This window comes from Erithacus rubecula, assembly GCF_903797595.1.
Source record: "Erithacus rubecula genome assembly, chromosome: 1".
Lineage (NCBI taxonomy): Eukaryota > Metazoa > Chordata > Aves > Passeriformes > Muscicapidae > Erithacus > Erithacus rubecula.
This window is the reverse complement of record NC_136658.1, coordinates 98214285-98286373: the sequence shown is the minus strand read 5'-3', so window position 1 is coordinate 98286373 and position 72089 is coordinate 98214285. Positions and strand designations below refer to the sequence as shown.

Sequence of the window (72089 nt, the reverse complement as noted above, 5' to 3'; positions counted from 1 at the left end):
CAGGTTCAGTTTACCTCCAGAGACACCTGACCAGATCTGGTCATTTGGCATGGGTGACATGCTGTGCCAACTGGGAACACAGAGAGGGACAAAATCCTTTGTAGTGCTTGCTTTCCTAGTAAACCCCCTTGGTATTTATATCTGCAGGTACTTGGACCCAGCCTGCAGCTGTAACAGGGTAACAATTACATTCAGGTGTCAAACAGAAGAGAAAAGTTGCTTGTGTAATTTCACAGGCAAGGTCTATAGAGAATGCTTCTCCAGCCTTCAAAGATAATTTTAGGATTACTCTAATGGTCATTATGACCTAAATAACCATGATGTGTCTTTGTTTTCATGTGAGATTTTTGGCAGCCAGCATTGTTATTTGCCAAGCAAGAGCATGCACAACCAAAAGTGTGTCCTTTGTTCATAGTTCTTACTAAAAGGAAAGGTAGTCCCTGCTGGCAATGCTAGCAATGAATCTAACATGAACTCATGTAGTGTATTTGAAAAATTACCAACTGCCCATTTTTTCCTTTCAGTCCAGCAGAGAAAAAGTGCCAGCCAACAAGGGAAAATGTTGAGCAGGTTTTACACCTGACACTTCCTCTTGCACTCTGCAGAAAATTGCCATCACCATCTCCAGTAAATAGGGATTAAATTCTCCACAAATATGTAAGCAACATGACTATGTCTCAATTTCCATGGCACCTGTCTTATTGTTAGTACAAGAAATCTTTCTTACAGCTGCCAATAGTCGTGGAGAAAGTCAATGGGTTACTCAGTAATCATTTACTGAAGAAGAACATAGGTCAGTATGAGAAAGATAGCCTTGTTGGTTAATGCATTTATTTGAAGGATATAAAAGTCCTAGGAATTAATTTTATTTGGGGCATTTTATGTGGGCTTGCATACTATACTGTAATTGAAATTGCTATATGAATGTACTCAGTAACCATTGGAAGAAATGTAGGGTATAGCTGGTGGCACCACTCCTGGTTTGAGTCATAGAAAATATTTTGACCAACTGATGCAGTGTTACTGTGAGAAGCTAGAACTGGTGTTGTCTTTTAACTTGGGGACAGATTTTCAAACAACATGTGACAAATGTATTTTCTGGATGTACTATTTCCAGCACAGTTGCATGTATAATTTCAAGGCCTAATTCTATTTCTAATTCTGACCCCTGTAACTATTATTCCATTATCCCAGACCTGTGCTAGCCACTTTTACAGTTCTCTTTTGTTCATTCTGCACCATACACATCACTTTTGTGGTGAAGAACCGAGGAGAAAATTGATTGGAACTGGTGGAGAGTGGTGCTGAGTGCCTCCCCACTACAGTATGTGATACAGCTGCCAATTCAAAAGAGTGGGCAAATTTCCTCTGCTCTAGCTTCCTGTCTTTCTTGTTTTCTAAGAGGTCCTTTTCTGCTGCACTGTTAATCTCTGACCAGCAATGCAGGCTGGCTTCCAAAGCCTTTTGTATTAGCACTCATTCTAGTGGGTCCAATTTTCCTGTGAGTTAAACCCAATTAACTCCAGAATAACTCCATTAACTTCAAAGCACCAGGCAAGTGAGTATTAAGTGTATGGAAGAGAATTCAGTGTATTGACTCCAATAGTGCTGCTTTCCCCTGAACACCCTGGCACATGAGGAGAGAGCAGGAACCTTGTTGTTCATCACTGCCTATTAATATCGAGTATCTGGAGGTTTGTTTTAGCCTCACCTTTGTGACAAGCTTGTCAAAGACAAGAGCAATGGGGTTTTCTCATGTTTTTGAAAGTTGTATATATTTCAATTTTTTTACTTTTTCATTGTGGTGTTTCTGCCCATAAAAAGATATATAGTTCTTGGATAAATGGTTCTGTTCTGTCAGTCACATTAGCTCTTTCTAAAGTAACAACTGCAACAGAAATTACATATCAAAACCTGTGGAAATGCAGTCATATAACCACAAGATTGTGTATTATTCTATTCTTTTAAGAAAAAAGAAAAGAAAGAGAACACTTACAGTAAGAAAATACTGGAATTTTTGGAAAGTTAGTTTTCCACCGATATTCATTCAGCATGTGCACTGCTCACAGTTTGAATAAAGCTTAAAAATATCTTAATCTATCCTTTATGTATGAAAAATCGAGTGTATTATAATTTCTAGTGAAGTGACTACTTAGAGAAGCTCAAAGCATCAGAAAAAACTATTTCAGAGTGTAAAACAGGATTGCGTACTTTTGCACTCAATAAAAGTTACTTGTAGTACACAAGAGTTAAAAACTGCAAAAAATTAGCATTTTTCAATCATATATTCAATAGGAAATTGGTACTAAAGGAGAGTTAATCTTTTAACATGCTATGCTGGGGAAGGATTGACCAGTAAATTAATATTCCTGTACTCCAAAGCATTTTTTCACAACATATCCAAATTTATGCACCTACTCTTTTGATGTGACATTTGAATGCATATAGTTTATGGTTCTGCCACAGAATAGAGTAGACAGACTCATTTAACTGTTTCCAGTCTATATTGCTTCATGATATTCATATGGGCAATTCCATTTATTTACCTCAACTCTCAAGAAGTGCATGGATGCCTTGAGCAAGCTGAGATTTTGTTTTCCTGCCCACACTCACGTACTTGGGATTGGCCTTTAGAGTTTTTCCACTCTATTTGTCCTGGTGCTTGACAAAACCACTTGTCACTGCTTTTATATTTATCTGCCATCTCTCACTCAGGGATCTCAAGCAGCATGAGTATTAAAACAAGCAAATGTGTAACATTCATCTGAAATATTTGTATTCCTCCTCTTGTGGAGGTGGAAAATCTGGCACACAGAGGCTGGGCACCTATGGGGCTTGCACAGCTGGCAGTCCAGGAGTCATGCTATCAGCCTCAGAGCCTCATGGCTCTTTTTCCCTTTTGGCATTTTCAAAATAGAGCCCATAACTCCCAGAGATGTTCCCAAAAGACTGTCCCACAGCACTCCTGAGATAATTAGCTCACAGGGTTTGGTGCAGTGAGAAACTCAACAAAATGCTGGTGTCCACAGCAGGATGCCCTGGCACAGTGGTGGACAGAGAGGAGGGGGAGAGGCTGCTGCCCCTGGAATGCCCAAAATATCAGTTACAGTATGCAGCAAGTATACTTTAAGTAGCTAGTAAGTATGTTTTTAAATAATCTTAAGGTTTTTAAGTTTCCCAGATCATCAGAAGTGTAAAGAAATCTAAAAATACTAAAGCAAAATAGGCAACTCTTCTGAACTCTCTCTTTTAAACTATTTAGAATCATGCTAAATATTTTTAACTCTTGTTGCTTTGTCTCAGCTGCCTCCTCTTTTTTACATATTTGCCTTTTCTCATAGGCTCTTGGTTATAGAGTGTTCCAAAAGTGCATGCTTTCTTGCATAAGTTCCCTGTATATTTGCTTCTCTAGAAGTTGAATTTGAGGTCACCCACAAAATCTTGGCATAGTTTAAGATGTTTTATATTTTCATATTAAATAATCTAAACTTACTAAGATATGCAAGGTTTAGTATTAAAATTTAGGGTATCATTTAGCAAAAGGTAAATCACTCTGGGATTTTACTGACATAATTCTTGTATTCTATAATTCTTGAAGTAATTCTAATATTCTGCATTTTTCTCAATATAATTCTAGAGCTTCCAAAAAAATCAAATTTTCTCATCCAAGATCTATTTTCATAGGGAACCTAGAGTCCACTTACAGAGTTATGAAGATGTATATAGCAACAGTATCCATGGAGCTTAGATTTTTCATCCAAAAGAGGTAGGTTTGGATTTTTTTCTTCTCTAGATTACACCAAAAATGTAAAACTTCCTTGGCAAACTATGAAAATAAGGAGTTGTCTATTAACCAGAATTATAGAGAGGTATAGATTATATCATTCATGTTTAAATTATTTTCTAAGCTGTCACTCACAGACACACTGAAATCATTGCTGTACAATTGGGCTGCTCACATTCAAAAGAGACTGGCATCACTGGTGGTGACACTGAATATTGTCTCTACCCCTGCTGTTCACATCTTCTCCAGCCCCATCTCTCACACTGAGGCATCAGCTTCACAGCCCACCCTTCCCTCTACCTTCATCCCTCCAGCCCAGGTGTCTGCAAACAGGGTGAGCAGTGCTGGTGGCTGGGGCAGGCAGGGCAGGCAGGCAGTGATGGATGTCTGCATAAACAGCTGCTATAATAGCCTGTGAACAGGCTGGTCCTGGGCAATCCCAATTAGCAGCCATATAGGAAGAGGGAGGTGGCCTGGCTGTGGCCTTGGAAGTGTTTTGTGTGATGCCAGGGGCACTCCTGCCACAGGTGGGGAGCCACATCTGATGTCACTCTGCACCAAAATAGATCAAGACAGTATTGCCTTCATGCTCTGTAGAACAAGACCTGCAATGAGTCAATAATTTAGTGGTGATGCACATCTTCTGAATATTCTTGCCCTATTTAGGAGCACACAAATAGTTTTATGAGAAGTTTCTTGTCATCCTGTACATCAAACACATGCCAGTCAAAGTCTGGTACCTCAGCCATGAGTCAGCTTGTGTTTATTGCTGTTCTGGTTCTCTTTTTTTATTTTTTTCTTTTTACTATGTCCCATATTTTTATATGGTAAGAAATATGATGCAATGCTAAACATTAAAGTTGAATCAACAACAGTATATTGAGAAATACTTCTCTGAATGGTGAAGGTGCAGGTGAGCTGCAAAAGAACAACTTGTAGCTTATCTTCCTGAGAAATTTGGTAGAGGTGAGGGCTGGAAAGCAGCATTCCTACTAAGGCTTGACAGCAACTTTAGTCTGCCAAAGACTTCTTGGATCTGGATTGCCTTTCTTGCATCTTTTTCATATAAGAGAAAGAAGTGGGTCCAGTGCCCCTGGGACAAATTCAGAAAAAGACTATAGAAAGGGGCCAGATTTCTTTGAGGATTTTTTATTTGTTCCCCTTCTGTCTCCCTTTGAGAGTTTAACTTCTTAAAACACTTGCAAACGTGGGTTAAAGTGCCCATTAGAAGGGCCCCACATGGCTGAAGTGCAGCTGGTGTGGAGCACGTTGCTATGCCTGCTTAAACACTTCGTATGAGTAGGAACAATAACTTGTTTAACAGCAAGTTTGGGTGGGGAGACTTGGGAAAGTTATGGATAATCAAGTGGTGAAGTTAACAGGCATAAGTTCAAGCACATTAAACTCCTGGGACATGTGTTTTCACTCAGGATAAAGAGGCTGGAGTTTGCAGCAATTTAAACAGAATTAAGCTACAGAAAATGAAAGCAATTTTATTCCTCTGTGAGAGCACCCATATGGCGTCTATCAACCTGCAGGTTAGGCAAACTCACATTCCACCTTTATTTGATTAACTTTCCTGCATGCCTTTGTAATAGGCTTGGTCTATGATTTTTGTTAGTTCAGGATGCTTAAACTATGCTATTTTACAGATACCATTCCTTGTTTGTGAACTAATATGGCTAACTGCAATTGTACAAAAATTGCTGTAATAGTTGCTTAATATATACACAAGATGAAGTACTTCTACCATAATAGTAAAAAAAACAAAAAAAACCAAAAAAAAAACCCAAAAAAACTCCCAAGGACATACTAGGGCTAGTTCTCCAACAGAAATGAGCTTTTGTTTGTTGATGAATAAAAAGCTTTTTTTTTCTTTTCCCCAGAACATAGTGGCTCCATCAGGTACATCTATCCTCTCAGATAACAATTCTCTTTTCATTTCCAGGCTCTCTAACAGTCCACATCAGTCCAGTTCTAGTCCAATTTGGCATGAATCTTCTAGATTTCCCCCAAACAAGAAGTGTGCATGCTTCTAAGGATCCTTGGCACCAGGGCACCCTCCAGGACAGCACTGGGGGACAGATTTGGCTGCCTCTGCCTCACACAGCATCTGCCAGCAGGCAGTGTGAGGTGTTGGTGGGGGTAGGTCCAACTCACCATACACATATTTTCTTTGGACTAAATCTAATGTCAGGAATGCATTAAATGTGCTCCTATATGCCAAATGCCATGTTCTCTATACCTCTTATCTCTCTTCTTTTTAAAATTAGAAACCAATTTCTGGTTTAATTTCTTCTGATTGAAGGTACATCTACAGTTGTGTTTCTGTCACAACTGAAGTTAGTTTATCAGTTGTCCCAATTTACTGTGCTTTGCCTCGAATGGAAGTTGGGTCTTTGAATAAAAAAAAAATAAGGATTCTTTTACATCAGATACACCAGAAGACTCCAGTGGCACAACAAATCCCCTCCTGAATTTGCAGTCCAGGGACCAGACCAGAGATGCTTTGAGCTAATGAAACTCGCTGTGTACACTTCTAGATATAAATTTTGGATTTGGTACCAGCTATTTTACCTTTTGAAAGCCTTGGCTCCCTGCTACTGTCAAGTCATTCTGTGATCATGACTGGGTGTGAAGAGGAGCTGTGTGGCCCCAAGGTGCACATGGCACTTGGATTTGCAGTGTCTGCCATTGGTCACACTGATTACATTGGTTTTGAAGGGCAGCAACAGCAAGGAAAGAAACAAAATGCACTTCTGGGAAAGGCAAATGCAGCATTAAAATGTGATCTGTGTGTTGGTCTGTGTTTCTGTGAGTAGGTGTGCGAGCAGCCTGGTCTAGTGGAAGGTGCTGGAATGAGATGATCTTCAAGGTCCCTTCCAACCCAGCCATTCCATGGTTCTGTGATGTTTCTGTGTGCATGTGCCTGCTGGGATCACCTGCTCCACCTGGGGAGCTGCAGCAGCCTGCCCCTGTCAGTCTGCTGCCTGCCCCTTGTGCACAAACACAGACAGAGATTTTTTCCTCCTTTTCCTGCACCAGCCGTTCCTCTGGAGGGAGGATGGGAGCCATAACCTCCTGCAAGGCTGATGCAGTTGGTGTAGGCTCTCAAAAGGGCAGCATCCTTCCGCTCAGGAACAAAGGTATCATCCCTGAGATTCTCCATCTGGCAGGGAAGCAGCAGTTCCAAGGTTACCCCAGAGCTCAGTTTCCCTTTCCTGAATTACTTCATAAAATGAGCTTCCCAATCAGATTATGTTTTCCCACTATGTTAAGCTTAGTATTGCATTTAAAGATGATTTTATGGCATTTAGCTTAGTGATGGATATCATCCTGTGTCTGATGCAAGAGACTTCATAATAAATTTGTCAAAAATTAATGTTCTGCTAATAAAGTGTAATTAGAACAACTGTTTGTGAGATTGTTTTAATACAGTTAATGGAGGGGGGGGAGTTAGAATCTGAAAACATTCATATGTTCATTTCAAACCAAAAAGACAAGTAAAAAAGTAATTAAGGTAATGCTTTAAAATTCTAATTGATCATAGGGATCTGTTTTCCACTGAACGGCTCAGACGCTCGAGTGTGTTCTGTATTATGTGTGAAATGGTTCTAACATAACATATACCTTGTTTAAAATTTGCTTTCTTATAGTTATCACAGAAAAATGTTTTTAAAAATTTAAAATTTCATAGAAAATTGGAAGTTTGTAATGAAAAATAACTCAGACCATGTATCCTCTGTAAAAAAGAAATTTTAATTTCTGCAGTCATTATCTGACTTCAGTCTAAACAATTTTAAAACTTAATTGATACAAAATACAAAATGTTCCAACTGACAGCAATCATCAATCAATCAAACATAGCCATGATATTGTTTTATCTATGGCTCTCCAATCAGGTACAGGCAAGAAGTGATAAACATTGTGTGCCTCCACTGCAGTCTCTGGGAGGGAGACATCTTGCTTAACCTTAAGTAAGCAAACTTTAGACATCTCAGTCTGAGCTGGTCACCTTCAAAGCCCAATTAAGAGAAACAGGCATTTCCAAAGGATGATTTGTCCTAAAGATCTTAGAGGAAAAGGAATTGCCCTCTGGAAATAACTGTGCCTCTCAGTAGACTGTAAAATAATCCAATAGTGAATAATTCAGACACAGACATTTAATTTCTCAGAAAATCTAAGCTAAATGAAGGAGTAAATGAAGCCAATGAGTGCACAAACCTAGAGTCTGATGTGACAAAGCAACAAAAGCAATGTTGGGCATGTGAGTTCTTGAGGAGAAGTCAGAAGAGCATTGCATGAAGTCATCTAAAGCCAGGCATCTAAAACTGGTTATCTCAAGGATTACAGGAGAACTTTCCTTGGGTTTATGAAGTGTACCCAGTTTGTAAAAGTCATCCATACTCCCTCCAGTCTTGGTTTACAGACTTACATCCTTACATGATGAAACTTGACTGAAATAGGCCAGCAATCTTCCTGATATATTTTATATGGAAACTAAAATATTACATTTAAGGTCAAAAATACAAAGTGTCCTCATATATATGTGCTCAAATATGCACACTTTAACCTGAAGTTTAATTAAAAGTTACTCAGACAACCTAAAGGAAATTAATAAAATGCATAGGTACATACCCATACTGAAGTGATTATTTTCTGTTGTGGTAAATCTCTTCCGGGCATTCCAGTAAGTCATGACTAATAAGGTTGTATTTTCTTAAGAACAGGTGCATGTCATGATATGCCTCTTGGTGTTTCTGTTTTTTGGGGTTGTGTTTTTATTGGTTTTGGGTTTTGTGGGTTTTTTGTGGGTTTTTTGTGTTTTGTTTCTTTGTTTGTTTTTGTTGATGCCATTGTTGCTTGGTTTTGTTGGTTGGGGGTTTTGTTTTCTTCGAATAACTTTCATTTGGTTGGGGTTTTTTCTTTTATATTTATAGCTAGCATCAGCTGATCTAATGCACCCATATATCTCTGAACCACAGCTGGATAATCCCACAGACAACATCTCCAGATGACTGTGTGCTACCATGTTTTCATGGGATGTGTCCATGCTTTCACTTCCAGCTGTGCACAAGGCAAGGCAGTGATGTCCTAACAGCAGACTCAAGACTGGCTGTGATCCATCCTGATCTCCTTCCTCCTGCACTTCTTTGGGTGAAGAGTTTGCTTTTGGGTAGAATTCCCTTTGGGTGAAACCTCAAGTACAAGTGAGTGAGTAGCAAAATTTCCACTGACTCCAGACAGGGCAAGATTTTACCCTCACAGAAGAGTTACTAAGGTGCCAGACCTCAGGTTTTCCAGGAAGCCACATGCCCCAGAAACAGAGCCTGAAAGGAGGACTCTGCTTTTCCCATGCTGCTGAAAAACAAAACCAGTTTATGCCACCTGAAAATCTGACCTCTTATATCCTTTCATTGCAGTAGATGCCTCATCAACCTCCAGTTGATGGTACCTTAAGTCAAAAGTACTGAGAGCATTTAGTCTGTCATATTAAACCCCTAAGGAAGAGATTCTGTTTCAATATTGTTAACAGGTAATATTTTTATGATTTAGATCTAGTGGAGCTACTTATTAAGCTCAATATCTTGTTTTATGGACAAATCAGAACAACTTACATATAAAGAAACAAATTTATTGTTAGTATAATTGAAACCTTAGGAGTCTAATTCAAAAGTCATTGCTACGCAACAAACTATTACAGAAAAAAACCCCAATGTCTATGCAGAAAGGTTGCAACTGTAGCAATAATAATAAAGCTAAACTGTGACCCCTTAGTCTCTACCCTTTCTCCTGGTGAAATGCTCCCTTTCCCCCAGCCCTTTCAGGCCTGTGGGTGGCTGCTTTTGCTCAGGTATTGCAGTTGGCAGGATTATGGATTGTTGTTGGCATCTGCAGTTCTTCACCGGGAGGATTTTGATGTTTGTTTTGATAGTTTCTTTTTTCTCACTCTAGGATTTATTTGGGCACATTTTTGCATGTCAGCTAACATGCTTTTGCACCTTTGCTCTTTTGAAATGGTCTGAATTCTACATCAGAACCAAATTTGCTAAGGACAGAGCAGAGCCTTATGCACATGCTAGAAACCGTTTCTTTATTCTGCTTGCTGCCCCAGAATCAGCCTCGGGTCTGCATTTCTTTATCTGACACAGGTGAGTTGTTTATGGCTCTGGGGTCTCCAGAGCCAAACCTGTGCCCCATCTCCTGGCACCCAGTGCTGACACTCCCCTACACCAACATGGGATCTGCCCATCCCATGGCCACTGCCACCTCACCAAGGGGGAATTTCTCCTTCTGTGTCACTCCTGTGCAGTACCAGTACCATACAGCAATAAACTAAACAAACCAAAATAGCCACAGGCACCTGGTCAGAAGGAAAACTGCAGCTGCAGCTGCAGCAACTCAACGTGAAGCTGAGGACAGGTCAGACAGACAAAGCTGGACAGGCTTCAGTGCTGAGGCTTGGCAAAACTGACTCAAAACTCGTGCCAGACACTGGCCACAGCAATGCTGTGCTGCAGGTCTGTGTGGACACAGTTTGAGTCCTGCTGTTGAAGAAGGTTGCTAACTCCCTATTCTGAATGAAGTGCATGGAAACTAAATCTGTGGAAAAAATCAATTTCCAGCACATCTTGGAAAGAAAAGGTTTTAGCACAACAGAGGCAAGGAAAAAGTTCTTCAATGTCCTCACAAGTCTCAGAGGGGTGTGATGTTTATATCAAATTTATGGAAAGGTGTTGAGCATATTTGTTGGAAGGATTTAATTTCTTTCAAGATAGGAGTTAAGACAGAAATATTCCCTTTAACATCTGTTTACTAATCTTTGAAAGTTCTTATGCAGAAGCTTTCTTCAAAGTACCTTCCTGCCTGGTGCACCACAGCTATATTTATTTCTATATTCTAAATACTGTAAATACAGGTGATGTTAAAAAGACAAACTCTGTTTTTATGAGGCTTTTCTAAGGCTTCTTTTGCTTGCATCTTCAGACTTCTCCCTGAAGAATTACTTTGGTTATTTATGCTGCTCCGTTCGCTAAGAATAAAGCTTTATTTTTACACTGATCTAAAACTGGTTGAGCTCATAAAATACTTCACACTGATTTGTGTTTGTGGTGGAGGCAGTTCTTCATGCTTTTTAATGTATGTCTAACAGAGGCCTTTTGTATTATTAAATATCTTATTTAAGGAGTGGGGGCAGAGTTCATTTCTTTCACTCTGAGGATGCTCAGCTGAAGCACTCAGAGTTCATTAGGTCAGTGAGGGCCATTTCTATTAATTGATGTTTGGGTTTGGGCCTTTTGCTTCCTCTGAAGCTGAGGCAGGAAAAGAGGAAGGGCTTTGCAGCATAAATGTTCCAGCACTCACTTGGGGGCCAGACTCTGCTCGAGGCCAGTTTAAAACCCAACCACAATTCATTCCAGACCCTTGGGTATATCTGAGTTCAGGGCTTTGGGTTTGACCAGAGCCCCTGGGTGTATCTGACCAGAACCCCTGGGTGTATCTGACCAGAACCCCTGGATGTATCTGACCAGAACCCCTGGGTGTATCTAACCAGAGCCCAAAGGGTGTACCTGACCAGAACCCCTGGGTGTATCTGACCCAAGTCTTTGGGTTTGACCAGAACCCAAAGGGTGTATCTGACCAGAGCCCAAAGGGTGTACCTGTCCCAGGGCTTTGGGGTGACATGGGTGTCCCTTCAGGCTGTGCTGGATGAGCCTGAGGGGTTTGAGCCTGGCTGTTGCCCCAGCTCTCAGCCCTGCTCTGCAGGGCAGACACAGGCACACCATCCCTGAGCCTCACCCAGGGGCTGCTCAGGAGAAAATCCAGAGGTGGAACTGCTGGCTGGGCTGGAGCTCAGGACCAGAGAGCTGCTCCTAGTGTTTAACTTGAGTCTCAATCTCAGCTCGGGTCCCTGGAGCCTTCTGGGGGTGCAGTCATGAGAGTGGCAATGCACTGACTGTTACGTATGTGTGAAAGCTAAAATTGTTTAAAGTGTGAGCTGAAAGGTCTGACCTCTTAAATAAGAATATTTCTGAAAGACTGCAGTTTCAGCGTTCTGCAGGGAAATACCATTTCTTAAAAAAAAATCTAGAGGATATTTTTATAATGCTTGACATTTTTATGTTGAAATAATGGCAAATCCTTATGTTGCCTTATTGTCCCCACCTCACCACCCCAGATGAAAATGGGAATGAAAAGTAGGAGTCTTTGAATAAATGAAAACAGCATTTTAAACCTTCAAATATATTATTTTTCTATCACTAACAAGAATATACTTAAAACTTAAAATAGCAACTAACTTCTCTTCTGGTGAGAAGTTAACTTTTTTCCCAGTGGGAAGTAAGGAAAAAGCCTTCCTCCTCCTCCACTTTTAATTTTGATCTTTTCACTTACTCCAGTGACACAGAGAACACGTTGTGAGAAAAAGAAAAAAAGATAAGAAATAGATTTGTAGAATGAAACTCTCACTGTGCATTTTTGTTAATTATGAATTTTTGCTTTAATATGATATATATGAAACTCTCACTGTGCATTTTTGTTAATTATGAATTTTTGCTTTAATATGATACATAGTTTCTAAAATAGTTTATTCCTTTGAACTCTCAAGTTATTATAGCTTTTACTTAATTTACTTATTATGGTTTTTGCTTAAATTTTTTATATTTAAGTAATCATCCCAGAAATTTTTCTTTTCTGGAAACGGCACAATTTAGAATACCCACATTTCCCAATATTCCCAGATGAAACTATGCATATTGTTGCCTCTTTTTGAATACTGACCTTTTCGAAAACTATCCTAAACTAAACACCAGCAACATTTGAATGTATTTTTTAATGTCATGCTGACTAAACATCAGAGGAAGCATTTCAATAAGGGAATGAATATCTGAGCCCATGTCATGAGGCCAAAGTGCATCACACATTTTGGGTAGAAAGCAGAACACCTTTTTAGCAATTAAATAATGGTACTGTCAGTACAGCCCTAAATTTTAAAATGTGGGAAACATTTTCTTAGCTTGACATTACAAGAGGAAACTCATGTATATATCAAGCCTCACTAGGTTCAGATGTTGGTCATATCTCCCACAGCTGTACATTCTGGTTTTACTGTCTCCTTTCCATTCAGTTCCCCCCATCCCCTGGCCCCTCCCCATCAGATTTCAGACTCTCACAGATACTTTCTGGGAAAGTTTCTGCTGGAACTGAAGGCACACTGCTACCCTGCCTGCCCATAGAATGGTGAGGATTACCCATGTGGACTAAACATAAACTGATCTATGCATAGAAGATCTGGGAAGGCTGTGGTTAGTTGTGGTATTTGTATGCTTGTGGAAGGGAAACATGCTCAAAGTAGTACAGTATGGGGGTTTTTTCTTTAATGTTCTTTTGCTTCTTGCACTGCCTAATTTTCCACATACATTATTACTTTACTTAGGTGCATTTTGAGAGAAATCAGCTCTCATAAAACTTTTAGATGAGTATTTTCTAACCTGTTGTTTTGAGCATTATTCATCTTGGTTTCTTAAAAATAATCATCATTATTCATGTTACATATAGACAAACCACGTGGGCTTTGTTTGCCCTTTTCATCTTTTGCAGGTTAACTGAATGATTAAGGAGGTCGCTGAAGTGAGTATTGGAGAAGAGGAAGGCCAAAAAGCCACATCAGAGCCACTCAGGTCACTTGGTTTAATGATTAACAAAGAATGCAGTCCAAAAAAAATTTCTATTCTACAAAGTAATTTGATTCTCATGCAAATGTGTAATTACAGAAATGACCCATATTGTTTATCTCAGAGAACATCTGTTCTGGTTTTCTGGAGGTGTTCACTTTGGCATCTCACTATCAAAAGCAATTCATAGCTGACATATTGACCTGACCAATCTGATAATTAGGCTGGGCATTCTCAATGAAGTATTTTAATACTTTATTAAAAAGTTTGTACCACGTGTGCCTTGCATATTTCACCTTAAATACTCACTCATACAGTTGGATTTTCAAAAGATACTAAGGAATTAATTGATAATTTTTTTAATGAATTACCCCCTCTTGGTTACCTATTATGCATATTTCAACTCAGTGCATAATATATAAATATAACAATGGAGCTCTGTTAATAAATACATATTTACCCTGTGGCCAAACTGGATTGCTGCTTCTGCACTTTGAGTATTTTTCCTCTGTTTTAGACTTCCTATCATCAAGCTCCCTCTTATTGATTACTTCACTTTGGTTTTTATTTACTCAGTCACTTGGATTAGGAAAACCTGGGAAATTGGAGAAAGATGTTAATAATATTTTGACATATTATTGATACTTTTCCTTTAGACAAGGTCACTTTCTATTCTCTGTGAGCTATAGAAAACAATAAAAATCCTGTTTACCAAAGATGCTGGCACTTGACACAGTCTTTGCATTAAAAACACTGAAATACTAAAATAAGATCATTTAATTTATCCTACATTAAACAACATGACCTTTTCAGTACCACTTTACATGCCACAGATTTGCTAAAAAAAACTCCATGGAATGATTAATGAACCATTCCACTCACAGCAGTGAAATTTTCAAAGACAGTCAGTACCTGTCCCTCCCCAGATGCCCCTGAAGAGAGATTGGCTTTACTGCTGGCAAATTGGGGATAATGAAATACAGTATTTCCATTTTTTAACCTGATGTGGTTCCTTCTGCAGAGCCTCCACCTGCAGTTTGGTTTAATGCATTTCCTGGGAGAAGACAATCAGAGGAAACAGAAACCTCAGAAGCAAACCATGGGCTGCTGCTGTGGGTGCAGCCCAGCCAGGGGTGCCTCAGTTGTGCACCTCCCAAAGGGACAAGAGAAGCTCATTTAGGGCAGTGTCACCAGGATGGCTCTCCTGTGATGGAGGGTGATGGTGCAGTGCCCATGTCCTGGGTCTGCTCCCCTCTCCTGCTGCTCACACCCTGCTCAGACCCAGGGGTGCTGCACAGCTGTGGCCACAGTCCTACAAATGTAACATCAGGTCCTAGGAGAGATTTGGGCCCAGAGGGAGGCAGTGCTGAAATGTTTTCACTAGAAGCTGGATTTCCCCCTGAGCTCCTATCTTTCCAAAGATGCAATGCTATTGCATGGGCTTGTATTAAACTGTTCTGTTGTGGAGTGATTCCAATTCTGAGCTGTCCAATTTTCATCAGTTAAATGTACAAAGAACTTCAGGATTATTTGTGGTGAAAAGTTCTCAGTTTATGCTACTGTTCAACACATGGCTGACTAGATAGTTTCACCCTTTCCAAATCAATTCTCAGTTTCCATATCACAGAGGGGTTTCATTGCTAGGTAACGTGCAACACACCTGTGTTCTCCCCTCATTGCTCCTATTTAGGCTTGCATTTAATTTCCAAATTGCAGCTGCACTTTCTGTCAGCTTCAACTAACAATTTTCTCTCATTCCTCCCTGATTTAATTTGAACAATTTTAATTTTGGTTAACCTCCCATCTTCAGAACTTGAAAGACATGAATGTGCAACACCTGGCACAAAGCCTTGTGTGGAGGGACAGGACAGGGAGTGACAGCAACTCTCCTGCAATGGGAATGAGCAGAGGTTATGGCCCCAGACTTGGAAAACACTTACACGTGCACTTGTTGTTGAGCATAAGAAATATTCACATGCAGGTTTGCTGGCCAGCTGGATTACTGGATTGCTGCCTCTGTTTCTTAAGAACAGACTGCATATTTTGCATTCTGATGCTTGTAATACATTGACACTTCATTTTAGAGTATATTTTTTTGTTTAACCCAAAAAGCAATTCAGAACTTAGAGAATGGTCTGTGCTGGAAGGGACCTTAAAGAGCAGCCAGCTCCAGCTGCCCAGCCATGGGCAGGGACACCTTCCACTAGACCATGCTGCTCAAAGCCACCTCCACCTGGCTGTGAGCACTTCCAGGGATGGGGCATCCACAACTATCCTCACACTAAATAGATTTTCCTCATATGTAATTTAAACCTCTTTCAGTAAGACATTCCCTACATAACCTTGTGAAAAGTCCCTGTCAGTCTTTCCTGCAAATCATGTAAACTGGAAGGTGCCATAGGGTTTCCTGGAGCCTTTCCCTCTCCAGCATGAAAAACTCCAAGCCTTGCAGTCTTTTTTCATAGGAGAGGTGCTCCAGCCCTCTGATCATCTTTGTGGCTTTCTCTGGACTTGTTCCAACAGGTCCATGTCCTTCTGATTTTGGGGCCCTGGACACTGTAGTCCACTGTGGGGTGGAGTCTCATGAGAGCAGAGGGGCAGAATCGCCCCTTCCCTGCTGCCCATGCTGCTTTTTGATGCAGCCCCAGACATGTTTGGCTTTCTGGGCTGCAAGTGCACTCAGTCCACTGTCCATGTCACAGACAAAGGTGTTAAATCCCAATATGTGATGTTCCCCTGAGGAGCACCACTCATCACTGGTCTCCACTTGGATGCTGAACCATTGACCACAGCACTGTGAGTGTGTCCATCCAGCCAGTTCCTCATCCTCTGAATGGATAATCTGCCATATCCATGTCTCTCCACTTTAGAAACAAGGACATGCTGGGCAGTGTCATGTGCTCTGCACAAATCCAGGCGGGTGATGGCAGCTGCTCTTCCCTCATCCACCATCTCTGTAGCTCCATCACAGGCCACCAAATTTGTCAGGCACAGTTTGGCCTCAATGAATCCATGTTGGCTTTCACCAAGCACCTCCTCATTTTTTGTGTGCTTTAGCACAGCTGCCAGGAGGATCAGCTTTATGAACTTGCCAGGCACAAAGGTAAGACTGATCAGCCTGTTGTTATCTAGGTCTTCCCTTCTCTTTTTTTTAGAAATGGGGGTTGTTTTTTCTTTTCCAATCAGTGGGACTTTCACTGAACTGCCATGACTTCTCTACTGTGATGGAAAGTGCCTTGGCAACTTCACCACTTTTCTACCCACAGATGTGTCTCACCAGGTCCCTGAACTCATGCACCTTCAGCTTCCTCTGATGGTCTCAAACCTGATTTTCTCCTATTGTGGGCAGTTTCTCATTCTCCCAACCCCTGCCTTTCCCTTCTGTGACATGGGTGTGTGACTGGAGAGCTTGCTGGTGAGGAAAGAGGCAAAAAAGTCTTTGAGCACCTCAGCTTTCTCCATATCCCAGGTAACCAGGTCTCCTGTTTCCTTCCAGACAGGGCCCACTTTATCACTGATGTACCTACAGAAGCTTTTCTTGTTGTCCTTGACATCCCTGGCCAGATTTAATTCTAGCAGAGCTTTAGCTTTCCTCACCTGATCCCTGGCTGCTTGGAGAATTTCTTTGTATTCCTCCTATGCTGCCTGTCCTTGCTTCCACCCTCTGTGGCTTCATTTCTGTGTTTGAGTTTGTCCAGGAGTTCCTGTTGATCCACACAGGCCTCCTGGCACTGCTGCCTCTTAGTTGGGAAGCATTGCTCCTGAGCTGGGATGATCTTTGGGCATGAGCAGCCTCCTGGGGCTCCTCTTCCCTCCAGGCAGGCTTTACCCAGCAGATCCCTGAAGAGGCCAAAGGCTGCTCTCCTGAATCCAGGGCACTGAGCTGCTGTGCACCCTCCTCACTGCCCTCAGGGTCCCAAACTGCTCCATTCCCTGGTCTCTGCAGCCCAGGCTTCCCCTGAGCCGAGCCCCACATTCCCCACCAGCCCCTCCTTTGTGAGAGCAAGGAACAGCCCAGCCCCTCTCCCAGAGTCTGGTCTGTCACAGGAGCTGCCTGGGCTGCCTTTGCCCTGCTGTGTAGTCCTTCCAGCAGGTACTCATGTGTCCCATGGGGAGCAGCATTTGTGGATGGGAGGCTGCTCCTACCTGTCTATTGTTGCAATTTGCTTCCATGTTGATGAATGCTATGAACAAAGAATTCATTCTCTCAAGCATCACACAGAGATTAGTTTCTTTTTCTTAAAAATCCATAGTTACAGTCTCATAAACAAGAATACCAGATTTCTTGAAAAAAAAAGGAATAGCACTTTTAAGTTTAATGTCCTAGAATTTTTCAGATGTGATAATGTATCATTTTTGTATTATTAATGTAGTTGTATTATTTTGTATTGTACATGTATTATTTCTGCAAAGAAAAAGAGATTGATACAAGTTTGAAACAATAGCTTGATAGTGTGTATTCTTCTCTCAGGGAAATGTGGAAAACAAACTCCTTAATAAATATTTTTATTCTTTGCTAAAACAGCAAGGAAACATTTGCAGTTTATGGCTTTTGCTGGTACAGAACATTCTATTCATCCATCCTTTGAAGAAAAATAAAGCTCTGTGTGAAATAGTGGAAAATAATTCTCCTGAAAAATATGCAGGCATTTCTTTGAAGTATAAAGGGGGAGCTGTGATGACCAGACAGAATTACATTTCCTTGATCAAATAGTTAACAACAGAGGAATCCAAAGGAGAGTATTCAAAAACAGTGGGAAGAAGATTAGTGGTGATTTGCAAAAGATTAACAGGACACATTTTTAGTAGTTCATTTTCTAATCTTGACAAAGGGAGCATGTTTGAATATTCAGATGTACATGTGCTGTTCTGTGCAAATGTGTGTGTCACAGCTTGCTCAGGGAGTATCTGGAGGAGGTGTAGTCTCTTATTAGGATGTCCTTTTTGATACACTTAATATGGAAAACAAAGAAAAGCACAATTGAAGTGTTGCAGTCAGTAACACGCCCCTTCAGGGTCCCAGTCATCAAAACTGTGCTGTGCATGCATTTGTTATTTATTTATTCAGACAAAAATAGTATATCCTAATGATTCTCTGTAAATAAAACAAGTATGATTTAGCTCATTGCAGAACATGGTATGCATCTAATGGGGCATATTATCAGTGTAATGTCTTCAATGTACCAGGAAACCAAAGGACATGAAGAAAAGTGCAGACACCACCAATTCCACACAAGAACCTTTATATCTCTCAGCAGGTGTAAATTACAAAAAGATCCATTCCTGTAATTACATGGCATATAGAAAATTAGGCTGCCAGGATATGCCAACATTTCTACAGTGTCTAACCCTGTCTAATACTGTCTAATACTAACATTTTTCCATTACAAAATGTTGTCTTTCATTCCCTTATCTTGCAATATTACTGTATTTTAACCAAGGGTCCAAAAATCTATATTTGGGCTCTGGCTCCATGTGTGGATCAAGTTTATAAGATCTGGTCTGGATTTCAAGACATTTAATAATTTTCTTTAGCAAACAACCTTTCTATGGTTGCTTGCAGGTTTTTTTTAGTACTTCTGAAGGCACAGAATGTGGATGGATGGCCTCTTAGGCTTCTCCTGTGGTCAGCAAGTAAAAAAACCAGTTCTTTGGGAAATGACTCATTTTCTGTTTGAGGCAGAAATAATTTGCCCTCTGAATGTCTCTCCTTCTTTATTGACTGCAGAGAGACAGGTTTGGGCTGGGTTCCTGGCTGACACAGCCAGGCAGTGTGGGATGAGGTGGATCCCATCTCACAGGTGAGTCCCTAAGGTGCTCTGCAGCCAGAGGGTGCCAGGGTAGAGCCAGGTGAATCCTCTCCACAGCCCTGATTGTGCCCTGTGCCCTGCAGCCAGAGACTGAGGGGTGCAACAGCTGTTGGGGTAACAGCTCATGGTTCATGTACCAGAAGCACTGATCAGGTGCTATGTAACTCTGAGTAACTAAGAACAGTAATAATTCAGGAATCAGTAAAAATGTTGCATTTCTAGCTACCTCTGGTCAGCACAAATTTCAAGACATTTTGAATAGTCAGGTATTTGAAATGCCATGCAATTCATGGTCAATGCAATTAGGCTAAGTTGTCTGGCCCAGTTTCAGTGTGAGTAATTGCTTTAACCTAACCAAGTTTCCCTAGCAGGGTGCAGTGTTTTCTGCATCGTGTTGCTGCCATGCACAGGTGGCAGCACTAAGCTGCCCCTGCACCTTTGTGCTATCCAGACCAGGCTCCTTGCCCACCAAGCCACAGGCACAGCCAGTCCAGCCAGCCTGGGGGTACCTGGAGAGACCAGAGCGAGGACAGAGTGCAAAGGTCTGGTGTAGTCACAGGAAGGGTTTCCCTTATTATAGTCTCTTTGCAATAATGCATTTTTTTATGGCTCTGGTCATTTATTCCAAGCACAAATACAAGCTGGGTGGCCTGGAGAAAGAGGTGGGTTTTAGAGGAAATGTTACATGGAGTAAGATGTTAAGCTTCAGTTCCAAGTTCACATACTTTCCCAGCAGTGCCCTGTATAGCTGTCATTCATGGCTCTCAGCTGTCTACCAGGACTATCTTGTTCAGCTCTAATATGTACAGGCACTAGAACAGGGTCTTGAGAGCATTTCTCTGTTTTAAATGCCTTGAGTACCTGGACCACTGTGTTTATCTGAACAGGGCTATATTAAATGGAGCTATTCTAGAATCTCATAAATATTTCATATAGATTGTGGTGCACAGCATTTGCACTCTTCTATTAAGGTATCTTTGTGTGATGTTGACCTTCTTTCTTTATCTTTCTCTATCTCCTTATTAGGATCCTTCCTAGGCCATGGGCAAAATTTGTTTATAGGATTAGGGACTCTGTGCATGCTGTATATTGAAATTTATCTCCTTGCATAGCACATGTAATTTATAATCTGAAATAGATCTACGGTATATTAATGAGTACACTGTGGATATGTGGATGCTTATTTTGATCTTCCTCTTCTTTAGAGCAGGATGACATAAGGTCACAATGCAAGCAAGGAGTACAACGTCTTGGTAAGGAACTTCTCTAAAAGTGGTCAGATGAAATAGCATGGGTTAGAGCTGTGCAAAATTCATGCTTTGCACTCAGTTCCATGACAAGCTGTTTTTCCAAGCTGGAGATCAAAAGGCAGCAGTGAGCCAAAAGATTGGCCCTGCAGAGGGTGAGGCAGGAGGAAGTCAGCAGTGCTGCTTGCTGCCACAGGCTGATGCAAAGCCAGTGTGTGTATCCCTCATCACCTGACTTGTGCTCTCAAAGCAGGGAAAGGAAAAATTGAGGGGCTCAGAAGGATAAGAAACATAGACAGGACTGGATGGGAATATGTCTTCTCTGTAGTAAATTGGTTTCCAACTAATTCAATAATCAGACATTTGAATAACTCAGTGTCACATGGATATGTGAAATAGTAAGTGGAGGTCACATGCAAAACACCATGGAAAAATCATCCTTTTGCTTCAAAGAGGCTTGTGCTGGAGACAGCAAAAGAATCTAACTCCTACAGAGAAACTATAGTGTACAGAATAATCTTAAAATCTGGCATTTTGGTTTGAAGTGTAGTCAAATAGCATTGGAGAAATGTCAAGACTGTTTTGACACAAGTACTGGTTTAGCTGCTGTTTCCTTCTTATCTGAGCTGTGCATTTTGGGCTCTTTGAGTATTGGTCATTGGCTGTTTATTAGACTTGCTAGGTTTTTACATCTATGGCTAGAGGAAATTCTAGTCACATATACTGAAGCTTCTATTCTCAGATATTTTGCCCTTAAGCCAAGATAGAAAATAAAATTAGTTGAAGATAAAAATAGCTGAAAATAAAATCAGCTTAAGGCATACACTTGCTAAAACCCAAACATATTCCTATAGTGTGAGGTGGTAAAATCCAGTTGCTTTGATTTTCCAGATTTCCTGAGAAAAGCACTCAAGTCCTTGCTGAGAAGCCGGTGATAATTCCCATATACCATAAAGAACTAGAAATTTATGCTTTTGTAATATTTTGCATAATTTTAGAGTTGTCCAACACAAAAAAAATAATGGACTGTTACCTTTTGAAAGCAAAAATAACTGATAGCACAAATATTATTTCTATCACCAAAATTCTAGCTTAAAGTTTAGTGAGGTACCACATGCCATAGTTGAAAACCTGTAACAGTTATTTGGCAGAATCAGTGCACAAGGTCATTTGCAGCTGGGGACTATTGGATTCTGGGCTGTTATTCCCTTTTTTCCTCTGGCCACACGGGCTGATAAGGACTCTTATTGGGACAGCTCTGTTGGGAGAGGCACAGGTAGGACAGGGAGTTTCTCATTTATGCTATGCTTTCACAGAAATCTGGACATCTTTCACAACATAAACCTGCAAACCTCACACATTTGGGAGCAAAATGGGTTTGTGATGGTTGGCACACAAGCTTTGACTGCTGCTGTCTGTGGTTTCTTCTTGTATGAATGGGATGACCCTTCTCTGAAGTACTGCTGCTCCCTTTTTGTTCGTTGATAATGATTGTTCCTTACTCCTAAAGGATATTTTAAAACAATAACCTTTCCAAGAAAATATCAGCCTGTGCAAGCTCATAGATGAATTATTGTTAAATATTAACATAATAGAAAAGGAGTGAGAAAGAAAAATCCCTGATTCAGTTTTATTCTGTGCCACACAGGCTGTGTCTGATATTGCTCCCAGCACCCCTGTAAGGCTCAGGAAAAAAACATTTGAGCTATACCCTCTAGTACAGATCCTCTGAGGCAAAAAAGCCAGTGAGAAACTGCCATAGTCAAAGTTAAAGTCCTAAAAATATTCACATTATCCTGTCTCCTCATCAAAAACTGCAGGAACCCCTTAGGAAATGACAACATGCCATAGCACTCAGAGATGATGGGGATGAGCTAGATATGTGTGTGTGTGTGTGTATGTACAGTCTTTAAAAATCTGGTGATTATATAAATATAGAGACTTAGAGGCATAGATATATGTAGATACAGAAATACAGAGATATAGAGAGATCATCTGATGCCACTAAATCTATGAAAATGGAGAAAAGAGCACTTGGCTGAAGCTCAGCCCAGGCAAGTTTCAGGGGATGCTGGTCATAAAGAGATGTCTTGGTAGACCAAAGGTCTTTTCCAAGATTCTTCCAAGGACATCAAGCCCTCATTTGGACAACAGGTGCAATACCATGGGTTTCTGTCTGGTTCTGTACAGTGAGTGGGTGAAATCACTTAATGAATGCATCAGTCCCCAGCTATGCCACATTTGTGATGACAGCTCTGACCCTGGGGATGGCAGAGGTGGAAGGACAAGAGTTCCAATGTGGGAAAGAACAGCCTTGTGGAAAAGCACTTGCCACTGGAGCAGCATCTCAGCACTGGGAGCTGCTCCAGCTGGGAAGTTGTCCTCCAAGGGAAAGCCTCTGCTCCAGCTGTGGTGCTAATTAATAAAAAGTCCCATTTAGTCCTCACATCCTTTCACTTCTCTCAGAATAAAACAGAACAAAATCACCAAAGTAGATCTCTTGGGCAGAGATTTGACTTTATAACACACATGAGACTACCCAAATCCAGCAGGGAATTTGCTATTGATTTTGCATGAATAACTTCCGTATTTTACAGCAGTGACACATAAAAGCTCTAAGAGAGGAGAAATTCATGGCAGCCTTTGAAGGACAGTAAAGTGAAAAGGATCAGTTTACAGAGAGTTGAATAAATGCAAGATAAATAGGACCAGCTTTCCTTGGATCTGCCAAAAACACAGTTTATTTTCAACAGCCACAATCGCAAGTGTTAGCAGCAGCATCTTGGGGGACAACCCTCTACCTTACACACACAGAGACACTCCACACTCCTCCTATGTACATCATCATACAGCTGCAGCATTTCATGAGATTCATTCAGAAAATGTGTTGAGAAACCCACATTCTTTCCTAGGAAATTTTTAGGTTGGAAGTGGAAGACAATCCTAAAGGAGCAACTCAGAGTGGTGGCCAGTATGTCTGAATGTCCAGCACTGACATCTGGAACCATCCCAGAGCCAACACTGAGATAAATATTCTGTGTTTCCCTTCACTCCACAGTTCTTGTTCTGCTTTTATCAGGCTGTTTGTTTCCTAGTTGACCCATCTGACACTCCTGCTAAATCAGACAGCTGTCCTTGGAAGGACAAGAGAAAGAAAAACACAGAAATGTGAGGCTGAAGCTGTGATACAGGACTCAGTGTACCAAGAACTGCAAAAATAAATGCTGCACTCAGCAAAAACCTTATTCCATAGTACTGCCAGTCACATACTTGAAGATCTGATTTCTATGTGTCAGGACAGGTATGTTAGCTTTTCCCTTCAAAAATAGGTTCTGAACCTCAAAGTAATTTAGAGTGGAATCACCCCACTACAGATGAATTGAGATGCCTTGAGAATTCAGGAAGTATAGAAACAAACAATAAAATTAAAAGATTTCTTCACCAAATTCTTCCTGCAGAAATGGCAAGCCAGAGCCCCAGCAACCTTCACATTCCATTCCCAGGGAACCACAAACAGCTAATAGAAGAGCTGTGTTAAGTCTGACATCTCACTGAGGACTGAAATCAGTGGTAGATTCAGGGCAAGGTCAAGGTAACCTGGACTTGCCTGTGCATCTTTGCAGGGATTTGCAGTACTGCTCTTCCCAGCAGCTCCTGGGTTTGTCTCTATCACAGGCTATTTTCACACTCTGAACAGGGAAGGAGCAGGGACCTCTCATTGCCAGCAAGGTGGCCATGGCTCTGTGCTGGAGGTCCCATGGCATGAGAACCAAGGCTATCTAGCAGTGCCGTATTACATGAGGTAAATAAACTTCTTCAGCTCAGTACTCACCTGCCAGAACCACAACCTACCTTATCTCAGGTGTCATTTGTTTCCTAATGAAGTCCAGAGAGCAAGGAAAAAATGCTGGCTTGTTCCCATTGGTACCATAGTCCCACATTTCCATCCATTTGGATTAATTTGCTCTCATGCCAGTACATTTTTGTTTTCCATTAGTTGTGATTGGAAATAACAAAGCCCTGCCTGTACAGAGTGCTTCATTTGTCTAACACTGAGAATTTGGGGATTAAAGCACTCCCAATTCAGACATGACAAAAAGTCAGCTAAAGACACTGACTGCAGCAAGGTGTTCCATATGCCAAAATGTCCCTGTGGTAGTCCCAGGAGTGAGCCCAGCCCTGCCCATGTCCAGCCTGTGCCCCACTCAGCTCTGCTGGGGAGTGGATGGATGATTCAGGAGCCTCTGAGCTCTCCTGCCATGCACCACCAGCACAATTGTCTCTGCTCAGCTCAAGCTGCTGACAGAGTCGGGAGCCCTCACTAAATCCCCTAGGAGAGCCCTTGAGGGTGGTCTGACAGAAATGTGGATACTTATGTCTCTCCTAATGGTGCTCTTAGAGAAAATAAAACTCTTCCTATGCAGCAGGATTCATCAAAAACATTTGAAATCTACGTATTTTTGAAAGAATACACAGAACCCCACATATCAGCTGGAGGGGTCTGAAAAAGTATTCATTTTTTCTTGTGCAACATTTTTCCTTGTGCTGTTCACAGTAAGTGATAACACTGCCTGTATTGCTATGTCTTCTTAGTAAATAAATGTTGGTTTCAGTTGCTTGCTAGATTTAATTCATCCTACCTGTCATATTGCTACAGATTTTGCTGGTTGTTAGCACTGTGGCAGTACCTGCAACATCACCTGGCTTGAACATCAAAGGTTAATGTTCCCATTGCAGTTCAATTTGCATTGCAGAGGTTGATTCAAGGAAGATGATTTCCATGTCTTGATAGAGGAAATTAATGGTAAAAATTATTTTTAAATTGTCAAATTATAGTTCTGAATATTAAGAATCAAAAGTAAAAAATGTATAAGAAGCAACATTGTGGTAATTTCAATGAGGAGAGTGCTCCTTCCTAAAGTGCAGTTCTCACATAACAGCAAAAGCATTTGTGTGGATGCATTCTAGCTCTGTAGTGTGCCCAAGGTACAGCAATAATTTTATTCTCCAAGTATCCTGGACTGACTAGCATGGCTTTTAAAAACATACTTCAAATAGGGTAGGTTTCATTAACCCTTCAGAAGATATGAAATGTAGGTTCATAAAAGTCTATTTAAAACATAAGGGACAAGTGTGACTCACTGGAAGTTTGTTTTATGTTCCTGAATGAAATACTTACACAGCCAATGGTTCTGTTATTTACAGATTGTGTCACAATATAATTTTCTCATTTTCATGAAAGAAGAAACAGCATGATTGTTTCCTTTATCTTTTCCTCAGCAATACTGAATGTTGTCACAGGCAGGATGGGTTACATCATTAGGCTTTCTGTGGTAATTAATACACTGAGTTTCAGTGTTGCTCTACACAGGGAAGACAGGCATAGTTGCACCAAATAGGTAAAATAAAAATATTAAGTGAATCCTAAATTCTTCTTTGTTGTTAATATAAATGTATTGAATGTGTGTGTTAAATTCTACAGCTCAGCTCATTCTGCCTCCCTGTATCTGGGCTTTTGCATCTATTATATAACAGACCAAAGGTATCCTCTGTCATCCTCTCTCTTGCACATAGAACCATGGTAAGCATCCTATAAATGCCTGCATTTCAGAATGGTGACATAACTTGTCCTTCTACTCCCCATATGGATGTCAGAATACACCATGCACATAAATGCCTACCATGTTTCCATAGAAACTAATGTACTTCAGACAGAAAAATGAAATGAGATTTATAAAATTCATTTTAAAAAGCACAAAAGTAAAAAAAAAAAAAAATTAAAAAAAAATCAAATCTTCTTATGTTTTTGTCAAAATGCTCAGCAGGTGTTCAATCCAGTCTTTTATAAATTATCTTTTAGAAATCATTATTGGTTGATGGCGATGGCAATGACACTGTCCTGGACAGCTACACTGTTAGTTAAGTATTTTGCTTTGTTATCTCTGCCTCCAGTAAAGTAATCCTGACAGTGTTCTGCTTCCTGGCATCTCTGCAGGTGAGCACAGTGCAGAGGAGCCTGTGAGATTCCCATGTGCCCCACTGTGCCCTTTGAGGGCCTGACATATTTTCTTCCAGAGAGCTGAACTTCACACTTCAGCTTATGGGTGCTGGTTGCTAAACAGAAAAGCAGAATCAGCTGTGGAGGGGGCACTGCTACAGCCTTTCCTTCATGGATTTTATGGGAAAATGTGAGATGCAGAGCAGGAACCACCTCTCCACTCTCCCAAAGCAAATTCAGTGCCTGGAGCTGCTGAACTGAGCAGGGACATTTCTAAGTGAGCCCTATGAGCCTGGAGCTGGGATGGCAGCAGCCCTGCAGCCACATGGCTTCTGACACTGGCAGTGTATCCCATCTATTCCCCTGTACACCAGCCCCTGTTTCAGCATGGGCTTCCCCTGGCTCAGAAATACTCCACAGTGGCAGAAGAGCAGCTTCCCCCTTTGGGGCTGCAGCTCCTTGGAATTCCAGGCTGGCTCTCAGCTCCCACTGGAGCTGAATTAGCACTGCTGGTGGGGCTGGTGCTGCCTCCTCTGAATTCAAAAGATCTGCAAAAGTGGATAGGCGGCTCTGAATGGGTTAATGTGGCAGAAGGAAAAATACTTTGTGGCATTTTTCTGTATCTATTTTCTTTGAGGGACAGGGGACAGTTTTGTTTCACCTGGCATGTCATCAAAACAGGTTTTCCAGCTCTTCTTCAAGTCCCATACAGACATAAGACAGATGTTGTTATACATTTTTCAGTAATTTTCCTATCCAATTCTCTTGGTGTTCACTCTATGACTCCTGCATAATTCAGGTTGCTTACAGTGGTTTGATGTTCTCTTTGAATTTCTTCTTGTTTGTTTGCCCTTGCCTTCGCCAGTGACTAACATCACAATGCTTCACCACCAGTCTGGGGACAGCTGCACCCACGCATCAGCAGCACATTCCCAGGGCTTCTCTGCACTCCCAGCCCTGGTGAGGAAGCCCTAAATCCCCTGGGGTTTCACAGAGGCATGCTGGAATCTCCAAAGAGCAACATTCCTAACAAAACCTAAAGGAGGGTCTCAGTGTACTGTTATCAGTAAGACTGTCTTTTTCCAGACCTTGACCCATTAAGGATGAGGGGTTTGCATCATTTAATAAGTGATACCAGTGCTTAGATATTTGTGTCTGAGCTGGTTTTGGAAGGAAAAGTAGCTAATTACATAGTTGTGAGGTGATGAAGTGTCTAAGAGGCTGGGCTAGTGGACCATAGAAACTCCCATTAATTAGTCATCTCTTTCAACTCTCAGGTTGACCACAAGCAAAAACAGCTTTACCTGAGCTCACAAGTGCAGCTCACTTTCTAGCACCACTGCAAAAATCACTGCTGTCACCCTTTCTTGGTGGGCTCAGCAGTGCAACACTTGACAGAGAATTATTGCCTTGTTTTGTCAGTGTTCATTCCAGGTGAGGACTGAGATACACATGAATTCATAGCAAAAAGCCAACAGCCAGTTACATGAGAGGTGGATCCATCCATAAAGGGTGTAGGCACTCAAGTGTGTAATCTTAGAAGCTCTGGTGTCTCCAGTGTCTTCTGAACCCTGCTTTAGGTGCCAAGACTCCCAACACCTCAGCAGCAAGTCCTGGAAGGACTTTAAAATCATCTACCTAAGGGTTGGAACTGTACAATCTCTGAGACCCTTTTCATCCTAAACCATTCTGTGATTCTGTGTTTCTATAACCTGCACTAAAAATTGTCCTAACAATCACTGCTTTAAAATCCCCATATACAAATAAACATACACATATTAAAACAAAGGAAAGCAAAACAAAACAAGCAAAAAACCAAAACAAAAAAACACCCCAAAACAAAAATCCCCCCCAAAAAATCAGAGAAGAGGCAGGATAAACTGCTAGGACAGATCAGAAATTTTTCAAGGACAGCATCTCTGCTCAATGAATGTCAGATCTTTGAGCAGAGCTGACAAGATAAAATGCTTGCCCTGTATTTAATTAATTTCATAGCTCCTAATAAACCCATAAAAACATACAAAGGGGTGTTTCAGCAGCAGAACTTTCAATTTTATTACCATGTACTATTACTACAGCAGGATAGCAGCTTATATTATCCTTAAATAATTTTCCCACTGGAAAATAGGCAGACTGGGCACTACCTGTTGGCAAACAGGCTAATTCTGCCCTTCCACTTGCAGTGCATAGTTAGAAGCCCTCAACAACATTTTGTTGTGCTGCAGAGGTTGCAGAGCTGAGCTTTTGGAGATGAGAAATTTTGTGCATTTCTCTGCTGGTTTGGAGGAATATTTTGATGTCTCTGCTGATGCTGAGGGGCAGCACAGAGCTGCACGTGGTCTCAGCCAGGAGAAGGTGCCAGCATGTGTGGTGAGGGATCTCATCCCAGCCTGTCTCCTGACGAGGCACAGCACTGCCTGCAGAGGGGATGGACCTGCTTGCACAAACAACTGTGCTGTCTGCTGGTGATTCATCCTGAGAAACCTGCCTTGCTGCTGCTGAGGTCTTAATCCTGGTTCCTAGCTTGTCTGCAGTCATATTGTAATCTTGTCTCTCCATTGCATTCAAGGAATTGTTAGCAGCTGTCTTCATCCTTCAGTTGGGATGGGCTCCCTTTATGTGATTTCCCTGCAAGCATCCCTTGCCCTCTTGGCTGCCTTACTCATGTCCATCTGCTAACATGGCAGGATGTTGCTTCCAGATCCTTGCTCCAGCAGAGGTCCTGGGAGAAGCATGGGTTATGCAAGTTGCCTGTTTAACTCTGTCTCATAAGTGAAAAGGTCTTCCCCTGTGTCATCTCCGGGGAATTTGCAACCTGTCCCTCTTTATGCTTTGTTCATACTGCAAAACCACTGTGCTGTTCCTACAGCAGCCAGTGTTGCCTGAGCCAGATGGGCTTTGTTGCTCAGCTGGGAAAGGTCTGGGATGATTCAGATTTTAACAGGCTGGAGATCCCACATCAGGAGGATAAGAATGTAGAAGTTCAATTGTTTCCTCTGTCCAACATATATGAAGCCCTTGCTTCCATATACCTGTGCCTGGTGAAAAGTCAGAAGAGTAGCTTTGAAGTGGTTCCTGTTTTGCAAACTTATGTCTGAGTCAATACACTATTAGTTTGTCCTAATTTCCAAGGCAGCAAGCTGAAAGTGAATTACAATTGGTAGATTTTTCCAGGAAGCTGACTTTTTCTGAGTAAAGAGTAGGCACTTCATAACCATTATAAAATACTTATTAGCAGAAAAGAAGGTAAAAATAAATGAGGTCAAAAGACCTTCTGGTGACTAATATCTGGTTACTCATTGGACCATAAAAATCACTTGATCTGGACAAGAGCTTGAATTCCTTCTATGTAAATGTCATGTTGGGAAGGGCTGGTAGTAGTTTTTGACCAAACTAAACAGCAGAATCAGAAGTGCTTGTTTACTCTTAGAAAGCAAACATCTTCAGTTGTACAACCTGCCTTGAAACTATCAATATGTTACAGTGCTTGCTGTCATGAAAGCAAAGAAAAACATTCACACGTGTGAAGTTTCATTAAAGTGGCTCTTCAAAGTACAAAGGATAGGCTAAAAAAGAAAGGTTTGTGCACAGAAAGGTCATAATATACCAGTGCATTCAGTCAAATGTACAAGATCTAGAAAATGTACCCTTTTTTTGTTCACCAAAAGGGAAATATTTCAATAGAAGAAAAGCTTCAATTCAGTTGCCAAAAGTCCAACAATCCGTGCTAAAAGTCTTTGACACAGCTTTCAATAAATGGCACTGTTTGCTACATGAACAGATAACTGGGGTGTTTAAAGATGTCAGAAGGAAGTAAAATTTTTTTTTAAATCCACATAGGAAAGAAACCAGAGTGTTGCATTCTGTGTTTCTTTAGAGCTCATGAGCATGGCTGAGAAATTCCCTCTCATTTTGCAGTTCAGAATATGAAGAACTATTTGCAATCCCTCCCCACTTCCCTATGCCATGGAGGAGAGGAGTGTTCAGAGCCCCTGAAGTTGATCAGAGTGGCACAGAGCAACCAGCTCAGTGGTTAAGATTTATTCCTTGTGAGTAGAGCTGGGCTGACACTGCTCTGCTCCTCTAGAGCTTGTTCAGTTGGTATCAGCAGGTCTTCCCTTTGTTATCTGTGTTATCCACAGCACAGCACAGCTGTGCCTTGAGAGAGAACACACCTGGATGCTGCATGCAGCTCTGAGCCCTCAGCACAGGAAACACAGGGACCTTTTGGAGCAGCCCCAGAGAAGAGCCAAAAGGTGCTCAGGGGGCTGGAGCAGCTCTGCCATGAACACAGGGAGGGGAGAGAGTTGTAGTTGCTCAGCCTGGAAAAGAGAAGGCTCTGGGGAGACTTTCTAGCAGCCACCCAGCACTTGACAGGGCTTATGAGAAAGATGGGGATAGAGTTTTTACCCAGGCCTGTTGTGATAGGACAAGGGGTATGTGGTTTTAAACTAAAGGAGGACAGATTCAAAATAGATATTAGGGAGAAATTTTTACTATAAGGATGGCCAGGTACTGAAACACATTGCACAGAGAGGATGTGGTACCCTATCACTGGAGGAGTTCAAAGTCATGTTGGATGGGGCTTTGGGCAACCTGATCTAATTAAAGTTGTTCCTGCTCCTTGCAGGGAGCTTGAGCTAGATGACCTTTAAAGGTCCCTTCCAACCCAAACTATTCTACAATTTTATGAAATAAATCAATCCCAATGAAAAACCCCAAACACTGCTATCTCTATTGTGACAAGTTTTCACCACTGCTGAGTGGCCATGTTCAGGAAAACAGAGTCACTGCCTGCCTAAGGAAAGGAGAAAAGGCAGTGAAATGGAGCTGGAAAGAGAAGAGGTGGGTGCAGATGAGGGTTAGTGGGAAGAGGGGAACATGTCAGTATAAATGTTCTAGGGAATCCCTGGAATCTTGATTGCTGGTGAATAAATCTCAACAGAGCTGACAGCTGCAGGAAAGCTTGAAAAGTTGGTCTAAGGTATGAAATGAGGCATAAAATAGGAGAGTTTTTAAAATTGTGATCTCTGTGCTGCTGTCTTATCACCAGTTCTGACACAAATACCATTGAGGAAAGATTTATAGTGTGCACTCATTTTAGTTATTTTTATAATTGCACCCTAAATATACATAGACCTCATCTTTCAGATATTTGAAGTCCTTCCAAATCAGGTAGTACCTCTTTTAGAACTAAAGGTTTCAGTAGCCTGCTCAAACATGTATCCCTCCCTCCTTAATGCTGGACTTCAAATACTTCAGCCTTGCTCCAGTTGAACTGGTCATGGGAAAATGCAAGTGTTCACTTTATTTCCTTGGGGTAGTTTATTAGGTTCTTTACACTGAGACCTAAGATGAGGATCAAAGTTGTATCCACATCATGAAACTTATGAGCATCCATTACAGACAGGAGATTGGTCACAAGCTGCCTGGCCCAGATTGCAATCAACCATGAAATCAGCTGCCCCCAGTGTCCAGATTAGCATCACATTGGACTGGGTGGAACCTGAACTGTGCTGAGCATTCTGGCACTCAGGAATACAAATGCCTGTCCCCAGAAACAAGAGCCCATCCACAGGAGATGCCCTGCATGAGGAGAAATAATGTCATGCAAACTGTGAAAGACACAGACTGGAGCAAAACTTGTGATTAATAGAAGCAGATAGCAAAAGAGGAGGAGAAAAGATAAAGGGCAAGGCCTTGTTAACAAGACTAATAAATGAGATCACACCGTGTTGTCCTGGAGAGAAGCAAGGGGAATGGCACAGAGAGCCAGTACAGATGGGACAGGGGATCTGAGGGGAAATAAAGAGCCAAGCCACTGGTGAGCATCTGAAAAGGACAGCAGAAAGGCTTGGCTCACTGTGCCTTTGAAAGAACTTAAGAGCTCAATCCAAAAAGGTGTTGTACCAAACAGGTGCTCTGGAGCCAGCCTTTCATGGCATCCTTCCCTGGATCATCCCCTTGCCATAAACTGCAGAGGGCTTTTACCAGCTCAGCTTTGTTTGACCAGCAAGAGAGAGCTGGAGCTCAGCAGTGCCTTTTGTCCTGCAGTGCCCTTGTAGGCACACCTGCTCCAAGGGGAGCCTCTTAGAAATCCAGCAGGTAAGAACTGCTCTGTATGAACACCTAGCAGCACTAAGGCCAGCAAGGATTCCAGGGCTGCTATTGAAGCAGATGTCTCACCTAAAAGAAAGCTCCTTGGATCAGATGGTCACATTGTCTCCATGGGAAAATCATGATTGCTTTGACAAAATGTGGATTAAGGGAGGAGATGGAAAGTAATCACCCTTCTCCCATTATCTATGCTATTTCTTTCATCTTTTCCCCCTATTAACTTACTGAATCATTTCAAATGTGCCCTTGTTGCTTTGCCCCTCACCCTTCATTTTCTGTCTCCAAATCATCTTTCAGGTATTTAAAAGCTTTCCCTTCTTCTCTTTTATTTTATTGTCAATTAGATTTTTTTTTTTTTTCTCTGAGAAATCTTTGTCCTAGAGACCCAGCAGGAGTCATCTGGCACAGCTTTATTGGTGGGAATGGAACTCTGCTGGTTTCTTCCAGACAAGGACCTGTCTCAAAGGTTTTAGAAGTGCTTGCCTTGCTGATGCTGTCCCTTTACAGGGTTCTTGCTGGGCAAACTGACAGCTTCAGATGCTGGTTTGTACAGGAGGTACTGGCAACCCAAAGAGGCAAGGCAAGAGGGTGATAAAGCTATAGGTGTCTGCATGCAGGTTTCTGGTCAAGTGGAACCAGGAGACAGAACTTCCTAGATCTCACCCTACTGATTTTTGATCTGGCCCAAAATGCCCTCTGGTGCCTGGGAGGGGTCTGCTCTCTGCCTTCAGCTGCAAGCTGGAGTTCAAACCCACTGCACTCATTGCTGTGCAATGGGTGAAAAGTCTTGACCCACACACTAATAATCTGAATCAATGCATGAAGTCATTGTCAGAGACAAGTTATCTACAAGGAGCAATGCAAATTTATGGCATAAATTCTGTGTGTTTTTCTGTTTGCTCTTTGTCCTCCTCTATCTCCTCATAGTCCTCTAGAAGATGAGAGTTTTCTCAAATGTATTAATTTTGGAGATTTTCTTCCTTGGAGATCAGCTAAAGAAATATCTTTGGGAATATGCACAATTTGTTATTCATAAGTCACGCTCTGTTGCTTAGTCATATCCCTGCTTCTGTTCCCGGATGGAAGCATTATGTAACATCTGTGCTCCACATAAGGGCAGCAGAGGGACAGGCTCCACATGTACATCTACATCTATGCATATATACATTCATATCTCTGTGTTTTATCAGATACTTATAGACATAAACCAGTCTAAATCATATAATTTCTGCTTTCAGCAGTACTTTTCCTGCATCTATGGGGAAACTATTGCAGAGCAAAAGGTCTGGAAATGTGAGCCTGCACAAGGTAGTCCAAACCACTCTGAAATTCTTTATATTCTGTTGGCAGAGTAAGGAAACATAATGTATCTGTTGAGTCCAGTGCTGAGAATCAGTATGTGGTACAAGAAACAACAAACTCCTGCCTTGCAAGAGCTTTGTGGGCTCCTGTTCAATCCACAGCCCAGCCAAGGCAGCCCAAAGGCTTCTGCCACCCAGATCAGCAGCCTAGAGTCAAATGAGACTCAAAGTCTGCCTAGAAGTCACTGTGATTTTAAGGGAGCCGTGGCAGATGCCTGGACAGAACAGATAGCCAGAAAACACACAGCACCTGGCTCACAGGCCAAACTGCAGAATCACTTTAAATAAAATCTAAAATAAAAGAATAATTATTCTATTATTTAAATTTCAAAATATAAGAATAATTGCTGCCCACATGTCCTTACATGTCAGCCATGTCCAGGCCCTGCTGCTTGTCCAGGCCACATTGTTTACCCAGATAATTAAGTCAGAGCAGAGTTGACTAAGAAAGCAGAACTCCTTTACTTTTCTCTGACTGAGTGCATACACCCTAGTGAGAACACCACAATTTTCCAAGCACAAGGTGAAAAATAAACACAAATAAAAAGAGAAACTAAGAATAGAAATAAATAAGCTGGAAAATAAGGCTTCTGTCTTGTAAATCAGATCCAATGGCTTTTACCACACCTACTTATATGCATGCAGTAACACAGTGCCCCCTACACCTCAGCACACATTTATTTCAGAATTAGCTGTGCACAAGTGACACCAAAGCAACACCATCCTTTGCCAGAACACCTGGTTTCCCCCGCAGAGGTTTCAGATCCAAAAGCTGAGATCTGACAGCTTTTTCATGGTGTGATTGTAGACATGTAAATTGTAGGCAGCCAATTTCATTTTGCTCACGAGCTTTAAGAAATGTAAATCTGGGTCTCTGAAATATTCTAATTACTTCTCCTCTGATGGATCTTTGTGGCTTGAATAACACTAAAATTGCATGACATTCCACCCCCAGAAAATACATAATTCATATCTGCAATCCAGCATCTGTATAAGCCCTGTTCAACTTCAGGGTGAGCATTAATTTCAGAATGAGGGAATCCCTTGTTTCTTTATAGGGGTAAAAATGTAAATTTCCCAAAATGTAAATTTATATCAACTGCAATTTCCATGTTATTCATCCACAAGGAAGCAAGGACTGTGCTGGTGGTGTGTGCTGCACCAAGCTGTGGTTCATGCATCAGAACAGGTTCCGCTTGATCAGGGTCATGTTGGTAGCTCAGGCTGATTGTGTCACCTTTGCTGCCACCAAAACCACCGTGGTAGCACTGAGACAGGTGACTGCAGCAGGGGCAGCTCACTGGGCATTTGCTGGGTGGGTGAGTCGGGCACCAGCAGGAGGGGAGAGCAGAGATGGCATTTTACAGCGCTTAATAAAGGGACATTCCCCTTGGCACATTTGGATAAGTGGAAAGGAAAGGATCTCTCTCAATTGCTTTGGTTTCATAACAGTCAGCTCCCAGGTTAGCAGCAGAGATAATTCTGGGGCCTGCAACACAGACTGCATTTTCTGCCAGACAAAAATCGGGAGTTTTTGATAAATGCACAAAAGGAGCTGGGAATTAGGCAGAACGCGCCAGCAATGGGTGTGAAGAGTGCATGAGATGCAGACGTGACCAAAGTGCATTTGTTCATATCACTCCGGTGCAGCACCCTCACTTCAACTTTGTATTTATTGTATTCCTTTGAAATGCAGCTGCTTTGTGAGTATAATTAAGAGCGGGTGCCCTGCACTTTGCAAACCCGGGACGCTGCCATGGCAACAGCGGGGGAACGCGGGGAGCAGCTCTCCCTGATGGATGTAATTACATAGCAGGCATCTATAATGCCTTTAAATACAGTTTACTGCTGCATGGAGGGGGCATGCGATGGTATCATCGGCTCTGTGTGTACCCCAGAGATGCTCCTTGCAGGTTGCCAGCTCACTTTGAGCGGGTTGTGCCCATCAGCCGGGAGGGAGCAGCAGGGTTCGGCTTCTCCCGGGCTCCAGGTGAGCTTGGTCTCTGCTTGGTTCATTTCTGTTGTATTTCAAATTTGTAAATGCAGTTGATTTCACTGCTTTAGGGTTAGGAGATTCAAGTTCATTTGTCCAATTTTATTGAAGTTTGGAGCCCTTCTCAGGTTAAAAGAGAATTTTCAGGTAAGTAAAATTCCCCGTTGTGTCAAGCCTCAGGAAAACTGAGGCACAGGCAGCTCCACTGAGTGACTAATTGCCACAAACGTTAATCCCGGCCCTGCATTCCTCAAACATTAACCCTCTGTGCCCTCTTCCTTGCAGAGAAGGATTTTCCACATGCAGGGAACAAAGGGCTGAAACCTGAGCTCCCAGGGCTGAAACTCAGTAGGGCGGGTGGTGAGCAGCCACCTCCATCCCTGTGTTTAAATGCATTGTTCAGGACCATTTCAGACAGCTCAGCCTGCAACAAGGGAATGGAAGGGCAGTTTCATGGGAAGGAAAAGCATGATTTTTCCTTCCAGGGCATTCCTTGGAAGAGAAAATACGTGTGACAAGGTGGGGATTATAGGAAGCTAAGCAATATGTAGCTAACACCAGAGGGAAAATGGAAGGAATGCTTAGGGCCAAGGATCCTTTCATGGGGCCAAGAGGCAGGAAAGCTTGGCACAGCTCCTGCCAGTTTTCAGTCTGTCTCACAAAGATATGAGCCCCCTTTTGGAGCCTGAGATCATCAGGGTAAAGCCACTGTGAAACTGCTCAAGTATGTAGTGTGAGATTTTTGGAAACTGAACATCAGCTTACAAATCACAGGCAATATTTTCACAGATAAAAAGAGAGAAAGCCTCAAGAAATGGAAACATTGGGATCCACAGAACAGTCTTCTGTGGAATGATAAAATTGCACCAGGTGGAGGTGCAGTAGCCCAGGAATGTGTTCCCCCATGAGTTGTGTGATGCATTACAAGAGACCTGTGCATTCCAGTAACATGGTTTTCTCTGGAAGCACCAAGACATTGAAAATCACTCTTTTTGGTAAACATGTGTTCTTGTTTTAAGTATTGCCATTTAAAAGCCTGTCAATGCAAGCTATTTTTTATTACATTCTTAGACAACCTCTACTGAGACTAAAGAGCAGGCATGATTTGAAAGAAATTAATGTATTTGTGGTGACTTCTACCAGCTGAAGATTTGAGGCCCAAAGCACATAGGGAAATGCTCTAGCTAACCATTTTTACCATCCCCTTCACATTTTCTTGTCTTAGAGGTCTTAGCACAGAAATTCATACATCCTGTTCTCCTTTTAAATTGTGATGAAATTCTCACAATTTTTTTCTTACTTTGTCTCACACTGGACAAAGAAAGAATAGGAGTAAGAACAAGTCCACCTTACAGTCCAATTATTTCAATGAGACAAGAAATATAAGATTAAATATTATACATGGTCTTGAAGCTTTAGGTTTTAATTTTAAAAAAGTAAACTGTTTAAATAAAACTTGTTTACTTAACAGGCTTGCCTCTTACTAATGCAGTCATTTACCTGAATTTTTTTCCATTTGTTCATTGTTAACACTCTAAAATGAACCGTTCAGTGCAGCCTCCCTTTCAGAACTCTTCTGTATGTACAGATTTGTCAACAAAACCCAAGAAATAACCAGGAATTTACTTCTGCAAAAGCTCATCAGTGTTCTTGATTGCTAAATACTAGAGCAGCTAATGTGTGGAAACAGAAGGGCTTTGCTAAAACCTGGAGAGAAGACTGACATGTGAGCTTGCATCCCTCACAATGACTCAGAGCCAGACTCCTGACTAAGAGATTTCATTGTTCATTCCACAGAACATTTCTAAATTACAAATTAGTAAAAGCACTATTCTGTACTCTCATATTTGTATGTAATATACAAATAGGCTTTTTTTATTGCCTCATTATTTCCTTCTCCTTTATAAACCAGAAAATGAAAGATTAAAGGATTCAGTGTGAGGGGAGCTGAAACTATTGCTGCAATCAATTTTAGCCATATGTTCATTTTTATTTATTTAACCCCCAATTTCCCCTTTTTATTCTCTGTCTTCTGTTCTCTATTATCATCTGTCCCATCTATGTTTACAGCCTGACACTGCACAAACACACCTTCTGGAGCACAGAATATTTTTTGCTAACTTGTTTTTCACTGGAAGGTTTAGAGCAATGGAAGACTAAAATCTTACTGCAGTCTCCAGTTATTACAGTAATATAATTATGAAAAATACCTGAATCCATTTTATCAAGAATTGCCATCACCTTAGTTCACTTGTAAATCACATTTTAACACTTAGAGGGAACATTGTGTCTTTCCCTTTCCCTTTCTTTTGCAATTTTAATAAAGAGTCCATTTAGAAGGTTTATATTTAATTTTTCTTATTTTTAACACTTGCATGCACATGACCAATAATCCAGTGGATTTCTCCCCCTTTTGCTTCTCATGATAAAGAGTTATCCAGTTATTAATTCAGTGCATCACAGGAACTACTGGAATTTTGATTTTGATTCTCATAGTAACTGGATAGTGAAACAAGTGTAAGGCAAACATAAGACATTAGATTTTGAAACAAGTTTTTAAAGTGATACTTTCTCACCTTTAAAAGCCTCAAAGGAATGAGTAGGCAGCAAATACCTGCCACTCACCTGGCAATGCAGAGCAGGTAATTGGGATCAGGGCCCCATGACAGCATGTGTTTTGCTTTACACACAGCTACAATTCTTCATGGTCCACTGTGGAAAGTATTTGACCTAAGAACTCCAAGTCAATGAAAAAAAAAAAAAAAAGTTATGTTTTTTCCTCTTTGGATATTGTATTTAATCAGGTTTGTTTGCATATGGAGTTAAAAGTTGAGCTTAAAACTATACAGTAATATTATAAATTCTCTCTCCAAGGGCTGTTTTTATGATTCAATCTGTAGCAGCTCTGGAAATGAAGAGTTCAACTTATAATAAGCCTCTCAGAGCTTGAATTTAAGGACCCCACACAATGAAACAAGACCAAAATAGACACCATGTTTTGATGATTGGCTCCCACACATTGAAGCTGGTTAGAAAAGCAGCTTTTGGCTTGGAAGCATGTCTTTTCTACTAGCCAAAAAACCAGGGTTAGGTCATGTTTAAATTGCTGGTGTCAGTTCCACAGTGCTCTCTGCACAGCCCATCCCTCCTGGGCAGTCTCACTCCCAGGGGAGAACAGTGAGGCCAGGCTGGGCTGCAGCCAGCTCCTTCCAGCTTGGGATGTGCCCAGGGAAAAATCAGCACACACACCAAAGACCACAAGTGTGAGAAGAGACTGAGAGAATTCCTCCCATAGGATGAGACCTTGCCCATGAAAAGGAAACTCAAGGACATATGTTGTATAAAATTTCTAAGATGTGTTGAACACATAAAATATCAGTATAATTCACTCTATTAGATCAGTGGATTTCATTGCACAAATAGGATAAGAAACTTCAATTTAACATATCAATAAAGATATATTAATTTTGCCTTTATTACTTTCAGTGCAAAGGAACACACGCTCCCATTCTGAGATTTCTTTGCTGCTCCTTGATCCTCTATTTTCCAAGTGTTTGTGTGCTAGAAATTACTTTGCCTGTGCTTTGTTGGCACAGACTTACCAGACAAAAGCATAATATTTCACGGTACAAGGAAAGCTTTCCAGCATGCTCCACTGGGCAGAATAAACACCAGCCCTCCTTGAAACCCATCTGCATCCTGTGTTCCACAGCTTCAGCATATTCTTAACCAGAAAATAGCAATCATGAGGAGGCCAACCTTCCTCCATGAATCAAATGAACTGTTGATTAAAGAGGTTGGTCTTGGTGAATATGCTGCTGCTAGAACTGTCTGATTTATTAATCTGAAACAAATGACCTTATGAACATGTCACTGAAAAGATGTGTTCATGTGAAGACCTAGATTTGCATGAATTTATTTCCAATGTGGAATTGATTAGCCAAAGTGAATTAGTTTGAGGGTTCTTGTTTGCATCTGTTCACTTTAAATATTTATTTATTTTCTAATTGAGAAAAGAAAACCCTTTCATCAGTAGTTTTATAAACAACAAGGTATCTTTTCTTTTTCATACATTTCACATCCATAATTTTGAATTTCATGTCAGTAGCACAGATGAGGCTGGGGAAGGATGGGTCCCAGGAGACTATTTTTCTTGTGAACTTTCTCAGCTTGCCTTTGGTCCAGCCCTTGATGCTTGACAGTGCTCTGCAGTTAAGGATGGGAAATCAGAGTAATGTTAAATTGAAGAATGTCATGTCATGTGGAGCTATCATGGGAATATTTAGGATTCAGGCTAACAGCCCTACATAAGGGGCATTCTCCATGCCTGGAAGCACAGGTAGATATAAACATGTTTGAGAGATATCTAAAGGTATTTGCTAAGAAGAAAACCTAACAAAGTACATATTTTTCTTTGGGATCATCAAAGCAGAGTAAAGGATCAATCACATTTGGCTAGTTTGTGCTGGGGTAGAGTTAATTTTCTTTATAGTAGCTGGTAAGGAACTGTGTTTTGGAATTGTGATGGAAAGAATGTTATAACACCCAAATATTTTAGCTGTTGCTATGCAGTGCTTAAACAGCCTCCAGACCTTCTCTGCTTCTCATCCCACCCCACAGTGAGCAGGCTGGGGGTGTGCAAGGTGCTGGGAGGGGACCCTAACTGAGCACAGGGGAATCCCACACTGGGATGCCACGTTCAGCACAAGAGCTGGGAGGAGGAACAGGGACATTCAGAGCTGTGGCACTTGCCTTCACCTGCTGCTGTCACACAGGATGGAGACCTGAACATCTGCCTGCTGATGGCAAGGGCTGAAGGACTTTCCTGTTTCAGATTGCTTGTGTGAGCAGCTTTTTTTTTACCTTAAACTCTATCTCAATCCACAAGTTTTTTAGTTTTACCCTTTTGAATCTCTCCCCATCTCATCAGAGAGGGTGAACGAGTGACTTGACTCCAATGGCTTAGATGCCAGCTGGGGTTAAACCAGGAGAGTTTGAAAACCTATTTGTGCTGTAACTCCCAAGGAGCAGGGTGTTTTGGAAGTACTGTCCAGTGAATAGAAGGCCTGGCTGTCCAAAGCAAAGACAGGGCTGCACAATGGGCACAGACAGATGCTGGTGGTCAGGCACTGTCCCCCTGAGCTCCACCCCTTGTGCTCAGCTTCACTGCTGAAATGCCCAAAGCTACATTGCACCAGGGCACTTATGGGGAAGTTCTGCATCTCACTGGAGCTGTGTGCAATTGGGGGGGGTTTGTGCTTTTTTCACTTTTTCTCTAAATGCCCCCATTTTGTTTGGAATGCCAAAGATAGTTGTTGGAGTGGATTTGTCAAACTTCCTGTCAAATCAGTGTTTAGTCTCAGAAATGTCTTTTGTTGGAAGTCACAGAGCGTTACACATGGTTCACTGTGGAGATTTAGCTAATCTGATTTAACATGAAGGGCTTGCCAAATTTGGAAGCCATTGCATTTCTTGTTAGACAGTGGGTTCCAAGGCCTTGTTTTACTTTTGGGGGGCTTAGACTCCTAACAGGATAAGGAGTTTGTCTTCTCCTGCACTCTGCCTATTGCCTACCATGATAAAAAATGGAAAGGGCTTTATCTCTATTTATTCAGAAGCATCCAAAGCTAAAATTCATTTAGGAAATAGACTTCAGGGATGATATGGATGACAGTTTCCAGAACTTTGATATCAGCAAACACACACTAATGAAATCAGCCTACTTCCTTTGTTCAAAAAAAATCAACAGAAAATCAATAAAATATTCTTCCTATTTCTTCACTAGAGAAAAGAAGAAGTTAAATTAGGGCATACTGGCAGCAGTGTGAAGAAAGGGGATTCCCTGCCTTGACCTGACACTTAGTCAAGTTTAGTTTAGTTTTGTTGAGTGACAGATGTGAAACAAATAGGAGAATGTAGCTGCATACCAAAATAAATAAAAGGTATTACAGTAACATATTTATGCATGTGCACTAAGCTTTGACCCTTTGTTCTGACAGTCAGCATTTAGCAAAACCCCCAGTGTGTATTTAAGGGGAAATATAAAATAGGTGGTTTTGTAACAAAGTCTTTGAAGTTGGCATCTTTTGTAATAGGTAGGAACTGGAGATATCTGCATGCAGATTTTCCCAATTATAACTGATACTACATTTCCCCTAACTTAACAAGAAATTATTAGCCCTTAATTAGGTTCTCCTGCATGGATGTGTAAGAAAGCTGGAGCCTGGCATATGAGAACCTTTTAATGCTTAACTGAGATGCCTTTATTCAGAAAAGAGTGTTGCAGTTTACTGCACTGCTTAAACTGAAAGTGTGCTCATCTTATGAATTATTTATTTCACAGGGGCAGTTAAAGGATCACACAACCGAATCTCACACGGGGCAGCAATGGAACAGGGATTTAAAGGAAGGTGGTCCAAGTCTTCAAGAGCTGCTACAATAAAACCAGAGGACAGGGCCCTGATAGTGTGGAAAGAGGGAGAAATAGGATCCCAGCCACTTGACATGTGTCAGTCAGCCCCTGATCCAGAGGCATCACACCATCCCTGCCTTTTTGTCTGGAATTCTGTGCCAAGGTTAAACCTTTCCCACAAAATACCCTAATGGTGCTACCTGCCTGCTGATGAGAGGACTGGAGAAACTGCCTTGGTTGTACACAAAAGCAGCTGCTCAAAACCTGTAATTCATTTCACAGACATGCAGTCCTTAGTCATCCAGTCTATAATAATTTGAACAGTTTTCTTTAAAAGTTCCAGCAAATAATTACTGAATATGAAAAATCCATCTGGTCACAGCCTTAGATTTCATTAGAGCACAAAAGTGGGCTCAACCGTGATTACACACTTTACTTTTAATTTCAGCATCTAAGTGTGTCTCATGCTTCTTGAAATTATTTTTTTTCATCTAATTATGATGCTATTTCCTATTTCTGACTTTATAGTACTTTTGTCATTTGCTCTGCCAAGCTTCATTCTCCTGGTTTTGCCTACTCTGGTTTTAGCACAGAGGAATTTCTCATCATCTTTGGATGAATCTCAGCTCTAGGTGCCCTTACAAGTCTCTGTGTCAGTGGAAATTTTCCAGGAATGTATAGAAGAGCTGGGTCTTCAAATTTTGTGCTGATCTGTTTTGACTGTATTTGCTTGTTATTAGGATCATATGATGTGATTGACTTTAAGGGACACTGCACCAAGCCTCTTTTGGGAGAACTGTTATACTAACAGGCAATTCTATTTTAACCATCTGTATCTCTCTCTAGATAAAAATTTTTAATGAACTCACTTAATTTTCTGTCTCAGTAACAGCCAAAAGAAATTTATCTTTCTATTCTTCTGGTTGCTTTTTAATTTACAAGGAGAATATTTCTCTCTCCCTTCTTTTAATGTCAAGAGGGCTTTTGAGAGGAAGAAAATAGGCAAAGAAAAAAACAAACAACAAATAAAACACTCAGTAATGGAGAAACACCTAATTGTTCAACTAACAGGAGGAAAGCTCAGTGGAAGAGGAAAATGTGGATTGCTGTATTGATATGGCTGTAAAATATGCAGTCCTGGAAACTAAAAAATCTTCTCATGTGCAAAGGTTGATAAAATGAAAATAAATTATGCTTGCACCAAAACATTTCTTTCAATCTTTTTATTTCCTTGCTCTTTGATGTTGTCTGTATTTTAATAGTAATTTGCCTAGGGTTTTGGTTTATTTCCTGGGTCCAATCCAAATCCTGTTGGGCACACTTAAAGAATATCACCATTCTGCAGCCAGTTGTATCTGATCCAGAGCCTGAAATGGTTATTCAGGCTTTTGTTACCTCAAGATTAGACTATTCAAACTCCTTGCTGGTTGGTTTCCCTGATAATGCCTTCTATGAACTCCTACTGTTACAAAATGTGTTTGCTGAAGTGATCCACAGACTGCAAAGTCAGTGCAGTAACTATTAACTGCTTCATTAATTAAATTTAAATTATTCCATGAATCTGCAAAAAGCATGAATAGCCTTAGCATAACCTGTCCCTAAAAATTTTGATTTTGTCACTACAGGTACAGACCGTGTTTTGCCTGCTTCAGCAATTCTTTTATCTAGGAATTGTCTCTGTCATCTTCCCCCATCATCTGTGGGCACTATGGGCTGAGGTCAGCCACAAGAAGTGCAGCAGAGCTGGCCTATAACCAGGTAAACCTGTCAGATGTCACACAGCTTTCATGAATTATACAGAGCATTAATTTTAATGGTGTTTCATACTCACTCCAGCTGTTGTAAGCCCACAGGTGGCCTTTAACTACTTGCTACAGTACAACAGAATGAATTTTCAGCATTCTGTAGGTTTCATTAGCACCTTTACTAGCACAAAATGGAGCAAACCAGCACGAATTTTAACACAGATGCTTTTTTAATTTAATAACAACAAACATAAAAATCTGTAGAGAAAAAAACCCTTGAATTCACAAAGCTTCTAGCTTTTCATCTCTGTGTGTGTACTTACAAGAAACAGGGAGACTGGGAAAGAAAAAAGTGCAAGTGAGGCAAGGGCTGAAACAGACTCAAAACTGCAGACTGGAAACTTCAATGCCACCAAGGCCTAAGACAGTCAGAAATACAAGTCTACATTGTGACCTGATCAAACACCTAGTGAACTGGATGCTGTAGATGTGATTATTCCTTTAAAAAAAAAAAAAAAAAATTGGAATCCACTTTTATTTAACACCCTGTGTAGTGGTTACAGGACACTCTGACTCTGCCTCACTTCTGACTGCTGACCCTCCACCACACCACTCCTCCCATTTTCCCTGTCCCAGTGCCATGGAGCAGCTGATTGTGCTTGCTGACATCCTGCACTGGCAGCTCCTCCTTTGACTGGCAGAAATCTGCCCCCTCTACTCACTGTATGAGGAGCTGCAAGCTGCCCCTTGATGTGTTACCCACGAACAGCTGCATGAGTAACCCTTTATTTTTTAAGGCATAACAAACAAAAAGAGCATAAACCTTCCAGACAGGTCTTTTGCACATTCCTGTGGTGCTATGCTTTCCCAGACTGCCATATAGGCAGAGAGAGCCTCTCACTACAGAAAGAACAGTGGGAACGAATCCCTTGCAGCAAAAACTACCAATGCCACCTTATATGCTAATTAAGTGTTTTAAAATTGTGTACCCAGCTGTGTTGCACTGAATTGTGTAAATGGGGATAAAATCAAACCCATTTTCAACTTTCACTTCTTCAGTGTTTATTTGTACTGTATTGCCAGGATATAAATGCTTTCCCAGGATGTGCTTTATGCACAGGTATGAAATATTAAAGAGGGCTGAATAATCTCATTGGAACCACACAGAGCCCACTACTCTTTCCATAGTGAATGTTTCAGAGCAGAAGTCTGAATGAGTAACAGAGATTTACAATGTGCCCCAGAGGTCAAAACTCCAGGTTTGACAGAACAATGAAGGAATCAAATTCCAATGGAGAGTGGCCTCCCCTGAACTCTTCTGACCTCTGGTCACCCTGCCCACACAATGCAAGGGATTATTCACAAAAATACCTCAGTCATTCTCAAGGTTTTTTTGTGGTTTGCAGAGAAAAAACCCCAGACCCCAAGCATGTGGGAGTACACTTGTTAAATCAACACTTCCATTTTCACTCAGAACCAGGTGGATAGCAAAACAACCTCTATTTTCCCATTATTATGGCCATGTAAAAAAAAAAAAAAGACACGGAAGACACCAAACAGGCAGCTGGACTTTCTGTAAAGCATTAATTTAAATGTCAGAGAGTGGGACTTGTGACAATTAGAAGGTCTGGAGACCCAAGACTAGATTCAGACTAGGCAGTTTCTTGGACAAAAATGTTCATTATTACATTTCCTCTCAAAGTTTTACTTCTGTCATGACTGAAATATACCTCATACACTGTCCACCTGCCAAGGCCTAATGTTACAATAAATAAAACAGGAAAAAAAATTTAACCAGAAATTATAGAAAATTTTTACTGGAGATCTAATCTTAACTAAGGAAAGAGGTAACAGAAATATTATCTTCTCTGTGAATCAGTAATATAGGGTACTAGTACCAGCAACTTTATAATAGTTTGGATCAAACTTCTTTTTTCTCCTCCTTTAAAAAAGGCCTTAAACTATTCTGGCAAAAACTAATGGCTGAGCTATCTCATTCATTCCAGTTGGGACAATAAAATCTCATTTTGTAATCAGCCATGTCAAAAGACTGCTGGAAAAAAAAATCAGTGTTTCATACTTACCCATTCACATCATCTGCAAGGGCTGTGTTCACAGTTATCCAAGCAAAGTTCAAATTGTTTTGCTAGTAATCCAGTGCTGAAGGTGGAGAGATTAATTTAGTCATGTAAAAGGCAACTGATGCCATCCTGATCCTGTGCTGAACATAAACACAAGAAGTCTGACCTCAATAGGCAAAAATCAGTCTGTGGTAAGCAAGGTCTTATCAGTAAACAAAACAGGCAGACAAAAATCTTGTCCAAGTACTGATCCTGTAACTTGTCAGGAAAAAGGAAATAGGGCTAACTAAACATTAATGTTTAGTAACATGTCATCCTGTAGAAGTATGCACACCATTTAAACAGCAGCATCATGACCATTCATGAGGATTTGATATTCCATCCCTGGTAAACTACATCATATTTGTGTAAATTAACAGAGAGATTACACTCCAAAACTATTGGCAGTTAAGCTGCTTAATTTTGTCCTGTTCAGAAACCAGAGCAATATGCCTTATTTCTTGTGTAGCAAATCAGCAGAGAGGACTCTGCCATCAACACATTCTGAATTCCCAAGGAAAAAAACCATGACCAGGCCAATGTCATCTGCAATTCAGCTTTCCCCCTTAGCCATCAACCAGAAAGCATAGTGCTGAAAAATTGGTAATGAGGTGCAGTGTGGCTGCAGAAACAAGAGGAAACCATGCTGAGCCCTCCTTCAACTCCCACAAAACCTGCTGTCCCTTTGAAGAGCTCTCTGCCCATGCCAGCCCCTGGGATCCAGGCTGGATTTTCATACATAGCACAACTTCCCTCATGCTTGCTTCAAATCTGGTGTCTGGCTGTTGACTGAGATTCACTAAATGTATCTGAAACCTAAGATATTAGCTCTCCTAAATATTTACTGTGCATATAGATATTGGAATCATGAGTATTTCTAGACTTTAATTTGACCTGTACTTTAATTTAATATAGGCACAAATCTGATGAGATTAAATAGAGTTTGCAAATTACATTTACAGCAGAACATTAATTTTATGGCTGTTTAGGGTACCTTGATATTATTCTTTTGGCTGTCATGTAGCCCACATGCAATTACACTAAGAATAAATAAAGCAGAGAGAAGAGTCAGCTACTGCTTTTGAACACCTGAGGGGGGAAAAAATAAAAAGCAAGGATTCTATAAAATAAAACAAACAGCACATAGATCAAGGAGAGGATTTAAAATCATTTAGGTATTGACTTGAAGAACTGCAATATTGAATTTAGGGAGAGAGAATGTTTTTAAGATCAGCATAGGCCCTTTCTGAACCACCATCTTGAGCTGCCAACAGTCAGGACACATATATTAGAAATGAAGTCAGTGAAATCATGCTGAAAATAAGTGAATGTAAAGAGTAAGTGAGAGCTAAATTCCCTTAATGAATAATTGAAAACGGGTGAGTGTAAAGGAGACACAACTGAGTTACTGAGAGAGGTCACTGGGTTAGTGATCTTGAGTTAAGGCTGTTATATAACAGTGCCCTTAATTCCCTCTGACGTTATGCACTGGGCAAGGCTGAAAGTAAATATGTTAGAAAATGCTTTCAGCTGTGCAGAAAACAGAATATGCTGCTGTTAAACCATACCCCACTTTAACATTGAGAAGTGTTCTGCTGCTCTGTGTGGCACCTTTAAAGGAGATTTAAACACAGATTTTACTTCTCCAACCATTCCCTACATTATCCTTTACTATTCTCAATGATGAAATAAAATGCTTCATGCAGGGGTTCTTTTTGGTTTTTTTTCTTCTTTTAAAAAGTGATTTGAGGACTGCAGACATTTCAAAAGAGGCAGAGAAAAGAGGCAGTGGAATCTTCTCTTAATCCAGAGTATTAACATTTGGCAAAGATGAGTCTGCTTTTGTTGGCAGCATTAGTTTTGAGGAAACTGGAAGGAATATAAGAGACCACTATGGTAACCTCCTATTAAACTTCATGGTAATGTAAAAAGGAAGTCAGATTGCAACAAACTTCCTGGAAAGGAGTATTTTTTATTACCTAGGCACTTCAGATATGTTCAGGCACATGTGTGAGACAGCACTTTAAAAATTACCAAAACATGCAATCATTCAGGCTGGAAAAGACCTCTCAGATAACTGAGCTTAACCATTAACCCTGCACTTCCAAGTCCACCACAAAATCATGTTCATGAGTGTCACATCTACAGGTCTCTTAAAGCCCTTCAGGGATGCAGACTCAACCTCTGCCCTAGAGCACACTGCTACAATGCCTGAAAATCCTTTGTGTGAAGGGAGTTTTTCCTAATGTCCAATCTAACCCTTCTCTAGTGCAGCTTCAGGCTATTTCTCCTCACCCTGTCTCTTATTACTGGGGAGAAGAGACTTGATCCCCTCAACCAGATTGTTGATAAATATATTAAACAGGACACCCCAGCATTGAGTCCTGGGGAACATCACTGATGGTTTTAGTCCCTTCCCCACCAATCTCGGGGCTCAGCCCTCCAGCCAGGCTTTTTCCCAGCCAAGGGCATACCATCCAAACCAAGAACAGCCAATTTCTCCAGGAGAATGCTGGCCCACAGGGAAATGGTGTCAAAGGCTTTAATAAACTCTAGGTAAAAAAGCCTTCAGTACCAGAATGGCCTAAAGTCATTTCCATGGTGAGATGCAGAGTCACCACTGTGGGGATCATCTTGATCACCAGCATGTTTTATGTACAGTCAAAGGTCTCTGTTATAGGGAGGTGCTATTTATTGGTTATATTTAAAAGTAATTTATTGAGGAGTTGAGAGAACTGGGTTTGCAGCAGCAGTAAATTGGAACAACAACAAATTTGGGGTGGCAGATGGAAACTTGTGTCAAACATCACTGACTGCAACAGCAATGGTGGAGTACAGAAAGTCTTGCTACATGTATGCCTTGTCTCTCTAGCAGAAAAATAAAACTTTTGGTGGAGTTTAGTTTAGAATATAAACTATATGATGCTAGATATATCTCATTTTGCAGCTCTTACCCGGTCTGTAAAGGAAAACATGCAGATATATCAAAGACTTTGTCTGACAAGTCATTAGTTTTTCTTGTTTGAGGCATGACAGCTAACCCTGACTCAGAGCACTGCACTAAATGTCATGGCTTTAATGCCTGGGACCTCAGGAAAGGAATATTTTTTTGATAGATTGCTGCAGGTTTTGAATCCATAAATCCACTGATCTACAATCAGCTTCAATGTTGAAGTTTTTTGACTCATGCTGCATGGTGAGCAGTACAGAAAAACAGAGTCCCAAGGAAAATCTGTCATCACTGAGAAGACTGTAAAGCAAAGAAAGGTGGGTTCTTGGATTATATCTTCATAGGTTTGGTGCTTTTTGCTGGGGGGAGCATGGCCATAGCAGAGAGTATAAAAGCAGTTTCGAGCAGTCAATACTCAAAGTAAAACCACTTGTGATGAAACTGCAGACTCTGCTGTGATGGAAGTATTTGCCTTTGTTCTGTTTGATTTTAAGTTTAATTTTAATCAGGCTGTAGGGGATATAATTAAGTTTACATCAATATAGTAGCAGCACTGGCATCAACCTTGGCATTGGCACAAAACAAGCATTTTGTTTTAGTAATGAAACATCTTGCTTTGCTTCATTTTCTGCATTAATTTACTGCTCAGTGCTGCTGCCTTTGGAGCCAATGGGAAAATTACATGTTGGCCTCTGTGGAAACAAGATTGTATCTTCTATTTCTAATATACTAACCACATCAAGGTGCTCCTGACACTACATGGCAATGAAATAATTCTGAAAGTTTTATTGGCTTGTATGAAAATTAAACTGTTTTGTCCCCACCCAACCTTCTAATTAGTCATTTAAATGCCCACACTTAAAGGCAAATAAGTATTCCCGAAACTGTCCAAAGAATCACTTCTAATACATTTCTGGATTTTAACCTTGCTGTTATATTTTGAAAATAATTTTTTTAGTTTACCAATGTAAAAATATTGGACTTTTGCCAAGCTGCACACTACTTTTTTATTATGAAAGAAGAAGGGTAAGAATTCAATACAATATTTAAAAAAAATTACAACCACTTTAAGGAGTGGTTGTATCTTTTATGTTTTTCATCTTTTATCTCATTTCCAAAAATTAGGACAGCCTCATGGTTACAGTCCTGGGCAAAGGCTTAAAATCTTTCTTTAACTTTGCTAGAAAGTTCTTATGTAGGTTTGATCATTCAATTTATGTCCATTTTTTCTGCATTAGGAAGCTGAAAAATAAGTCCTTTGTTTAATCCTACCAAATCCATTAAATTTTTTTTTTTTTTTGGGCAATTATCTTTCATAACACAGCAAGGGGCCTGTTTTTGTTGAAAATTAGTAAACATTAATGTTTGAATCTGAAACAAAATTAATTTTGCTGTTTTTATTATTCTGTGTCTTATATAATTCTGTTTTTCCTAGAAAGCATTTAAGACCTCCTACAGCATTTCCAGCTGCTGACATTTGCTTAAATAGGGCAATAATTTGCTCCTTATACAGCAGCTATGAACCATACTTTCCAGGGTACATAGAGGAATATCCATTTTTTTAATCTGATCTTGACAATTGGAGAAAATGGCAGAAGCACCAGGACTTAATGGAAAAAAAAAAAAAAAACACTAAAGGATTATCCAAGGCTGAAGAAACGTAATGTCTTTTTTGGTGGATTCATTGCTATCAAAATTTTTAATACACCATTTTGGTTTAATGATTCATGGCATCATTTGCAGTAATACCTGAGTAGCTTTACTCTCACTGAACATTTTTCTTCCTTTAAATGCCCAAAGCTGCCTCACAGCCTTGATCTCCAAGCAGGTCAATTGCTGTGTGGTCTGCAGTCCCCTGTCCAGACCCAGCTCACCAGTTCTACCCAGAAAAGCAGCAAAGGTACATATAGAAATACCTGTTGTGAAGTTCAAGGATGTAAAGTTCAAACACATTTCCATGCATTTAGTTCACTCTCACTGAAGCTACAGGACCAGAAAAAGACTTCCAACATGCAAGCTGCCTTCCAGAGTACCAGGTACAGAGAAACAACTTCTAATGTTTTATGGTCCTCTATGCTTATTATGATGGCAGTGTATCTCTGTATCACTAATTTGCACACTAATATCTATAACCACTATCCCAAAATATGCATTAATTGTACGTTCAGCCAACCCACCTTGCCTTGCATTTTATTCTTCTCTTGTTCCCTCTCTCTAGAAAGCTGGTGTGGGCCTGAACTCAAATATGTGACCCCACCACTGCTACTGACTGCCAATCACAGGCATCATTTTGATCCAGTTTTAACAAAAGGAGGAACAGGAGCTACTGTGAGGTAATTACAAAACTCATTAAAACCAATAGGAGTTTTTCACCTCACACCAAACTCTGGATCAGAATCTACATTTTTTGCTTTAGTCACTAGGGAACACAAAATTTAGAAGTCAAGCTATTCTGTGTCAGATGATGTTACTTGTGCTATTCTCTATTGGTCATATCCAAAGAACTCTTGGAAGTGCTTTTTATGCCTATAAAACAAAGTACAATTTGAAAATTAATTATAGTAAATTTACATTTAAATAGTGAGGATTTTTCAGTTAATATTTGAGTTTAAGCTCTTCAATCTCCTACACACAGTATTTATCATTACATGTTTAATTTTTTCCCTTAGGATGATTCCCTGTTTGGCTCATTGGAGTTTCAAGATGTTGCTTGCTCCAGAAGTCATTCTGTGACTCATTGTTATGCCAATGTATAGCTTACTGATTAATGCCCATAGAGTTGACAAAGACCTAATATTGAAAATGTTTGTATCTTTTTTTCCCTTCTCACACATCAGGATATTATCAAATTTATTTTCTTTATGGGATTACTTTAGTTAATATTAAACCAACTCTTCTGGACAAAACATCCCTAGACATAGAGCCCCTTAGCCAAAAATTTGCACTTCATATCTGAATGCATTTACTAGTTGGCAGTGTTTTCTGTTGTGCTTGGTGCAATTGATGCTATTTGTATGTACAAACAGCTCTTTTTGTGACATTGCTCAGCTCAGATTTTAGTTTGATACTTCAGAGCATCAAGCTGATTTGTTTAAGTAAAGATAAGGACAACATGAAGTGTGTCTGGCATACCAATCCTCTTAAAAGCTGCTCTGCAGAGAAAATGCCTTTGAATATTTAAGATGCACTTAAAAGAAAAATGATTGCTTGAAAGTCATGCATGAAGTCCTACTTTTAAAATGGCTGCACTCCCCACTGAATGCTCTACTTCTTATTTAGGAGGTCTGAAAGGGTTTTCAGAGTTAAATACTGGATTTGCAGAACCATCCCCATCCCATCTGATTTGCATTATGTACCCATCACTTCAGTGTTGTGACTATTCACACAACTGTTGTTATAAAAAAGGACATCTGACAATATTTTCATAGAAGGAAAGAACTGTAGTTTTAATTGTCATCCCACAAATTACTTACCTGGAGACTTTTCTTGTCATCTCTGAAGTACAAATACTTTGAAGACACAGTGAATAAGCCACTCCATACCTCTGTGGTCACTGGGGGTTAGAGTAGAGCCATTCCCATGCACAAACACTCCACATGATAAATCTGAGAGTGCATGAAGATTTTTGCTTTGTCAAGTGTTACCAAATCTTGACAATTGAGCTGGTTATATTTAAAAATAATACTTTCTTGATTGTTTCAAGTTGGAGCAGGAAAAAATATATGATTCTAACTAATTTGTTTCCTTGAGAAAAAAGTCACACCATCAACTTTGAAACCCAAGGCTCAAAGCTCTATCAAAGGAAGAATTCTTCTCCACTGCAAAGTATTTGAACATTATTAGTGCCCTGTGGTACCAATGAGCTGTTGATAGAAATCCAAAAGGCCTTGTATATTCTCTATGGAAAGAGGGAAAGGAAGATTGTTATAATAAGGAGATACTCAAGTTCTCCACAAGGTACTGACCATGGGACAGGCACTCATTGGAGAAGAGCAGTTCAGGGTGCCCCTGGACATCAGCAAAAAACATAGTCACAAAATAAATGTTCTTGGCAAGGGCTATGGAAAAACCACCATCCAAAACATTTTAGTTCAGGTTTTTCAGGATGGATCATAAAGCTTGGCAATGATAACAAACCAATTTCACATGTTCCAGTTTCCAAGGAGCAAGCAATTCTGAAAACAACCTTTTGGCTTGTCTCATTGTGCCCAGGTTGCCAGGCTGTATATATGCACAGACAATATACATATGCATATGGTTATGTATGTATATATAGATATGTACATGTGTCTGTCCCTCTGGCCAGGCCTGTTTCAGAAACAGAACATTCCTTTGTGCCTTCTGTGTACAGGAATCCTGTGATGCAGCCTGGCAGAGTCACCAATCTTGTTACAGAATTCCCACCATCAGTCTGAAGACTTGTGGAGATAAAGGCAGGCTGCTGTTCAGACAGTCCCCATCTCCTTTTCCATTTCAAGTGGCTTATATTATTTAATATTCTTATTTCTTTGTAGCCCAACAGCACTTGGCTATTCATAAAGGCAAGGACCTTCTCAATCAGCAGGATTATTCTGTTTATGTTTGTCTTATCCCTCCTTTTTCTGCCTTTTGTATGGAGATTTTCCAAGACTTTCAGTGAAAGCCTCAACAATTTACTTGTGTCACACACAGAAATTCTTCAAGAGGACCTCTGGTATCCCAGAAATGTTGCAGAGGCTTTGATCTACTGATAGAGTACACCACATATCACCCCTCCCAACAATGTCAGCTATTTCCAACATGTTTTGTCTTGCATAACTCTGCCATGAAATCTTAATTCTTTTTATTTAGAGAAATGAAGAAAGATCTTAGGCAAGTCATGAAAATTTGAAATGGAATATCTTTCTTACTGACAGAATTGATACTTTGCCCTCTAAAATAGTCAATAACTTCCACAAGACTCATATATTACATTTTTTGAGGAAATGAGTTAAAGTGATGATTTGCTAATGCTACCATGCATTCTAGCAGCAAATAAAACTTATTTGACAGTATTAAATAACTGGAGGATATAGTTATCTTTGAAAAATACTCCTAAGTGTAATTATTTGCAAAATGACTATTATTTAGTACCACATATAAAAGTTGTCTATAGATAAACATGAGAATTCATACAGACTGGACATATCACAGATCATAGACTTCCAACATCTATTAGAATTTGTAATAACAGTTCTGAGCACAGAGTGTAAAATCTGCAGAATCATAATTCCCACTCTGAATTTATTCATCCTTCCCCTTCAAGGACTCACAACAGGCACATTCCTTCCCATCCTCAGCCTGCTAAATGCACACATGCTTTACACACCTTCTTACAGAGTGGCCTTTCCACAGAAGAGACATGTATTCTGTTACAACTTATATCAAAAGTGTTTTCCTGTGGTAGTATTTTCTATTTGAAAAGATTCTCCCATTTTTGTAGCATTTATTTTTAAAACAGTGAAAGATAGATCTGTTCATTACAGTGCATTGTTTTGCTGATTTTTGTCCTAAGTTCTTCCATTGGTTTATAAAAGGACAAGAGTCTCTTCTACCACACAAGATGTGTTTTGTGTGCAACCTGCAGTGTCCCTTAAACCTTCCTGTGCACAGCTAGTGAGAAACAGCACAGCCTTTATTAAAGGCATGAGAACATGTCCAAACAATGCAAATGAACCAGATCTCACATCCTTAAGTCCTTTATTAGAAGTCCCAAGGTAGAGGAAACTGACCTCTGAAATTTATCATGACATTACAGTTTTTCCTTCCAATCCAGTGGATACTTGACCTTCTAAATTTGACCTGATAAATAAACCTTTTTTTCTTAAGGAGAGAGGAAATCAAACCAACACAATAGCTTTTTCTTCTCCATTTTATGCACAAAGACAGTGAATTCCTACCTCTATGACTAGCAGAAATCCTTGATTCTTTTTATACTTAGCAGCCCAAGGACAAGGAGACCACTAAAGATGTTTTTTCCATATTTGAATATGCTTACAGCTGTTTTCAGCTACAGGATATTTCTACTATCAAAGACAGAAGTAAATCAAATTGAGTTCACATTTATAACACACTTTTTCCTATGGAGTACTGTGCATATTTCCTTTGAAGTATTCTCCAGTCTTCTGATAAATTTTTTTAGTACAATTTGGTATTATGAGGGAGCAGACAGGCTACTGAGGATTTCAAGATTTTAAACCTGACTCAAAGGCCACATAATTTTGCAGGAATCTTTCTTCTGCACTCTGTGGGGTCTAAATCTGTTTATTAAAAAAACTTTCCTGAAGAAGTCCAAGATTTGTACACTCCCTACTTGTGGTTATATTTGGTGATTTTCTCTTTCATTTTCCCTCTTACTTCCACCTTTGCCAATTACTTTCTGCACAACTTCAGAAATGCTTTACATTCCATAGCTGAAGAATACCACTACTGCTGTACTTGTTGTTTGTGCTTGCACAGTGTCTCTCAGAGCTGTCCTGGGAAAATCAGTAGGTTTTGCAATAAAAGAAAGGGTTAGAGAAAGTATGGAAAAATGTTCTCTATAGTAGACAAGCCTACAAGGCTTTGAGAAGGGAACTTGTACTGCTCCAACTTGTCAAATGTCTTTGGAGGAATCAGTCAGTGACTGTGAAAGAGGTATAATATAGTCAAAAAAGGTTCTTAAGAAGCTAACTTGACATTTATCAGTAATTTAAGTTTAGAGAAAGAATAGGGCTAGTGGTCAGCCTTACAGTGGGCCAAGTCCCTGGTGCAATGCAATAGTGATATGCAGTAGAATCAGTGCTTTGCATCTCATCCTGAGAGACCTGAAAGCAGCTGGTGACTAGACAAGTGTTTGCTGGTGTTATAAAAATAGGCAGGATAATAAAAACTAGAGTTAGTTGGGAAGAATGAAAGCAAGACTGCATTGGTGAGCAATAAAATGGTTAGTAAAATCCTTTGTTGATGAATATGATGTACCTGAGAAAGATAAGAACTCTAAATTATCCCTAACAAGTCCAGAGGGAAAAGAGGGAATAATCACAGTCAGCTTGATGAAAACATCAGTTTGATAGGCAGCAGGGATCAAAATCAAAACAATGTTAGGGGGGAAGGAGGGCCCCTGGGATGAGCAGGGAAAGCACTGCCAAGGGCAGGGAGGGGATCCTGCCCCTCCACTCTGCCCACTGAGGGGAGCCTGCAGTGCTGGGCCCAGCTCTGGGCTCCTCAGCACAGGACAGACATGGAGACCTTGGAGGGCACCAGAGCAGGGGCAGGAGGATGATTGGAGAACATCACTCTTACAATGAAAGGCTGAGGGAGCTGGGCCTGTTCAGCCTTGAGAAGAGACAACTGAGGGCACTTCATCACTGTCAGGGATCTGAAGGATGTCAAGGGGATGGATCAGGCTCTGAGTGCTGCCAAGCAATAGGACCAGAGGCAGAAATTGATGCACAGCAGGTTCCACCTGAGCATGAGGAAGAATCTCTTCCTTGTGCAGTGACTGAGCACTGGCACAGATTGCCCAGAGAGGGGTTCAAGTGTGCCTCACTGGAGATATTCCAGAGCCTGGACACAATCCTGTGCCATGGGCTCTGGGATGACCCTGCTCAGGCAGGGAGGTTGGTGACTCACTGTGCTCACTTCAACCTGACCCTTTCTGGGATTCCCACAGGACTGAGATCACTGTGTTGAATACACCCTGTAGTATTAAAATGCTGAAGATACTAACTGCAAGAATCACTCTCTATTTCCCATTCTCATACATTCCTCCCTCATAACAGGCAATAATCTCAGTCAGGAGGAAAACCTTACACCTTTAAGAACTTGTATTTTTGTACAAAACATCCATAGTCCTTAGGTGTGCTTTTCTATATAAACAGTCAGACCCTGCACCCAGGTTGGCTATGAGGCTGTTTCCAAGACTTTATACTCATGAGCTTTTTATAGAAATTTTTTTTTAATCCCGAACAAACATGAACTCCATGATTCAAAAAAAAAAAAACCAAAAAACTTGCCATTATGTTCAGACAACTGCATCCATCTGAAAGATACCAAAGCTGTATCACAGAACAAAGGAACTCCGCTGTGGTGTTGTTTTAACACAAGAAAACAACTTGCCTTAGGGAGCACTGTTGAGGGAGTCCAAAGGCTTCACAGACTTACAAAACTGGACTCTGCTCAGGACTCAAGCCCCCAGGCAGATTTCTTATTCACTATTTGGCTTGAGGAAAGCAGACAGATATTGTGTTTTAGGAGAAATATTGCTTTACAAATTTAAAGATTAGTATTATTCCTGTTCACAAGTAATCCTACTACATCAAGCATCACAAGAATGAAAAATACCTAGAAAAAAATGGAGTAAACCCAGAAACTAAACAGACAAATAGCTTTTTTTAGTGTGTCTAAGTGTACAAATTGTCTTCACACTAGTAAAATTGTGGAAAAACAAGCTATGCACTAGTTGGTATCTCAAGGGTGAATTTCACCTAACATTCCCAAAGAAAAAATTTTCACCTTCATACCATCTGCTGAGTGAAGAAAAAATATGCAGTTAACAGGATACCTCGATAATTTCATTATTCTGCTTCCTCACCTCCCATATTCTGACTATTAGTCATTTCTGATGACTTCAATTATGCAGAAGGCTTATAGACTACTCTTAGTTTCACAAGTGTTAATGGGTTATGCTCATTACTGTATTAGATTTTTTCATTATGACTGAACACCCCAGCCAGATCAAACTGCTAGGACACAGAAAAAGAGCAAAGTGGAGTTGTTGGTGCATGAATTGTCTTGAAGGCAGGGAGCAGAGGTTGTGGTGCTGGGGAAGTAGAACCCTGGATTTGATGAAGTGTTTGAAAGCTTTCTTTTTCTAGAAAAGCCTTTTAGAGAATACCACAATTAGGGGGGAAACAAAGCAGCAGCTCTTGTATTGGTATAGGCTAGGATGAGATGAAAATATTGTCATACCACATCCACAGAAGTCACAAATGGCACATGCAGGAAGAACCCTAACTGTGTGAAGAGCTATGTAGAGCCATTACTGATTATTTGAGGGTAAAAGTTAGATTAAAAGTTCAATGCAATATTTAAAAAAATTAGCTTTTCCAAGGGAAAAGGATAATGGGAATGGAATTAGGTCAGATTAATGGATGTGAGTAGAAAAAGGTAAAGGAGTTAAAGGATTAAATTACATTCATGGTGATCATTTCTGTCATGAGGTTTTGCCAAGTCATATAAATAGTACATATGGTATCCAGACTCCCCATCACCTGTTGCACAGCTCAGTCTTCTCACCTAAAATAAGCAATCCACACACTTAGAAATATCTGCAACTCACTGAGGTATTCTCCACTGAACTCTTCAAGGCAAAACATAAGACTCAGGCTCTCCATCATTACAATAGCAGTAAATAATGATTAGTTTTTCTATTATTACCTCACTTTTTAACCTTCAAAGCAGGAGTAACCTCTTTCTCCACCAGTTCCACTTAGCCCTTCCTTTCTCAGAACTAAAGACTGGTGCAATCAATTATGTCACACACACACAATCCTAGTGGGTAAGCATGCCATTCAAGCACACACACAGCACAAATGTAAATTACTGCTTCTGCCATGAAACATTCAAAAGTAACTATTTAGTGCATATAATCAGAACAGGGCCTCAGTGTAGTAGGGGGACAATATCATGAGCAAATTCCTACTTTCAGAGAGGGAAGATGGACTAATGACACAGGATTTAGAGAAGCCAGGATTTTTTTCTGTGTTCTTAAACATCAGATATGTTTATATAGGGTGAGGTTTTTGTAGCTTTGATTTGCAGCAAATAAAGCTTTTTTAATGGCTCTGTGTATCTAACTTGAGACAAGAAATTTTAAAAATAAAACTATTTTCATCCACATTAAATATTGTTTTTCTGTAATTTATTCCCCATCCTTGCAAGCACAAAGCACCTCCCCACAAGTATTCCCAAATCTATTTACTGTTAGTATTTTTAAAATAATTTAATAGAAAGGAAATGCAGCAGAAAAGCCCCGACTTGTATCATTTTATATTAATCACTAAGGCTCTGTATCACATCCTTCATTTTACATGTGTCCTAAGTATTTTAAGAATACTTAAAAATATAGAAACTGATATTGAACATTAAGGGAGGTGCAATACTCCAAATTTGTCACTTCAACCTGACAAACAAAAGAATTTCACTCTCACTTGGGAAGCTGGGGCTCTGTTCTCCTCTGTAGTAGGAGAGCCTGAAGCTGTGTGAACAGATGAGTGAGGCTGGGTCACCCCACTGGACTCTGTTTCCTGGCCAGTGACTGTCTCCTTGCAGACCAGGACCTTGAGATCAGAATGGGAAGGAAGAAACTGGCCATTTTTTCCTACCCAGCTTAAAGACATTAAAAAAAATTAAAACCTGCCATGAAGTTTAAAGTCTCTTTTAAAGAGGCCTCATAATTCTTTGGAAATAATTAGTGTTGTGAGTTTCAAGGAAAAGATTGGTTTTGATATCCTCCTAATTTTTATCATTTCACTAAATGGTATCAACAATGATGTTTCCAATACTCTGTCCACATAATATTTCCTTGCTGTCTGACTTTAATAATAACTGACAAATTCTGAGTTTCTTAGTCACTTTACTTCAACTGTCTGTAAAAAGACAAGCAAGAGAAAACCTCTTAAGATATTTATTTCCTTCCATTTGCCTAAAATGCCTTTTCACTTTCAATTTATTTCCTGGGGAATGCTCACTCTAGTGCAGGAAGATTGCAGTTTCAGTCACTCAGAATACAAAAATAATCCTTATAAATTTAATTTGAATTAAGTTAATAGATGTGAAAGATTTTTTCATGACACTTTCATCACTAGCTTGGTAGTTCATTACAGAACTGCTTACAAGGAAAACCACATCCTTAAAAAAGGTGTCTCCAGCTCCTTGATTTATCCTCTCTCTTGTTCTTAAAGTATAAAGGTTGGCAGAAAAAGCTTATTAAAATTTCCCAAATGGATGGTCACTAAGTCATACAATGCTAGTACTCTGAAAACTAATGTATTCATACTTTTATTTTGCAAGGTGCTGCTTCTCAACTGTTGCATCAGACCTCTCATTAGGAGTAGAAGTGAGCCAAAGCACAGAGCCTCATTTAACAATATGAAAAGGGTCCCATTTTATTCTTTACAGCTTGGCCACCCTGACTGGCTACAGCAAGCTCCTGCTGTAGGGTGCACCTGCAGGCTCTGACTGCTGGCTGTGCCCTGCTGGACTGTGACTGAAAATACTGGCTTACAAACTATGACTGCAAGCTCCATCAGACCCAGACTAACCTTACAGCAGATATTTTACAGTAGCAACTCACTTCTTTGTTGTATTACCTTTGTGTCTCTTTGGCTTATTCCTTCTTCCCCAGTGCTCCTCAAGATCCTCTTCTTCAAGGTTCCCTCTACCTAGCCAACCCACTCCTTTTATCACACTTATCTTTATTAGCCACAGCTGCAACCCATTAAGGGCAAGGCTGTTCCTTTTCTTTGGTAATTAGTACAAATGTGACTTATCAGGGGCAAGGTCACCAGTAATTTCTTCTACACCTACACACAGCCTTCCTTAACAGCCATTTTTCTCAGACAGACCCAGAACAACAGAAATGAAGATGAGGAACAGTTCAGCTCCTCCATCTCCTTCCCTCTCACTGGGCTTGTCCGGGAGCAGCACAGTCCCTGGCAGCTGCCCAGCCAAACCCATGGTTTCAGTGTCTGTGGAAGCAGCAGTTGTACAGCCAAGGCAGCCACACCCTCTGCAGCTGTGTAGACACAACCTTCATTAGCCCCTGCAAAAGCAATGTTCCTTTGGCCAGAGCCCTGCCAGCCCTGCATATTTTATCCATTCATACAGATGCATAAGGATACCAAGTTCCAAAGCTAATGAGCAGTTTAGAGAGGGGAAAACTGAGAGCACTGCAGTCCTGTTTGTCTGCTTGCCAACTGAGAGCCTGTTCTGTTATCCATATCCTTTCTGCTTATTTGATTTCTTCCTGAAGTGGATGGAGATACACTGGAGAGAAAAAGATTTGATAAAATCTTGGAATGGTTTGGGTTGGAAGGGACCTCATAGACTATCTAGTTCCAATCCATCTGTCATGCGTGGGGACTCCTTTCCCATTAGAGCAGCTTGCTCAGGCCATCCAACCTGGCCCTGAACACTGCTGGGACTGAGGAATCCACAGCTTCTCTGGGCAACATGCTCCAGTGCCTTACCACCCTTACACTGAAAAATTTCTTCCTTATATCCAACTGAAACCAGCCCTCTTTCAGTCTGTTTCAGGAACAGCTGTCTTGTGAACTTTATTATTTACTATAAAAATCCCTGATTTATAACCTGAGAAAATAAGATTTGTGAAAAATATCAATACAGCCTGCTCTAATGTTGAAGAGGAAAGGAAAAGGAAAAGGAAAGGAAAAGAATCCCTATTAGTGGAGACCTTTCTACATAAATCTATAAGAAATCAAAAGAGGCTAAATACTTGGGCTATGCTAAATTCAGCCTCTTAACCTTTGTATTTGTATATGAAAGAGGCAAAATTTTACAGCTATTCTTTACATTTAAATGGATTTAGTAAATTTCAGATTCTGCAAAATACTGATAGTTAATACATCATGTTTTGATATTTTGTGAGAAATATTATGTTTTATTAAAGGTAAATAAGTTATGCTCCTAGTTTCTCATAGCAGGAAAACAGAACTTCTGAACAAAGTCAAGTGCAATGCTCTTTCTGTAAATCCTAGACAAAAGTCAGGTGAAATATAAGCTTGAAGAGGTAAACTCAACATGAATTTACTCTGAAACACAGTGCTGTTAATAACCTTTAGGAATATTTTACAACTCCTAATGCTGGCAATTTCTTCTGGCTTAGTTTGGACTTTGGTGATGAACCAGTACCCTTGTCTCAACACTACACTTGACTGAAACCAGAAAGGAAAGAGAAATGCAGTATTAAAACAATTTATCTGCCCCTTCCCTCTATTTGCTCTGTTATTTTGTCATAATTTCTGTTTCTATAACCAACATGTAACTTGATGTCACTAGGGTTTTCCCACCTGTGGTCCAGAGGCTGATAATACTCCATGCAACAGGGAAAAAAGCAAAGCAACACACATGTGCCTAAAACTTGTCTATCCTTCACCAAAAGCATGTGAAGAGTGACCTCAATTTTTACTATGAACTTTTTTCCAGTCTATGAGTGAATATATAACATTTTGGCACCCTTCCCATATCCTGTTAAATTACAAGAGTTTGTCCTAGCAAGGAAGCCCTTCAGACAGAACAGGCTGAGATATACCTGCCTAGAGGCAAATCAGATTATAAATTCCCAGGTGGCAGATGATTACAAATACAGTAATAAATGATAGGCCTAAGTATAAAAAGTTTATAATCCAAATTTAAACACCTGTTTTCCCCACCATTTAATATCTTCCAACACGATGGGGTGCCCATGGTTCTCTCACAGATACAGCTGATAAATTGTTCTAGTGCTCCGCCTTTTCTAGAGACTATTAAGGGAATCAAAGCAAAAGTTTCACAGTTCATCAAACCCTTAAACTGCAGTTTACAGTGGAAGGACAGGCATGAGGATCAGTGTGCTTTTCACTTGTGTAAGCATTTCAACCTACGCTGAAAATTGGCTTTTTCAGAGATTTTATGTAGCCATTTTCATCAATATGTTGCAACTCCAGAATAAAAGCCAAGAACTGGCCAAACTGGAACTTGTAGAGTGTGGCACCATTAATCTATTCCTGCAACTATGTTATACCTTGCCATTATGCAAACCATGAGTTGAGTTATAATAAAATTGAATGGAGTCTGACTATTCTGGTAGTGATGTCTAATGCTGCCTGCTTGCCTCTGTTGATCTTAAAAAACTAGTGATTTATTTAATGAAACCATGGAAAGGCCTCAAATGTCATCAAACATCTTTACTCCAAAAGTCCTAAAAGCCGAGTATCAACAGAGCATCCAATTAAGAAAATTTGTACTTTATGTTAGAAAGCAGTTTTGCATGCTTTGATTCTTCATTCTGTCACTCCTGTGCCTGTGAAGCTACATAAATGTATAATAAAATGAGAAAACTAAAACATGCTGTACTGTCTCCCCTGGTTGAAGAAACCTTCTGATTCCCGTTTCAGCCAAGAATATGTAAAGTGATCTCTCCAAGGGTAACTCAGGAGCCACTCAGCCATTCATCAGCAGAGATGGTCCATAGCCCTGGGACATGTGCCTTTCCTCAGAAACACCTTGCCAGATGATTTTGTGAACTCTGCTCTCTCAACTGCAAGGAATAATTAACAGTTCATCGAGAAGTGAAAGAAATATGGCATAAAAGACTACCTCTGCCACAAGTCATGCTTCAGGATCCAGTGGCCATGGTGACACTGATGCCTCAGTCTCATTTTCTGGTGGGATGGGGATGTTTATACCTGAACCTCTTTGGAGGTCAGAAAGCAAGCCCCAGCTTCAGATTGGTAAGGAGAAAAGCAGTGAAACCTGAATCTGAGATGTCTTGGAAGATTTTAGCTAATGCTTCCAAGAGACTTTGAGAGCTGCTGTAAATAGAAAACTAACCTGCCTGACTGATGAATGCAGATACTCCTCTGGGCAGGAGCAGTGGGGCACATGGAAGAAACCAGCTTTTGCAGGGCAGCTTAGAGCCCTGTGATGCTCTTTGTTCTTCTTCCACTCTAGACCATGCTGCTGTCAGTCAGAGACACAAGAAATGCCTTAACAATGGGCATCAGGAATATCTGTAGTCCTCAGCCCTGCTGTGGAAAGGTTATATATTGATCACTGTCAACTGACAAAAGAGTGTGGAGAAAATGAAGTCTAAAAGGGACATTTTGTTTTAACAACTTATTTATGAGGTAGTTCTTGTTGTTGCAATAAGGTTGAACATTAAGAGCACTAACTGAGTTAAATTCTCAGATCCTGAAATGTTTTTCTGAGTTCTGTGTCTGTGAGAAGATGGGTTCTTATATTCTCAGTCACTTAGACAGTATGTTTCCACAGGCACAGGAAGTGTGTGGATACAAGCTAAGGGAAATGGATTAACTATTCCCAGATTTGGTACTTGAAACTTCATTTATTTAGTTTGGATGCTGCAGCATGTAATTACTTGCTTTTAAGATGGGACACAATGTCCACTGTGAAAGCACCAGAGAAAAGTTAAAGAGGCTTCTGTTGGTTAAACAGTTTAAAAATGCACTTGAGGGTATATTAATGAAATCAGAACACTCCAATATTTGCAAAAGAATTTTTTGCTTTGCTTATCTTTTGTAAATGCAGCAAAAGCACATTATGATCAGAAATTAACTGGTACCTGTGCAAGGTTTAAATAAAATATTTTGCTTGTGCCAAGCACATTCTCACCTGCAAATATTGGACTAAAGAACAGCTTTCATTATACTGCAGTGAAACCATTGAATGGATTAATCATGTACTCTTTCCCATTTCAAGACAGATTAATTTTGAGCTGTACTGGAGACAATACTGAAATTCATTAAATACACACTGTGACAATATGAAAAGCTTGAGGAGCAGTTACAAAAACCTATTAACCCAAGGAAGTTGCAAACTGCAGAGGCTCAGAAAGGTGCCATATTTCCACCCAGAGGGGAAGAGCAGGCAGAGAAACACCCCTGTGGTCATGGTGAGAAGAGCCTGACTCTCACAGAACTTTGCAGGCACTTGTTAGTCCCTTGAGTTCTATTGGTTGGTACAGTTGATCTCACCTCAGTTCAGCCCCTGTTTACCATATGTACCTCCCCTAGAATGTTTTCCCTCTCCTGATCCCCACGGGCTCTGTTCTGCCAGTGTTCCACCCCTGCTATCCCATTAGTCTCCCAGTTGGCTGCCCCTCCTCTGCACCACTTTCACCTATTCCCATTGGCCCTTGACCCTCAGGGCCACCCTTTATTACCTGTGCCCTAAACCCTGTCCCTGTCCTTGTCCCTGGACCCCGTTTGAGGTTGTGAACTGTTTTTGGAGCTCCTTACAAAGACCCCTCCTTCACCTTCTTTCATCAGCAATTCAATAAGCATACTCCAGGCTTTGAGGGTGCAGGTCATTCACAGAGACCTGTTGAAGCACACAATTTCAACAGGCTAGGTGCTGGAAAGTTTTAAGTCTTGGCAATTCAGTAGCAACCCCCTCTTGAAGGCTTGAACCTTGGAAATTCACCATTCTTAGGTGGGCAGGCTGTGGGAGCGGCATGGAGTCTGTACACGAAGCAGCACACATGGACAGAGGATGCTAAGTACTGCTTCAAAATGTCTTTTTAGTTGTTGTTTGGGGCTTTTTGTTTGTTTCGGTTTTAGACGAGTGCCTATTTAACTTTAAATGCCTCTTAATAGAAATTGCAATCCAAAGGAAAAAAGACTTGTTTATTGGGCAAGGAAAGAGGAGACACTTCACAGGCTTTTAAAGTCAGTGCTGGGATTGCTAGGTGGTTGCTTTCCTGGCAGAGACATAAAACAACTGGAAGAAAATGGTCACCCTGGTAACAGCCAGAACAGCTTTGGTTCTCTTAAATCCTCCAGAAAAACAGACTCAGAAAGGCTGGATCTACATCAGCCAGCAGCTGTGTTTTGTTAATAATTATATATAATAATATCATACAGCTGTGTGCTATATGCCAGGTGGTTTCCACTTCTGTACACTATGCTTGGAAGACTATTACAGGTTTGGGTATTTTTGCTGACAGAGGTCCATGGGTACCCTGCCAAATAGCTGCCCACTCCAATGGTTACTCACTATTGCCAAGTGTATAAACCCTTTCTGTAATCTACCAGGCACTGAGTGTTGCCTTATGCAGAGAGCAACTTCACTGTTTTCTCACAGAGCTACTTTCTGCCCTTCAGATATTTTACTAGAAAAGAGAACATTTTTTAAAGGTATTCTTAGTGCACATATGTTTTTTAAAGAGAATATTCCCTCAGTGAACTTTACTTATATGTTTTATCTTCTTTTTAGTTGCTGTAGTAACTCACTACATAAGCTGAGTATTCCTTTGCACTTTTAGTCCAGTCAAATTCAAGCAGTTAACTTATTCCTAGTAACTAAAAAGCAACATTTTCAATGTCATAGGACTATAAATGACATAATACACCCATTGATTTAATTTACATGGTTATCATTTTGAAGTCCCACTTTGTGCAGAGTTTCTGCAGCACAACCTGCAGTCAGACAGCTGGAGAGCCACTTGCCCTTCCTGTCTCATTCCTGGCCCACATCCAAGGGTATGAGATTCACCATGGGGCTGAGAAGATAGATTCTGTGACTGACAAAGATGTTGCAGTGAATTTCTCCATCTCCAGCCACAATGTTGCCTTTGATTAAAATTGATGAAAAAACCCTGAAAAATCATTAAATACCAAAACCAAACAAGAGCAAAACCCAAAGGAAAGCAGTTTGCAGTGTGAAAACCCACCAAGAATTAAGATCAATATATTATCATGTAGTTTGTAATATCTAGATGTGGAAGGATTTACCACATACTGAAATCTATGATGGAAGAAATGTTCTGATTTCCCTGTATCCCGGCTAAAAGTGGTAGAAGAAATGAGGATTTTCTTTTAATCTAGAAGTGTTCTAACTAAAGGAGGGTTGGGGAGTACATAACTTGTAATTTGCAGCATTAAGCAAGTGATAATTTATACTATTAACCAAACTGTAATTGTTATGGGAGAAAACACTTTAAAAAAAGGCCAGAGAATAGTGACTTTTCAGAGTCAGCAGTTATGAAATTAAAATAGGCTTGGTCTCACATTACATACTTTTGTCATTAAAGGCAGCTGAAATGACAGTGCTGACAGCTTTGGTATGAAAGAGTTTCCTTTTAACACAGATTGAATGCTCTGACAAATGCACTCTGTCAGTGGGGTGAAAGCCTCTGTTGAACACCAAAGTTATGCTTTGGGGTAGACCAGGGGTCTGTAATTTCCTAGGCTTTGGGTTGCTGATCTGTGTAGGACACATCCAAGGGCTCCATAGCTGGTGTAAATCCACCTTTCCCTTTGATTATGGGAGTGCACTGATTCAAACAGGAGCAGAAAATTGGGGCCCATAACTCTGATGAGGCAAAAAAACTTGCCTAAACAATTGACAACCCTGGAATTCCATCTCCTAGAGCAGCCAAGATGAAGAATTCTACAGACTCACTTTCCTGGTCTACTGTCTGATCTTTGCAGATGTAAGATTTCATCTATCCTCTGTCACTTTGTTCAACATGCTTCATTTGATCCAGGAATGCTGTTAGGCAAATGTTGTTTAAGCTGGTAGAGAAATCAAGATAAAGTTCTGAAGGTCTGGACAGAAAACTTCAGGAAGCATTAGAAACACACTGGATGCAGAAAAATTACCTTCTATAGTCATGCTTTTGATAATTTCCTTCTTTTCAGCACTGGCACATAAAAACTTCTTAGTAAACTAATGTACCACATGGCTTAAATGTTCCAAAAAAACCCAAGTCAGAAATGCAATTAGTAGAATTTCTGTAGACAATACATTTTTTCAAAACAATCCATATTTAAATATTTTATAATTGCAATACTCATTGAAATTTATCATTTAGATATCTAAATTTACTTTATTATTTTTTGCCACAAAATTTGATTCATCTCTTTCAGTGAAATTTTCCCATTAATGGCATAAATCAGGAAAAAATTGTTTTGTCCAGGTTTATACAAACTCCTATCAGGTATGATGAATTCAGCAGCAACAAATATTTTTCCCTTTAAAAAAAAAAAAAAAAAAGAAAAAGAGAAGGTTTTAAGGGAAGTGGTTGCCTCAGACCTTTCTCCCATGAAACTTTAAAATATAGTTTCCCTCACTGAACTGCAGGACTGTCACGTATAGCCTCCACTGTGAAAATAAGAACAACTTGCCTGCACTTAATCATAAACCATACCAACCTCAAAAAGCATGTATACATGGGTCTGCTTCTTTCCATACCCGGGAACTTCTATGCAGAAATTATTCTCTCTACTAAAAGAGAAGGTTTTTCCCTTTGGAATTTGCAGCTTGGGTAAATGCAACCTTTTGAGCCAAGCAGTTCTGCATTTTTAAATTATTATTTGTTGTTCTTTAGAATAAAGAAACAAGGAGGCACAACACAGCAGCATGTCATCAGGATTAACAGAACCACCACCTCATTACTCTTTCTCCTCCTTTTCATGCTCTGCCCTCACCATCCCCTCCACACTCCCCAGCACTAACAGGTCTCCCCTCAGGCTTGCTGTCTTCTCAGGGACCCATGTGCACCTGTCAGGATGTTCACTCTTTGTCAAACCTCTTCTAAGAAATAGCAGCTTTCTTCTCCTCCTCTTCCTCCCTGCCTACCCATAAATCCTGACTTTGGCAATGGTCAGGCTGTGATGTTAAGAACTACAGCACATCCTGTAACTGTACCCACAGTGCTGCTCCTGTCATCCAAGACAAGTCTCTGAGGAAGGCTGGAATTACTGTTGGAATTACCAAGAGTTTATGTGGGCAAAGGAGCAGTGCATGTCAGTTCAGCTCAGCCTTGTTGCTAATTCCTATCTCATTAGCTGCCCATTAACTTTAACTTCTCCTTTGTCATTACTTCTGCAAAGCATGTCTCCCCTTGCACTGCCTGTCCTTGCTCATGAATACATTTGCTCAGACACATTAGCATTCCTATTGCAAAAACAAATTTCATTTAGTAACATTCTGGAAGAACCATTTGATCTCTGATCTCATCATTGACTGTTTTGAGGCCATGGCAGTCCTCTGCAGCAGTGTTTGACTTACTACCTTCTGAGAATTTAATTACCACTCTTTTACCACTACCCTTGCTTGAGATGGCTGGAATCATCAAAACATTAATAACTTGAGCATTTTTGTTTACCTGTCTCACTGCCCTCGGAGGATTTCATGGGGCCATCCTGTACCTCCATAATGGAAGTTACACAACAGGGAATGATCTGTATGGGGCTGGGGGGGAAATGTCACAATGATTGGAATTGAGAACCATCCATGTTCTTGTACTGGGGCTGCAAAACCTCTCTGGAGAAAGAAAATCTGGAAGAATTGTAAGGTGGCTTACTCATTTTCAGGTCAAGTTGTCTTTCTCCTCACCCACATTATCTTTGCTCACATCGCTGAAGAATGTGAGTTCAATCCTGTAAATCACCTATCACATTTATCAATAAAACATCAGTAATATGACATGGGTAAGGGTTATCTGGCCCTTGAGTAAATGTTCAACATAAATCATGGGAATGATATTTTATTTGCATTATTTGCAGGAGGGGATATTGCAAGACAAGGCCTTGATATTTTCTGTTTCTCTCATTCTCTGATGGACAGTAATACCATTTACATATCCTGTAATAGTCAATGCACCAGTGCTCAGAAAATAAAAGCTCACATTAGGGAGAAGATTGCAATAAAGTTTTTGAAAGAGCAATGTGTTTTCGTACTGAAACACAAAATAAAAAAGAGAAGAGCAGGGCTTCAGGGCAAAAGAGAGATAGAGTGTTTATGACCCAGTTACTGCAAGGTACCTTTCTCTTCTCCTAAGTGCATTGATTTTTTGGTCACACTCTTGTCCTGTAAATAGGGCAGCTGAAGATAGACTTTTCTCAGGTGCAAGCAGGTTTTCACAAAATCAAGAAAGAAAATGCAATTCACATCCAGACAGTCTATGAGCTTGCCTGTTTGTCTGGATATTCCCTGCTCTCCTTAAAAGAAGCTCTTGTATGCCTCTAAGTTTACTGGGACACGGGGACACAAAATTCAGGGCAGTAATTTCCATGGATTGCAGCTTTCTTTTATGCATTGATATCAGCTTTATCAAAGCATATAACGTGGGAGCCTTAGTATTTCTTATGTCTGGAAGGCAAAAGATTCTCAGCTACTGTTGACACTTTCATAAACAGTGCAGCAACCTGGAGAAAGATGGCTCCTTTATGAAATTCAGCTTTATCAGAGCAGACAGCTGTCAGCTTCTTACATAGCACACATGAGGAGCCATGACCCAGCCCCCTCACCCTGCACCAGGGATTATCCCAGTGCTGCTGGCTGCCCTTGATCCTTCTCTCCCATGAAGCAGAAACATGAGGGGCAGCTGGCAAAGACCCCTCTGCTATTTCTTAAGGAACAGGTAGCCCTTCCAGGGTGGGGACTGCACCCCATCCTTGCCTTGTGGGTCCCTTGGCAACCTTAGCCCCACTGCTCAGAGGCCCCTTGCACTTCAGAGGGGTGCAGGGATCCAGCAGCACCCTCAGGATGGGGTTCAGCCTCCTGCCCACCCTGGGGATTGTCACAGGCAAGAGTACATTTGTTGGAATTGGAACAATTCCACAACTGTTGGAAATCCACATTTGTTGGCGAATCCAAAATTCACCCTACTCATTGTGGTTCTTTGGCTTCAGCTCAAGAGAAAAGTGGCCAGGGCAGTGGTGACCATGCCAGCACCCCAGGAGGTGTCATGGTCCCTGTCCTCCCAAGCACAGTGCAGATTCTAAGGCCCAGATAAGCCTGGAGGGATCAAGGGCTAGGCTGTCTCATGGAAAAGCAATGGCATCATGATGGCTCATGGTGAAATAGATGGCCATGGCAAATGGCAAAGGGTGAACCTCAGACTACATCCCCCTGAAATGGAAGTCAGGCAGGAAGTCACTTACCCCAAAAACCCTCTTTCTGTCCTGTCTGGACTAAAGAACCTGAGTTTTGGTATGGAAAAAACAAAAAGAGGAGAGTGTTGCTCTTTTTTTTCTGGGTTGTTTGGTGTCTTTTTTTCCACCTTTCCTTTTTTCTATCCTTCCCTACCACTCAGTGATCCCACCATGGTGAGACTGAAATAAATAGCTTTCCAAAATGTTGCCTGAAAGTGGCCACACTATTGACAAACCAGACTTCCCCTAGAACTGACTGGCACCCACTTGTCTTCCCCACGAGCACCAAGGATCAGCAGGCACATTTCAAACACCTCAACTGCAATGTGCACTGGGCAGTGGCTTGATAAAACAAGAGAGCCATGAGACAGCAGCTTTGCATCCCCTGTGCTTTGCTGCTCCTGCTCTTGATATTTAAAGAGCATTATGGGATTCTGTGCACTTAATAACTGCTGCCTCAGAAGGATTTGGTTGCTGAATACAAATAAGAAGCTACGTGATTAGGTGTCATGCATTCTGATACATTTTATTACATTTTACTCTTATTTTTTTTAAGATAAAGGAGAATTCAAGCAGAGAGGAAATGCTTTCTCTGCAAACAGTCTTATTGCCAAGCTTGTATCTTACAAACTCCCAGTATAATGCTTGTCCCTCAAGATATGTGGCTGATTTTTAAATTGCAAAGAGTTATATTTCATAAGTGTTGTAATATTTGAGGAAGCCTGCCTCAACCTATCTCAGGTTGAAAAGACAGATGCTTAGGCAGATTCTGGCTACTCAGATGTTATTAACATTTAATTTCTTTTTACAGCTGGGAGGAGAAAGCTGGCACTCTTTACCTCCTTAGTCTGTTCCATTACGTGATAACCTCCCTCCACCCAAACTCTTTGCTCGCTCTGTTTCTCCTCTGCCCTAATCATGTTTATCACATGCCACCTTTTTTCTAACACTTGCATGGAGGCTTTTCTTACCTTACCCACATCATCTCCTTTCCATCCTGCTGAGTTCCCACTAGACTCCATCTCATGTCCCACCTTTTTGACTTTCTCCATCTCTACTCTGAGCTCTCAGGACCTGCTACCACTCTCCCACCCTTGTTCACCATTCTGACTTACTCCTGCCCTTATCCACATCACCCCTCCTGCCCCAGCTGCCTCTCTGCTGCCACCCCCACTCTCTCATGGCCTCACTGCCT

The 72089-nt window shown here is 40.6% G+C and overlaps 3 long non-coding RNA genes across 4 annotated transcripts; 1 reads left to right on the top strand and 2 right to left on the bottom strand.

Annotated features, from left to right (window-relative positions):
* Positions 1 to 36011: 36011 nt before the first annotated feature.
* Positions 36012 to 51447, top strand: LOC306809135. Its single transcript, XR_013776172.1, has 3 exons — positions 36012 to 36131; positions 44022 to 44154; positions 51430 to 51447. It is a non-coding gene; the product is annotated as an uncharacterized lncRNA (long non-coding RNA).
* Positions 44916 to 48288, bottom strand: LOC306809127. 2 transcript variants are annotated; one of them, XR_013776170.1, is made up of 4 exons: positions 48241 to 48288; positions 47256 to 47350; positions 46226 to 46362; positions 44916 to 45475 (listed from the first exon to the last, which is right to left on the bottom strand). It is a non-coding gene; the product is annotated as an uncharacterized lncRNA (long non-coding RNA). The 2 variants fall into 2 exon arrangements; XR_013776171.1 differs by having other exon boundaries at positions 46226 to 46301.
* Positions 49738 to 60614, bottom strand: LOC306809144. The gene is made up of 3 exons (XR_013776177.1): positions 60568 to 60614; positions 50961 to 51090; positions 49738 to 49903 (listed from the first exon to the last, which is right to left on the bottom strand). It is a non-coding gene; the product is annotated as an uncharacterized lncRNA (long non-coding RNA).
* Positions 60615 to 72089: the final 11475 nt, after the last annotated feature.